Here is a 72,089-nt window from a genome sequence, read left to right on the forward strand (position 1 = left end):
AAACTTTCTTCTATCCCCGCGGCAACGCGCGGGGGGGGGGGGGGGGTACGCTAGTATATATATATATATATATATATATATATATATATATATATATATATATATATATATATATATATATATATATATATATATATATATATATATTATATATATATATATATATTTATATATATATATATATATATATAATATATATATATATATATATATATATATATATATATATTGTGGTGGCGTAGATGCAGGTGTAGGATAGACAGTGTACGTAATTACAAAATTGTTCTGCTTTATAGTAGAGCACTATAACATGTAAACGTAAAATTCTTTTTAAAAAAAACCAGCAGTTTATTACCTTTTTTTTTTTTTAGCTTAAGATGAAGATTTGGTTTATTAAAATAAATGCAGACAAAGAAATTGAGAAAGCAAAAGTAGAGGCAGACAAAGCTATTCAAATAGAAGTTGAGAAAGCAAAAGTAGAGGCTGACAAAGCTATTCAAATAGAAGTTAAGAAAGCAAAATTAGAGATGGAAAAAGAAAAGACAAAGTTAGAATTGGCTAGAATAGTGAAGGATAAAGAAGTTGAAATAAAACGTCTGGAAATCAGCGGTCAAAATACGCCAGCAGAGCAGCAAACTGTACCAATAACAACAAACCAGTCGAAAAGCATGTTGTATAGAATGCCGAAATTTGAGGACAATAAAGACGACATAGATGCCTTTATTCGACGGTTTGAAACAATAGCCAAATCAGAAAACAAAGATAATTTGATGAGCCAACATTTACTGACACTGGTAGGAGGTAGAGGACTCGACGCCTGCCACACTCTGACGGACGAGGAAATCAGAGACTACAAGACATTAAAGCAGACTTTACTAGAATTCTACCACCTGACAGAAGTAACGTACCGACAGAAGTTCCATAAACTCAAACCTAAGAAAGACGAAGATTTTAAAGTATTTAAAAATGACTTAAAACTGACGCTAGAAAAATGGATTGAGGTAGCATCGATAAATAAAACGTTTGAAGACTTATTTCAGTTCGTCCTAGTTGACAAAATATTGAATGCAGTGCACAGCGAGTTATACTCGTTCTTACAGGAAAGAAAACCCAGAGACATCAAGACTACCACAGAATTGACGCAGAAATTTATAGCGGCTCATCCGACAAATCCAATAAGCAAAGACTATGACGAGACGGAAATGACACAGGTATTCATGGCCCATACAGTCGACAGAAGCAGAGACTGACACCAGAGACAAGTACAGTATCAACCGATCAGACAACAGCAGACACAGCAAACCAGACGGAAGATGTTACAATTGGCCACTATCAGAGAGATTGCCGAAGACCCAGGCCGCAACGGTCAATTATGTGTGTTTTATCAGTGAAAAAAAAATTCATAGGGATCAAGCAATCAAAGCTTAATGAAGACAACGGATGTTTAAGAACTGTGACATTACTTGATTGTTGAAATGTATTACTATGTGAATTACTATATTATGAGTGTATTGATATAATATGTACTTTATTCATCGTTGTATGTTACACAGTTACTGATACAAGTTACTAACTATAGAAAAAAAGCTAATATAATTAGCTTTTTATTTGAAAGGGGGGAGGAATATGTGGTGGCGTAGATGCAGGTGTAGGATAGACAGTGTACGTGACGGAGACGATCGACGAAGCACGGGTTAGAATTAGATTGTAATTACGGGCGACATCATTGTGGGGGGTAGGTGTAGCAGACATGTATCTAGTTAGCCTGGGTGACCGTAATGGGGGTAGTTTATTAGCAGGGTCTGACATTTTAATCAGGTACTCCAGAACTATGGCGACATGCAAATTAGGTTGGACCGAATGGACAAGACAAAGAAGTGAGGACGATGAGGGTTAGGAGACAGTTGAATCTAGGCAGTCGGGGTTGAGACTTTGTAGTGAGAGGACGTATACAAGTGTAGAGTTAGGGAACAGTGTAGTGACAATAGTGTAGGAAACATTGAACAGTAGGTGTAGACAAGAAGTATATATTGTGTTAAGCCTATTATATTCAAGCATCGGATGTGTAATAATTAAATGTTGTGAATCAAACTGATCTTCGAGTTGTCTTAGTTAATGCACGGAATTGAGAGTATTCTCGTCCTCGTCACAGTATTAAATATATGTTCGTATGTAAGAAGGAAATTAATAGAATAAGAAGAAGAGAAGGCAATTCCCCCCCCCCCACACACACACATATATATATATATATATATATATATATATATATATATATATATATATATATATATATATATATATATATACAGAGCCGGCGTTAGGAATACGCGGGGCCTAGGGCCAACCTTCCGCGCGGGGCCTTTCCATTATATATATATATATATATATATATATATATATATATATATATATATATATATATATATATATATATATATATATATATATATGTATGTATAAAGGCCTATATAATGTGATCTACACATAATAACACAAATGTTTTGGAGTTAATAAGCTAATGTCAAACTTTCCACTATAATAACAGATTTTTATCTTACCCATGTATTAACCCAATGTTCGTAGTTTTTTTTTCTTTTGACAGTTATATAATTCATACCAAATCACTTAAGAAAATTTAATCACGTGCCGAATAATTAGGAAAATAAAGTTTACAATACAGCGAACTCGGCCTGATGTATCAAAACAGTATAGACTTCAAAATTTGTTTAGAATTCATACAATATTTTAAAACCAAAAACATTATTGTCTTAATTATTTAACGGGTGAACCCTTAAGGTGACACATCATAACAACAGTTTTAACTTTCTTCCAAAAAATAATAATAAATCACTGTTTAATGTCGCCTGATATAGATCCTAAGGCCCCCCCCCCCCTCGTCGCCCTCCTCCCACCCCTTTGCACGCAACTGAATGTTAATTTTGAGACAAGTAGGCCTACATATAGAGTTTCTTCCAGGCATCTCCCCCCCCCCCCCCCGCCCGAAAACGAAATGAAATTTATATAATTTATATAGAAAATATATACTTTTAACAGTGTCCGCCCTCCCCGAAGAAAATCTACCGCCCTCCCCCCCCCCCCCCGAAAATTTCAAGTTCCCCTCCCCCCCCCCGGAGAAAAAAAGTCTGGAAGAAACACTGTACATATACGACATTATACGACATCTACAACAAGAAAGTCAGGACTAGAGTTCATCAGGTCACTAACTGTCTACTACCAGAGGCGTATCGACCCTTCCCGGCGCCCGTGGACAAACTTTCGATTTGCACCTCCCCGCCCTCGAACTTTTCATTTGCACCCCCACCCCAAAAACTTTCAATTTGGCGCCCCCCCCCCCTAAGGTGGGCGCCCGGGGACATATGCCGCCCCGCCCCCCCCCCCCTCGCTACGCCTCTGTCTACTACAGACATCCCGTCTGCTCACTAAAAGGACGTCTTCATGGGTCCGCATACAATAGGGTATCTCTTTACGTCGTGGGCTAATTCTCGACCGCCATCTCCAGTCAGCTCAGGTCAAATGCTAGGCGACCGTACCCTACACAAAGGGGAGGTGTGACACTATTTTTGTATCGAATTACGGCCTGTCCCAGTTCAGGTGGGATTCACCAACATCAACCGTGGCCTCAGTTATAACAATCAACAACGTCGGCATTCGACCATTTAGTTTTTCCCAATTGAATTCAGCAACAATTTTTTTAAAGTTTACGAACTAATTCAGATAACAATGACATTGCTGAAGCGCGGGGCCCCTTCAAGCGCGGGGCCTATGGCGACCGCCCCGTTCGCCACCCCCTAACGCCGGCTCTGTATATATATATATATATATATATATATATATATGGTGCCCTGTCAAAACGGCCCGGGACAAATCGGCCCCGTTAATACGACCCCGTCAAATCGACTCCCGACAAACCGACCCCGTCGAAATAGCCCCGTCAAAAGGGCCCCGACTTATTGGCTCCCGTCAAATGGGCTCCCGTCATATTGACTTGCGACATATAGGCTCCCGACAAATGGGCTCCCGATATTTAGGCTCCCGACAAATGGACTCCCGACATATTAACCCCTGACAAATAGGCTCAGGACATATTGGCTCCCGACAAAGCGGCTCCCGACATATTGGCTCCCGACATAAGGGCTCAAGACAAATGGGCTCCCGGCAAATGGGCTCACGACATTTTGGCTACCGACAAATGGGCTCCCGACATATTGGCTCCCGGCAATTGGGCTCCCGACATATTGGCTTTTGACAAAATGACTCCCGACATATTGGCTCCAGAAAAATGAATGATATGACCACTATTGGCATAAAAGTAACCATTGTGTCCTACCTCCAATACCACCATAACCTCTTTTGCCCGAATGAAATTATTTTTTCATGAACCAACATTAATTCACAAACAAATCGAGCCCTTAACAGCTAAATTCCACCAATTCTAAAGTTTTGATAATGTTTAATTTACAACAGAAAAGATCTGTTGCTTAAAAGCGAGCACAGAAGTGTAAATGTATGATATACATGATGTTAACATGATAACAGCATTTTGTTTTGATAACCTACAAGCACAGTGGCGTAGCGAGGTTGGGTGCCACCCGGTGCGGCACTTAATGGTGTCACCCCCTCCCCAGAGGCGTTGCGACCCTTCCCGGGGACAAACTTTCAAGTTTTCGATTTGCACCCCCCCCCCCCAAACTTTCGATTTGCACCCCCACCCCCTCAACTTTTTCTCTATATATTTTGCTATTTTTTGCCTTGGTGTCACCCCCCTAAATGGTGTCAACCGGTGCGGTCCGCACCCCCCCCCCCTCGCTACGCCCCTGTACAAGCATATTGCAGTTAGGAAGGTACAGCGTGGACCCTTCTCCCCACACAATGAGTTGGAACAGCCTATAACCGACTCAATTATGGATGTCATAGATAGATGACCCTTAAATTAAAACATACTATATTTTATAATAGATAAACTAATATAAAAATAAGGCCTGCCGAACAAGAGATGCATACGTTGTATTACATAAGAGTGTTGGATAAGCTAACTCTAAAGAATATTGATGAAGGGGTCATAGTGACAGATGTCATATTCAACGAGACCGCTTTGCCGGGAGACCTAGTCTCTACAGAAACGGTATTGTCAGTGCAGTGGCGTAGCTAGGATTTTTGGGCCCCTATGCAAAAATTATCAGTGGGCCCCTTCGTCAGCCGTTAGGCCAGTGGCGTCGCTAGGTCGGGTCTCACCCGGTGCGGCACTTCGTATTGTCACCCCCTCCCAGGAAACAAAGTATATATATATATATATATATATATATATATATATATATATATATATATATATATATATATATATATGTGTGTGTGTGTGTGTGTCGGCCTACATAGGCCTAAAATTTATATATATGCCACATACTGGTACACGTACGTGTTTAAGCTTTAATCACTGCTGACTTAATAGTAACGATGTTTATATACAGTCTGTTTCAGTGGCGTGCAGGGGGGGGCGGACGGGGCCCAGGCCCCGGGCATCCACCACTGAGGGGCATCCAGCGGAGGTAAAAAAAAATAATTTTAATTAACTAATTAAGTTTGTTTTTTTTTTTTTTTTTTTTTTTTTTTTTTTGTAATTTAAAAACTGTTGTGATATGTCGTGTCATGGTGTCATCGTAACTTTCCATATGTTTTGCGATCTCACTCAAAAAAATTGTAACACTCAATCGTCTGTCAGCCGTTTTAACATTACACTGTCCGTATGGCAAAACTTATATAGAAACAGCGGGCATCAGTGAAGGGTAGTCCTACGGAAGTCAATGATATTCCATTAATAAATGTGTGTCATATTTATTTAGTATAGTGTAGGGGCATCGTTTAGAGTACTTGTGACCAAGTTATTCCCATGCACTGTATTAGGGCATCTTTAAAGTAATATGCGCGTATTCGTTATACTCATTTTCAAGGACATCCGTCGAGTAATTAAATCATATTTATTTTTATACAATATAGGGGCATCTTTAAAATAATTATTCGTATATTCATTATAATATATTTTATGAGCATTTACTAATATGCCCACTTCACTTTATAATACATTTTAAAGGCATCCATACAGTAAGTATGCCCATCTTCATTTTATATATTGTAGGGGCATCTTGAAAGTAATTAAGCTTATATTCATGTATTACACTCGAAGGACATGCAACAGTAATTACACCAATCATCGTTGTTAACATTGGGGGCATCTCTAAAGCTATTTTTTAATGTACTTCTTCATTATTATCCATTTTAAGGGCATCCAAAGGGTAATTATGCCCATATTATTATTATAAATTTTTGGGGCATCTTTGGTGAAATATATGGCCATTTGCAGTGTAATAACTTTTTTTTTCTTAAATTGTATGGGCAGCATTCAGTGGCGTAGCTAGGATTTTCGGTCCCCTATGCAAAAATTAACAATGTTAATGTTAGTCGCCCGTCCTCCCCCACACTGAATGCCACTGCCTGTACACTAAGAAAGGACTTGGGGCCTTTTTTAAATTAAATTATTTCTACAGTAGAAAAAAAACTTGATTTCATTAATTTTTTAAAAATTATTTATATAAAATAAATATCAAAATTCCAATGTAAAAGTTTTAACTTTTTAAAAGAAGGAAAATGGCCCCTATTTGCCTTGGGCCCCTATGCCTTGCTTACTCTAGCTTTACGGTAGCTAAGCCACTGGCAGCCATTAGTATATATTTTTTTTCATGCATTATATAAGCATACTTAATAATAAGAATGCCCATATAATGTTTTTGATACACTGTAGCGACAATCTTAAGAATACGAATCAACATATTGTTTTCGATACATTGTAATGATATCATTCAGAATAATTGCGCCCATATTGATTTTTACAAATAGGAGGAGCATGCTTTAAGTAGTGTTAAAGTTAAAGTTTTTAACTCTGAGTAGAGCTTTCTTTAAAGTAATTGGGAGCACATGCAGAGCCAGTTTTATTTCAGTTAATAGTAGAGCTATCTATAGAGTTACTGAGCCCATAATGATGTAATGAAATGTGGGGAGGGGGTGTGGGTTTTTAAGCCATGGAAGTCGTTAATGGATTATCCCCCACCTGAACTAGACAGGCGTACTTGGGTGTTAAATTTGTGAAAACGCGTCCAAGCCTAGGGAGGGTCTGACATAGCATAGTGGATTTTTAAACACAGTCCGATGTAGAAATGTTTTTTTAAGCTGGCAGCTTTAGGGGTCATCCATTTATGACGTCCACACGGGGGGGGGGGGGGGGGGGGGGGTTCCGAAAAAAATTGACTTTTGTGGACGCGTGTGGACAGGGGGAGGGAGGGTTGGCCCAATGTGGACGTCCACACATTAAATCTAACATTATTTTTGGTAGTGTGAAAGAAATTTTTTTTCTTGCGAAGCTAAAGTTCAACTATCCTATCTCTCTGGCCCTTTAACCACCCAGCTTGGGTCTATGCCCTGGCTTAACCTGGAATACAATAAGATATCCAATTACAAGTTTCCCACATTTGCATCCCAGGTCAAATACCAGGCGACCACTTCTCTAGGTAGGCGGGGTCATCCCAGTTCGGTTGTGAGACGGGAGAGGGGTGGAGGGGGGGGGGGGGGGGGTTAGCACGCTGTCCCTTTTCAGGTGTGGGACACGAAGGACAATAAAACACATTTGTACCAGTATTTGTAATACTATATACACTCAGAGTATATACACATTAATATCCCATTAATAAAGGCGTATCTGACGCCCTAATTGCAGACACAGACAGCGTTTTTGTCCCTGCGGTCCCGGGTGGTAATACAATACCGGATGAGACTCTTTTGTAGTGCATCACAGCCCCCCCCCTCCCCACCAAGACCCGTCCCGCAATTGTCTCCCCCCCCCCCCTTCTCCCAAGTTCCAACCATTCATTCCATTTGGATTTAGCTGGCTGTAGTCAACGTTTTCATCTCAATTAAGATAAGTACATTTTTTAAATAAATTATATATATATATATATATATATATATATATATATATATATATATATATGTTAGGGGGGTTTAAACCGAAGAGGTGATCTTATTCACTCATCCGTGCACCTTTGCGTGGTGACAAAGGGGTCTAATAGACCTGAGCAAAACTAATTAAAATCTATACAACACCAATATTAAACTAAAAATAAAACATAGTAAACACACATAATATGAATTTATTTATCTTTGTTTGACGTCACAAAGGTTTATATGTTAAAAGCAAAGACACAATACAAATAAGACCTGGCCAGTCTTTCATATTCAAGAAAACATCACTTGAATTTCTAATACTAGTCAAAAAGACAAAAATAATCAAACTTACATTTCAATGCAGAATTATTCACCGTAGTTACTGACATTAATTCATAGAAAACACATATATAAGTGTGGATAGCAAACCTACATTTACACAACTCAGAATTTATACATATGAATGTCCTTTCCTCTAGTCCTAACTTAACTACTTGCACTGCTTATGTAATCTCAGAATCACACTTGTCAAAGTTATTCTTCCTAGTCCTAATTTCACTTGTACTGCTATGTAATCTCAAAATCAAAAACGTAAATGTCATCGTCTCTAGTTCTAACTTTACTACTTGCACTGTTATGTAATCCCAGGATCACACGGGTAAATGTTATCATCGCTAATTCTGATTTCACTAATCAAACACGGTTAAGTCCATCTATGAATACTCATCAGTACTCACAACAATCTAGCTTGACACTCAAGCTGCAGGAAGATTTCCAGCCACTGGAATAAAACATTTGGCCACTGGTACAAACATAGGGCCACAAAGATAATGGCCACTGGACGAAGAACATATCTACACGGCAGGAAGATTTCCAGCCACTTGAATAAAACATTTGGCCACTAGTACAAACATCGGGCCACAAAGATAATGGCCACTGGAACGACATCGGGCCACAAAGATAATGGCCACTGGACGAAGAACATATCTACACGGCAAGAAGATTTCCAGCCACTGGTACAACATCAGCCACATGTATAAACATATGTCACATATATAAATATCTGGAACGAAGCACATATGTACAGCAACAAAACATCGGCTGGGACAATAAGCCAGCCTTAGTGGCCAGCCATAAGGCTGCCACCATCCGAGGCCTAGACCATGGTGTCTAGCCTATGTGTCTGTCAGAGAAAGAGAGACCTCAACATAGTCGCCCTTCCTCATATATAGGTTAGTCTTGCCCCCCTTATCATCTCCCTAGAGCTATAGAACCCGAGTTGGGCTCCGTCCCATCTCTCGACGTTCGAGATAACACCGGTCACTATGCACCCATGCGTTGAACACCCGATAACTGACCGCTATATATCTTCACGTTGTCTCAGGGCTAACGATCGTGTCATACACCGCTCGAGCTAACGCACGACCACGCGGTACTCCCGCCGCGTTTCACACCTGACAACTGACCACAACAGAGATCATGAGTAATGATTCTACCGGGACGTCCAGCGGCATGTCCGAACTCAACTTTAGACATAAATCACCGCGGGTGTCTTCCCATCATTACGTGTCACTCATGCACCTGCATAGAGCTCGCAGCCATTAACGACCAGAGTGAGCCAATAACATTTAATTAAATTTTAGATTTCCCCTGGCCTGTTCATCCCCAATATCTTAGATTAACCCCTTGGGTTTCTGTAACTAGTCATAGTCACCTAAACCCCTTTAATAAGCACCCAAGTTACCATTTTACTTAAAAATAAACAATATAATACCAGCTAACATGCTTACTTAAGAATCAACAATTTGGTACCAGCCAACATGCTTCCCCCGCAAAAATGATTGCGTCCCCGCAATCAACTTAACAATGGCAACTAATTGGGATAAACATTCTACTTTACTGTTCACCTACTGACACAACACACACCTCTAGTTTACAGTAAAGGCCACTGAAGGCAAAAACATCAATGAGCATACTGAAATGTCTCAAAAATGAACATCTACTGAAACCAGGTATAAACACGTACTTATCTTTAAAGGGTAGTTAACCAAAATGGACAAATCACGCCTTTCGACTACAAATAAATGGCCATCATTAAAGATAAATACTAGTCAGTCCCCGTAATTTTATACCACAAGGCCTGATAATGTACGTCCAGTACCAATATCAGCCAAGTCTTCCCAGTCATAAAATTACGTAACAGCATGTTTCATCCACAATATTTACTATTCAACGAATACCATAGTTGCCAGTAATACGTTCAACACCATTAAAACTTACAAAGGTTGCATGTCAACTGGCTACCCAAATTCTTATAAAAAATGTTCTAAAAATAATTCCGTCAGTGCTAATAAAATGTGTTACATTAGCACAATGTGTTCATCAGGAACACACAAAAATTCATAAAGTAAATTAAACGTATACTACACGTTCCAAAAGTTAACACTGCAAATAAAAAAGGCAATAATATAAAAAATTATGCTGAGGTAAACCAACACATACTCAACATATTTAAAAACCAATTTAAAAAAATCTAAATTTAGTTTGCTCAAGCACGGACCCCACTCGTGCTACCAAATGTTAGGGGGGTTTAAACCGAAGAGGTGATCTTATTCACTCATCCGTGCACCTTTGCGTGGTGACAAAGGGGTCTAATAGACCTGAGCAAAACTAATTAAAATCTATACAACACCAATATTAAACTAAAAATAAAACATAGTAAACACACATAATATGAATTTATTTATCTTTGTTTGACGTCACAAAGGTTTATATGTTAAAAGCAAAGACACAATACAAATAAGACCTGGCCAGTCTTTCATATTCAAGAAAACATCACTTGAATTTCTAATACTAGTCAAAAAGACAAAAATAATCAAACTTACATTTCAATGCAGAATTATTCACCGTAGTTACTGACATTAATTCATAGAAAACACATATATAAGTGTGGATAGCAAACCTACATTTACACAACTCAGAATTTATACATATGAATGTCCTTTCCTCTAGTCCTAACTTAACTACTTGCACTGCTTATGTAATCTCAGAATCACACTTGTCAAAGTTATTCTTCCTAGTCCTAATTTCACTTGTACTGCTATGTAATCTCAAAATCAAAAACGTAAATGTCATCGTCTCTAGTTCTAACTTTACTACTTGCACTGTTATGTAATCCCAGGATCACACGGGTAAATGTTATCATCGCTAATTCTGATTTCACTAATCAAACACGGTTAAGTCCATCTATGAATACTCATCAGTACTCACAACAATCTAGCTTGACACTCAAGCTGCAGGAAGATTTCCAGCCACTGGAATAAAACATTTGGCCACTGGTACAAACATAGGGCCACAAAGATAATGGCCACTGGACGAAGAACATATCTACACGGCAGGAAGATTTCCAGCCACTTGAATAAAACATTTGGCCACTAGTACAAACATCGGGCCACAAAGATAATGGCCACTGGAACGACATCGGGCCACAAAGATAATGGCCACTGGACGAAGAACATATCTACACGGCAAGAAGATTTCCAGCCACTGGTACAACATCAGCCACATGTATAAACATATGTCACATATATAAATATCTGGAACGAAGCACATATGTACAGCAACAAAACATCGGCTGGGACAATAAGCCAGCCTTAGTGGCCAGCCATAAGGCTGCCACCATCCGAGGCCTAGACCATGGTGTCTAGCCTATGTGTCTGTCAGAGAAAGAGAGACCTCAACATAGTCGCCCTTCCTCATATATAGGTTAGTCTTGCCCCCCTTATCATCTCCCTAGAGCTATAGAACCCGAGTTGGGCTCCGTCCCATCTCTCGACGTTCGAGATAACACCGGTCACTATGCACCCATGCGTTGAACACCCGATAACTGACCGCTATATATCTTCACGTTGTCTCAGGGCTAACGATCGTGTCATACACCGCTCGAGCTAACGCACGACCACGCGGTACTCCCGCCGCGTTTCACACCTGACAACTGACCACAACAGAGATCATGAGTAATGATTCTACCGGGACGTCCAGCGGCATGTCCGAACTCAACTTTAGACATAAATCACCGCGGGTGTCTTCCCATCATTACGTGTCACTCATGCACCTGCATAGAGCTCGCAGCCATTAACGACCAGAGTGAGCCAATAACATTTAATTAAATTTTAGATTTCCCCTGGCCTGTTCATCCCCAATATCTTAGATTAACCCCTTGGGTTTCTGTAACTAGTCATAGTCACCTAAACCCCTTTAATAAGCACCCAAGTTACCATTTTACTTAAAAATAAACAATATAATACCAGCTAACATGCTTACTTAAGAATCAACAATTTGGTACCAGCCAACATATATATATATATATATATATATATATATATATATATATATATATATAATTATAAGTATTTATGGGGGCATCTTCCGCTTGATTTTGCCCCGGGCATCTACATAGGTCTGCACGCCACTGGTCTGTTTATAATACAGTTGGATGTAGCATTGTTTTCTTTATAGTTTACGTTTACGTCGTGTTGTCACACCCCCCCACCCCCCCCCCCCTCTTGATATAATTTTCGATTTGTACTTAGAAGACTATTTAACTTTAACTAATGGATCTGGAAAATGGCATTTCATTCTATAAATTTTACAATTTTTTGCCTTTGGTGTCACCCCCCCCCCCCTAAATGGTGTCACCCGTTGCGGTCCGCGCACCCCGCCTCGCCTTCGCTACGCCTCTGCGTTAGGCTACAGAGGAGTTAAACGAAGAGATCAACTTCTACTTACGATGGATATTTTTTAATATATAAATATTCTGAAGGCAACATTTTGTATTTTATATGTCCTGATTTTGTATTTATACTTTATTATTATGCTTGCCTACTACTGCTAAAAAGTTTATTTATAGGCTGATTCTCTCAATGTCTTGCACGACAAAGTGATATAGCCTGTAGTGTTATTATAACGATTGGGCTCTGTTTGACCCACAAACACTGAATCCCACTGCCGAAACGGTGGGGGGGGGGGGGGGGGGGGGGCTTTTTGGAACTTTTAACCTTTTTCTTTTGTAAAATTATTTATATGTAACAAACATTAAAATTCCATTGTAAAAGTTTTAATTTTTTATGAGGGAAAAGGGCCCCTATGTGCCTTGGGCCCCCATGCCATGCTTACGCTAGCTTTACGGTAGCTACACCACTGTGTCAGTGGTCCTTTTGTCTGGAGCCAAATTGACAGGAGCCTTTTTGTCGGGAGCCAAAATGACGCTAGCCTATTTGTCGGGAGTCGTAATGACGGGGGCCGTTTTGTGGAGAAACTAAATGGCGGGAGCCTATTTGTCGGGAGTCGTAATGACGGGGGCCGTTTTGTGGAAATAACTAAATGACGGGAGACTATATATCGGGAGCCAAAATGACGGGAGCCTATTTGTCAGGAGCCTTATTGACTGGAGCCCTTTTGTCGGGAGCCTATATAACGGGAGCCTATTTGTCGGTAGCCTAAATGACGGGAGCCTATTTGTCGGGAGCCTATATGACGGGGTCCATATGTCGCTGGCCCTTTTGACGGGGCCGATTTGACGGGGTCGTTTTGACGGGGTCGTTTTGTCGGGGTCGTTTTGACGGGGCCGTTTCGTCATTGGCCGAATTGACGCCGCACGATATATATATATATATATATATATATATATATATATATATATATATATATATATATATATATATATATATATATATATATATATATATATATATATATATATATATATATATATATATATATATATATATAAACGGGTAGGTAGGTGGTTGGGTGGGTGTGTAGGTATGTAGATAGTTAGGTGCATCATGATGAAATAATATTAAATACATAAAATGATTATGATGTGTGTTTTATCATGATATTTGGTGCGAATGAACGTTGGTGCGAGAGATATAGCGAATGCTTGTTTGATGACGCGGAAGAAAGAGATTGTAGTTTTGCTGTAGGAACGGGTTGTTATAGTATGCAGGCTTGGGAGTTCGGACTAGGGAGATGGTAAAAGATACTCCGTGTAATGCCAATATCATGGATAGTTTTATGTTTATTTGTACGAGAATAGTAGTTGAATAAATAGTGAACAAGAAAATAATTGGCGTAGTGTCAAGCGATTATCGCCTGTATCGTGGTGTATCGTGGTAATATGAATGCACATGGTAGTGGTATTCTTTAAACCAGGGGTTCCCAACCTTTTTTTTTATACTCTAGAGTACATTCTAAAATATCGGTAGGGTGGCGGGCACCACCTATTTTAAATCGACAAACTCCTTCCATAACTTGTCATTTTCCCCATGATTTATTTTCTTATTTTCTTATAGTCATAATGTATTAACAAATAATGAACAAAAATGTTTCAAAATAATAAAATTATTTGGCATTTTTTTTTCAAATTGCATACACGCAGAGAAATGTATTTACAAAACGTGAATAGTACAGTCTGGCGCACCGCTAGACAAGTTGGGACAAGTATCGAACATATTTAATAAACCAAGGCAGTAAAAAAAAAATGTAAAAAGTAACAAATGAATAAAAATAAATCATATTTTAAAATAATGTCTATGAAAAAAATTCTGTCTCTGTCGAATAGTGAGAGGCGGGCACATACGAATTGTTCAGCGGGCGCCATGGCGCCCGCGGGCATAGGGTTGGGAACCCCTGCTATAAACGGTAGTAGATCGCGTCAGGTCAAACACGACTCTCTCACAGCAGCCCTAACAATCACATATAAAGTGTCGTATAGTCCATAAAGAGATCTTTGTGCTAAAATTTCTCTTTGCGCATTTTTCGGTGTGCACACTTTTCTATGTGTGCTTTTTTTCTGTTTGCGTTTTTTTTTTTTGCGCTTGTTTCCGTTGCACATTTTTCCGTTGCGCTTTTTTCTGTGTGCCGTTTTTTTGTGTGTGCGCTTTTTTCCGTTTGCGCTTTTTTCTGTTTGCACTTTTTTCTGTTTGCTCTTTTTTTCTGTTTGCGCTTTCTTCTGTTTGCGCTTTTTTCTGTGTGCGGTTTTTTCTGATTGCGCTTTTTTCTGTTTGCGCTTTTTTCCGTTGCGATTTTTTTGCGTTTTTTTCCGTTGCGCTTTTTTCTGTTGCGCTTTTTTTCTGGGAACCCAAAAATTAATATTTAGTGTTTTAAAACAATTTTCATTTTGCATACTTAGAATAATATTTTTCAATATGAACATTACATAAAATTTAAACAAAAAATTTATCAACGTTTATAAATTTTTTAATTGTGTCTGAAAAGTATTTGCATTTAGTCGTTTAGCACTCATTACGTCCCTTGATTAGGAAAACACAGTTACTTCCCTTTTAAAAAACCAAAATCGGGGAGAAAAGAATTTACTTTTTATTACTTTGTTTTGGTGTTGGGAAAAAAAATAATTACATAATTAGCGGGGATTGACTAAGTGCAATGTTGTTGGTATTTTTAATACTGCCTTTTATTTATTCCATACACTGAACGTACTGGTGAAGTAACAACAGACATCTTTATTCGCAGTTTATTATTTTTGTCTTTTTTTTGCGCATTCATTTTGTCTGTCCTTTTTTGCGCACGAAGGGAAATCGTTTTTGTCGGTCGCACCAGAAAGCTCTTTTCGGATTGTGCTGTGTTCGTGTTGTGGTTGTGTTTGTATTGTGTTGTGTATGTGTTGTGTTGTGGTTGGGTTTGGATTTGGTTTGTTTACGTTTGCTTTTTCGTTTGTTTTTTCTTTGTGTTTGTATTGGTGTTTGCGGTTGTGGTTGGGTTTGTTGTTTTTGTTTTCGTTTGTATTTGTAATTGTGTTTGCGTTATGTTTGCGTTTTTTTTTTTTTTTTTTTTTTTTTGTTGGTTGTGGTTAGGGTGGGCAATGCCGGGTATATGATGATTACTAAACACACAGATGGTCTTTAACATAAAGGTTCTTCACAGAGGCCAGAGCAGGGCCTGGCCGGGACGGCTAGTATCTTATATTAAGATACAGAGTTTCATTGTTAGTCGATGGCACCCACGAGTTTCTATTGTCACCAGCCACGAATACTTTACACACACACACACACGCACGCGCGCGCGCGCACACACACACACATATTTGTGAACGTTTTGACAACCCCCCATGAGACGATCCTGGCTACGCCACTGAAGGGAGGAGGGGGGGAGGGGGGACCCTACCAGAAGTGATGCATGAAAGAAACGCTGCACACAAACCACCTTTAAGATTAGAAAAATGAATTAGACGGTAATGTCAGTGTTTTTATTATAAAGTATCGATGACGACATTACTATTGTGTATTTTCGGTATTGGCTTTTTAATTCAATGTTTATTCGAGAATCAATGACGTCATATTATTGTGTGTACTTTCCCGGCTTTTGACTATTTCCTACTATATGTTCCATGTGACGTCACGTTTCGTTTTTCCTATAACTGTGCATGTTTTAACTTTGCTTGTGTTTTCTCTATTGTAAAAGCGTTACAGACAGCGAAAGCATTCCCAAGAGACAGACAGCGAAACTATTATTATAGACAAGATAAATGGCCCATTAAGGAAGGATATAACGGGTGCTAGGTTGATAGCGTCGTCTCTTTTCCCTAAACCAAAACCGAAATCACCACCTTAACTTCAAATTGATCCAGAAACAAAAATGACGAATAAAACGGATTTTTATCCAGAATCGGCATTTTAATCGAATTTAAGCTTGATCTTCACGTAGTTACTGCACATTGATACTAAATATAGTCGTTGCCATACCCCTAAACCTTGCACCTAAGCTCAAACATGACAAAAGTCGCATTTAGAGTTTCTTTCAGGCGACTCCACGTGGGGGTGAGGGGGGGGGAAGGCTCTGCCTGAATAACGTCTACCGTCCCATTCAACGAAATAGAATTTATATAGAAAATATTCTTTTAGTGTCTGAGTCCTCCCCAGAAAATTTACCCCCCCCCCCCCCTCCGATATGTAGGCTACTCGTCTGTTGCAATGTTTAATTTTTCCCGAGACATGTGAATGTATGTACACTTGTATAGTATACATATTGCAAGTGTAAAAGGCGGTTTTATATTAAAATTAAAAAGTTATTTGCGGCGAATATTTTTCTAGACGTATAGTATAGAGTCCTTGCAAACACGTGACCTAAATCACGTGATACCTACGCCCGCCGCCACAGTGGTGTACATCAGACGTAAACACAATCAGCTGTTCATCAGCGCTGGACGTGTTCACCAGCGCTGGACGTGTTCACCGTATGTAAAGAATCGCGCCCGCGGAAAAGGAAAAATATGTTAAAAAACTTGAACTCTTAGGAATTGAAGATCCTTATACAGTTATTGACAGTTTCGTGGATAATATAAATATGCGGCCGAAATTTCTAAATAAAAATACTGTTAGTAATACCGTTTGCGTTTAGAGTTTAAGTAGACGAAGCAGATCAAATGATGTAATATATTATAGGTTATCTACTGTAGCAAACGTGAGACCACTTAACTCCTACAAAACCCACACTACAACGGCTAATATAATCCATGGGTAATAACCAATCTGGGTAGCATGTTATACAATTTAAGACCCTTATAATCCAGCAGGGAAGTAATCAGACACATTAATACTGACGTTCAACCCTCATGATGGCTGCCCCCACCTGTATCTAGCCCACAATAAAACCAAAGAGGAGTCTGCCCTGCCCTCCCCTGAAAATGTCTCACCTCCGTGATACCCAGCCCCACAGAGATAGTATTTCTTATATAATTTTGACCCTCGGGGCCCAGCAGGGAGAACAAAGGAGAAAGTCCCACTGCTCTCCCCTCAACATTTCTCACCTCGATGTCATGTTATGTCATATATAGCACACATGGCTTATCAGGGGAAAGCATTAAGAATCTTAACTCTGGACAGCTACACACTAGTATACTAGCTACACACTAGGTGCCTACTGTAAACTACTAGACTGTAGGCCCTATGTAGACCTGCAATTGTATCAATTGTAGACTGGGTCCATTGTTATTATTCTAAACCATCTCACTTATAATGTTTCTAGCTTGATTTGTTTCTTTTATAAACAGTGGATTTAAAAAAATTAGCCTAATCATTAACCAAATAATAATAATGTGGTTATTTGTTGTTGGCTGGTATGATCTAGATTGTACTACTAGGCTACAAAAACTTAGTAGACCAATTACTAGATATGAATTTGAATTTAATTAAACTCAGTCCAGTATCAGATACATATTGCTGTAAAAAGACAACAAAGTAGGTAGGCCTTAGTAATTTATTAAAGCCTAACTACAATAATATCAACTACATGCTTGTATAAAGTTTTTACAATTTAATTTAAGTAGCAGATTCTAGATCTAAGTCTAGTCATACAATCTATTTCAATTTCAGAAAATTTCGTTTGCTAAAAAAATAATTAGATAATAGAGCGAGATTTTAGATCTTAGAGACAATTAAATGCTTTATTAGGCCTATTATGACTACTTTTGATTTATTATGGGTGTATTTTGAATCGAATGTAGATCTAAAGTAATTAAATTTAAGTAAAGAAGTAGATGCTAGATTCTATGTCTATGTCTACCCAGCGGAGCCAGGTATTAGGCCTACTATTAGATCTTATTATTCTTATTATTACTTTTGACTTTGTCTTTTACTATTAGTATTTGTGAAGGTCGAGCATATTTGTTTTATTAATAGTTATCTTTTATAATTAAAATGAAGTTTATTATTTTACTGTCCTTACCTGAAACAAAGTATCGAGAACTGCATTTGATCAGATTCGTCTACTTTAACTCTAAACGCAAACAGTATTACTAACAGTATTTTTATTTAGAAATTTTGTCCACATATTTATATTATCTACGAAACTGTCAATAACAGTATAAGGATCTTCAATTCCTACAAGTTTTTAAACGTATTTTTCCTTTTCCGCGAGTGCGGTTCTTTACATACAGTGAACGCGTTCAGCGCTGGTGAACACGTCCAGCGCTGGCGAACAGCTGATTGTGTTTACGTCTGGTGTACACCACTGTGGCGGCGGGCGTAGGTATCACGAACGGACGTGACGTCATATGAAAGGACTCTATACACGCCGTAGGCCCTAAGTGTAAATGCAGTAAATGGGGTGTAATTTTTTTTTTACTCAGCGAGCGAAAACAAAACTTGGCCCAGTATACAAAAAGGTGTGTGGTTTTATTTCAAGTTACATTTAGAATTTACGTACATATACCCATAACTTGTATTTATGGTTCTCAAATAAGTAGGTCAAGTATAGTATACATGTTTTGAATGTAAACGGCTAAACGCAGTAAGGTAATGGACTTTGTCCTTTGAACTTTGCATACAAGAAAGTTAAACGACTGCTGCTTACCAAAAATACAGAGATCTAGCAAGACTAGTCAAGAATCAAGGTCTAAGTTGACTAAGATCAATCAAGCTTGAGAAATTATTTACTAAACCTTTCAGGCCTAACTTAACAGTATAATATACAGTATAGAGTAAGTTGAAGTGAAGTAAGAATAATTAGAATTAAATATTAATAAATAGGGCCTAAGCATATAGGATAGTATATATATTCTACTATACGAGCCGACCCTCGGTGTATCATACGCCGCTATTTAGTTGTTGTTTTTTCTACTTTTCAGTAATTCATAATTTGTGAATTCGACAGTACCAATGCTGCCACTGAAAATATTTGCTTTAAAACACTACCCCCCCTCCCCCCGCGTGAAAATAGCCTCCTCTTAGTTACCTCCTCTAAGTTTAAATTCGTTTCAAACTAAATTATCTGCCCCTAATAGCCGTCACCAAACCCAGCTCTATGATTGTATTATGTAAACATTTAACGTGAACACAGCTCACCAGACAATGTGAGGGGTGGGCGGGGGGGGGGGGGGGTAGTGATAGATAGAGAGGATGAGAGGGGATTGTAAGGCGGGCTTGCAGCTTGTTTTCTAACGGCTCCCAGAAGAGAATTATATATATAGATAGTATAGTATATAGTATATAGATCTAGTATATATATATACATAATTTAATATATATAAGTTGGCTATTTAGCCTATTAGTTATAGTATTAGTATACTAAAAAATACTTATATTTTATATTACTATATAGATCTACTTTCTAGATCTAGTAGTTATAGCCATTATAGTATGATAAATTATAAAATTATGATTATAGTGCCCTGCCTAATAGTAATTAATATAATTATTCTAGATTCTGGATCTAACTAAATCTAGATCTAGTAACTTACTAAGTTGTAAGTACCTAACTATTACTAGATCTAACAAAGGCTACTACTCGACTACTACTACTACTAGCCCTATGATGGGCCTATAAGTACTAGACTAAGCATCTGGAATTTAGATCTACTGACTTAACACTTAACCAGATGATTGAAGATGCCAAATTACCAATGTCCGAAAATGGACTCTTCCAAAAAATAGGTGTGTTAGGAGGTTGTTAGTAGTATTGTAATCTAGACTAGTTTTATGGTTAGAAATTACTAGGGTTAGGCGTATGATAGGAGCTTATGACAGTGCAAATAAGGAGGAAGTGGGCTGGGTGTGACACACACTGCTAAATTCTCACTCTAATGTGACTTGCCAGGCATTGGAGTGGGACCCCCAGGGAAAGATGAAGAGATTTTTAATCCATTTTTAATTACTTAAACTTTTTATAATAGAATAGAATCTCGTAAAAAAAAAAAGAATTGCACACTAAGAGAACGCCAAATAAAATGTGTATAATAGTATGGAATATTATTAGTACTTTATAAATTCACATGCGTTTTTTTTTGAGAAATCGGAAATAGCGTAAATTACTACTTCCGGTCAACGGAAGTTACTAAAAATCTGATAGAAGGCAGAGAATTAGATCTTTTTACTTATATGTGAAATTTCATTTATGTATCTGAAATAGTACTCAAATTATAGGCTTTTGAAAAATTGAAAGTAGAAAAAGTTCCACTTCCGTTTATCAGAATTCGCTGAAAAGTTGATATGGATCTACAAATTTGATATAATACTTATATATGAAATTTCACCAACCTAGCTGTAATGGTACTCAAGTTATCGTGTTTACCAACACACACACACACACAGACATACGAACAAGATTGCAAAAATATGTTTTTCCAAAAATCTCGATTATTTTTTTTTGCACGATTACAATACTTTCTCTATACTTGTATACGAGAAAGTAAAAAAGTGATTTATTATTAAAATTTATTATAAAAATTAAGATTGTAGAAGAAAAAGAAGGGTAGGCCTACATTCATAAAACTAAATGCTTCTCCAGTTACTATGTATCGTAAAGTGAGAGCAAGGTAAGGAAATGGTTCCTATGGGGTTTGGGGAAGGGATAATTCTGCAGTGGGATGGGGCAGTAGGGGATATAGCAGGTGGGTAATGTATGACCCTAGCCATCATACAAAACAATATTTCAAGCTCATTTGCTGACACTCTTAATAATATTTTTAAAATATTGCATGTTCTCTTCCTTTAAAATAATAAAGTTTTTTTCACTTTGATTACTCTGTCTTTTAATTATTTAGATAGGCTTATATAGCAGATCCTTCTGGTCAAAGGTCATTTTTATTGTTAAAAATGTTCCATCACATGTTCTGTAAGTGTGAATGCTAAAGTGTACATGTTCTATGTTCCAGATAAAAATAACTTTAGCTTGCTTTGAGTTCTAGATGTATATAGTAAGTGTAAATGAAGAGTTAAAATAGTAAAATGACATAGGGCAAAAATACTCATGTTTTTAGTTAATCTGTGAAAATATTTACAATTTAATCAATACTAAATTATAATGGCTGAATTTTTCTCTCAATAATTGGAAAACTGTCTGTCCAAACACGATTTGAGCCTCTATAACTGCTTTTTATGAGTAGCTTCTATTGTTCTTTTGTGTTTTTTAGAATATTAAATAAATGTTCAGCAAATATTAAAACAAATTCCTCTTTTCTTTTAAGATAGAATGTCAAGATTTTATCAGGCTTATAAAATTAGTAAGTTGCAGTATCATGCTTTCAAAAAGTAAGTATGTATTATAGATATATACTTTGAAATATTTAGGAGCATTTAAAACTTATTAGGACATTATGGGTTAGTTTTAACATTTTAACCCTAAGCCTCATGCCAGAGCCGGCGTTAGGGGTACGCGGGGTCTAGGGCCAACCATCCGCGCGGGGCCTTAGATTTTTCCATTGGTGTCTAAAACATGTACAGTGAGAGGCGTTTTTTTTCTTCTCAACGCGAATTAATATTTATAACGATATATATGGTATTTTTAAGCTGCTTATCAATGTCGTATGTTAGTTTTAACATAAAGACACCGATTAAAAAATAATTTGTTTACTTAGAAGTGCTTTTGAAACGTTGCTTGTTTCTGTTAAAGCTTTTTGTTTGAAAAATAAAAAAAATAAAACAGATATAAGTTCAAGATACGCTTTAAAGAGATGATGAACGTCAGCTTCAAACTTGATTTTTTACATTAATTTTTATTTATGAAAATCTTACCAGTACGTTCACAAATGAAGATCTACTTTTCTTGCCTTTCTTGAGGAAAATTCCTTGATTATATAATCATTGTCCAAAATTGGAAGCAATGTTTTTTTCCATTGACAGACTCGACAGGCCACAGAGCCTGTCTTGGGACATTGTTGATACATGTTCCCAATTACCCGGATCATATATATCTTTTACGATCATTGGGAATGAATTATTTTTGTCAGAATCATTTTCAGAATGGCCGCATAATTTGTCCCTATTATCAAAGTTAGTGTAGTTTGCAGCTGACAATAAATAACTCGAGGATTCATTATTACCGTCATCACCACAAATGGTAGTACTCTCATTGTAGTCCTTTTTGTTACGTTCTACATTTGCTACGTTGGAATCCACAACCAAATCAAAATATTTAACGACTTTCTTTGGATAGTGTATGTACTTGTCCAACGCACCTGCTTGTGTTTTATCAAATTCTTCTCTTAAATTGCATTTCCTCGCTTTTGATGCACCTGATTTATACTTTTGAAATCAATCTCTGTCTCTTGTAGACATGGTGTCGAGCAAAAATGGTGAAATCATTTTGAAGCAACTCTAAGGCGGTCCACAGTGGCGGATGATAGTATCAATATTTTCTCAATTTATCGAGTGTTAACAGTGGCGTGCAGAGTGTGTGGATGCCGGGGAAAATAGAAAAACATTGATAGATTTCGGACCAAGCTCGAATCGTGAAAAAACACTGTTTACGGCTATAGATATCCAATTGAAATGACTCTCAAATGTAATCACGAATGCTCAGTAGGGTGGAACACTAACTGTACATTTAAATCTATGGGATGCCAAACCCTAAGAAAAAAAATCTCCCAGTTCGAGTACTACGTTACTGGATCTCTGACCGCAGCCATTCAGGAGAAGGTGCATGTTTATAGAGCGTCCACGGTTAAGACCACGTTCTCACAAGAGAAGGTTCGTGTCTATAATTAGAAAGTGAACCATATGACAACCAGCTTCACCTTATTTATGAGTTTCGCGACGGCATGCTCAGACTTCCGGTAATTTAGACGTTTGAGAAATCAGGAGAACTTTACCATAAAACGATCTCGGTCAGATGTATCAAACGGTATAGACATTATAATTTGTTTCGTATCCCTACACTATTTTAAAACAAAAATCACTATGGTCTTACCTAATATACTGGATATCTCTACAATTAATTAAAATAAACATGTGCTTAATCACTCAACGAATACCGTTAAAGTTTACCAAAATGAATATGGACATAATTACTGTATAAAAGCCCTTCAAAAATATATAATAAATTAAATACAAGTATAATGTATTTAAAGATGACCTGACAATATGTAAAATTAATATGAACATAATTACTGTATGGATGCCTTTCAAATGTATCATGGTGAATAAGCATAATTACATAAAAGATGTACCTACAGTGTATAAATTATGATTTTAGGGATAAATACTCTGGATACCTGGTGCATGTCCCCATCCACTACCCCCCCCTCCTCTGCAAGCCATCATCAGGTCAATGACTGTTTACTACAGGCACCCCCGCCTGATCACTAAAAAAAACGTCTTCATTGGTCCGAATACAATAGGGTATCGTATTACGTGTTTTCCTGATTTCACCTCCCTTGTCAGGTCTGGGGCTAATTCGCAACCACCATCACAAGTCACCTCAGATCAAAAGCGAGTCGACACTAAGCGGGGTGTGACACTAATGTCTTCGTATCGAGTTCATGTAAGGGATAACTCACTAACATCAGCAGCGGCCTCACTGAAAACAATCAACAATTTCTGCCTTTTTTTTTTCAAATTCAAGTCAGCATAGATTATTTAAGTTTACAAACTAATTCAGACAATAATGGCAGTGCTGAAGCGCGCGGCCCCTTCAAGCGTGGGGCCTGGTGCGACCGCCTTGTTTGCCACACCCTAACGCCAGCCCTGCCTCATGCTATTCCAACTATAACTGTAGTCCTAACATTGTGATTTGATTTTTGGGGTATAGCTGCTAAGTATTTTTTAAAAGGTTATCTTATAATAAGATTTTTTTCTGGTAGTAATCAATGATCACATAAGTTTTTATAATCAGTTTTATAGAGGTCAACTTGTCACCCGTCATTACTTTACTAAAAAGGAGCTTACAGTAGCTTAAGGTTATATGTGTAGCAAAAAAATCACCAAAATAGCAAAACATTCAAAATGGTGTTTTTTTTTCCAGATTTCCATGACTGCTAAATTGTTCTTAAACCCTTTTGCCGTTTAACACTTACTTTCACTGCCATGTATCAAACATGGTAAAAGTATTTTAAAGGCTTCAGATCTTAAATTGTAAAAAATATAAAAAAACTCCACATATCCCCTTAATATGCTACTTAGTCATACACTGAATTTCTGAAATAGAAATTATAATCACATTTCTTTCTTAATTTGGGAAATAGATTGGATCTAATCATAATAACTCAGAAACATACTGCTGATAAATACTTCTTAAGTATTGTAAAATATTTTCATACATAGACTTCAGGGAGCTTTTTTTTCAACTCATTTGCGTTTCATGGCTGCAACAGCTACCTCATCTGTTAAAGTAAGTTTATTTTTTTAAGAGTTGGGTCTGAATTCAGTATTTGTTTAAATAGATGTGGGAGATACCTATGTGGACATTGGAGTATAATACTTTAAAGTTTTTTTTTTAAACTTAACAATTTGGCAATAGATTCCTGAAAGTTGATTTCTATAATGTAGACATCAAGTGTCTTATTTTACACTTTTCACTTATCAGTAGAGTTCACCATTTCATTGACCTCCACATACAAAGGGATAGGATTGCTTGTTACAGGCACAGCAGCCTTTACACTCCATTAGGTACCCATCAGAGCTGGGTGGACTAAGAGATGTCCTTCAAATTCATGTCCATGATCTAAACTTGAGACTTTTTGGTTAGCAATCATTTGCTCTGCCATCCAAAAATGCTGTCTCACAGAACTACATTAAGACAATAAGGAAAATCCAGGTGTAAATGAGAATGAAACAAAAGTTTATGCTAAACAGTTACAAAAATACAACGGTTTTTACACTACATTAATTGAAATGGTTTGGAAACACTCTTAAGAAAAGCACAAAAGTACTATATTAAAAACCATGATTAAAGTGCAAAGCATAAATATTTTCCGATACATTTCAATGTAATTAAAAATGTATATAATCCCTGTTCTATTTTTCAAAATATTATTCAAATGATAGGAAGAATATTCTTTATTTGTTAAACTTTTAGTATTCTCTTTACATGCTTTTTTTTAGCAATAGTTGTTTTTGCATTTTTTTTACTTAGAATTCCCAAGAATCCAAATCTTTTGGACTTAATTTATTTAGAGGCCAGTTTTCAGCAGAACAAGTCTTTCCTTTCCCAGAAGGTTTGTTATATTAAAATGCTTTGGGTATTTCACTCCTTGTGTTATATAAAAGGTTTGTGTGATCACTGCTACCATGACCCATGTGTCATTGTTTAAATGGAGTTATTTATTTAAGACGTCAACAGAATGAGAGGGAGAGTCTGAAAAAGCCAATGTTTCTGAATGTGTGTGGGCTGGTGTTGTGAACACATGGACATGCTTTTACAAGTGACCCATTGCGTGCAACATATAAGAAGAACAACCACAAACAGGTTACAGAACACAAGAATAAATAAAACAAAAGCTTGTTTAACACTAAAAAGAGTTAATCCTATCTACACAATCACATGCTATTCTAATTATTAACACAAACTAGTACACAAAACTACAATACAGTGGCTATATAGAAGTAGACAGAACTAACCTACACTAACCTGGTAGAAGTACTGGACTGAACTATGCGATTAGACATGTTCTCACACACCTCATAATTATATACACGTACAAACCAGAATATGACTGATACAACTCACTGTATAAGGATTGAGCAGGGACAAACAACATTCACCCCCATTTATCCTCTTTTTACATGTTCACTACAGCATTGGGGAGAGTGGGGGGGGGGGGGGTTCTCATGATTGTATCTTCATAGTTGTCTATCATATTGCCTTGAAATTTTAGCTACTCTGCACAGTCAAGGTATGCAAAAAAGGCTTTTTTTAATTTATATGCTGTTACTCTTCTTTCAGAACAAATTGTTTTAATGAAATGTAGAATTCCATAATGTATTGAACACAATTTTATTCTTTAGTTTTAACTGCTGAACAAAAGCAAACTCTGCAGGAGCTGGTTGATCCTTGTGCAAGATTTTTTGAGGTCTGTATTTTAAATTATAAAGTACCTTCTAAATGTCTTAAATACTGAACACCATGTAATTCTAGCAGATAGTAACCAGTATAGACACGCAACTAAAAAAGCCAGGCCCCTTCCTAAAAATAACTGTTGAAAGTTTGATAATGAACTTGTGAATGCTTTAATGTCATTGTTATATAAAAAAAGATCGCTGCAGAGATTTAAAATTTATTTACTTAACACATAGCATTATTAAATATTATTGCACTGCATTTTTTCTTTTGCTAAATGGTGAATTAGATTGCAGTTTATTTATAGGCTTTACAGCAATCATTACAAGGAATGACTCTTTTTGAAAAGAATAAAGTTTAGAAATGTTGTCAAAAATTATCCAAGTCTAATGATTGGGTATCAATTGTGTCTTAGCCAATAAGTAGGCCATTTTTTAAATTTTAAAATTATGCCTACTTACCCATACAAAACTTTTATCATAGCAATTTTTATAATGACTAAGAAGGTTTAAAACAAAAAGTTATGCAAAATAATGTTTTAGTAATATTTTATTTTATTTTGGGTTTTTTAAGGCAGTAGACCTACCAATTATTACCAACTCTTCTGGAAATCCAAATTACTCGACTTAATTGTCTATACACATAAAAAGTTCTTCCATCTAGGAGCACAATGATGCAATGAAAAATGAAGCATTAGAAAAAGTTGAAGATTCCACAATGCAAGGTCTGAGAGAAATGGGTGCTTTTGGTCTGCAAGTGCCCACAGAATTAGGTATAAAAAAAGATAATGTTAACAGAGACAAATGTCTAATGTTTCTTGTTCCTATTATTCAACTGCATGTTTGTCATTGTTTAAAATGTAATTATTTCATTTATACAGGAGGACTCGGATTAACAAACACGCAGTATGCAAGACTTGTTGAAGTTGTTGGTGCCCATGATCTTGGTGTTGGAATCACTTTAGGAGCACATCAGTCTATTGGGTTCAAAGGAATTTTGCTCTTTGGCAGCCAAATACAGAAAGAAAAATATCTACCAGATTTAGCTTCAGGAAATAAAATTGCAGCATTTTGTTTAACAGAATCAACCAGTGGTTCTGATGCTAGTGTGAGGATCAAATTTTCTTTTTAAATTGGAATATGAAAGTACATGAAGAGTATTTTTGTTCTTTTAGGTTAGCCTGTTGCCCCTTCTGGGGACATAGGCTGCTGACAAGAGCTTTCCAGACCTCTTTTCTGGGCTAGTCTCTTCAACTGTCCCCAGGTGTATCCAATCTTCTTGGTGTCTTCTTCCAGGTCATGTCTCCAGGTCTTTCTTGGTCTGCCTCTTTTCCCTTTGCCCTGTGGAATCCAGGTGAGGGCTTATCTTGTTATGCTGGATACAGTCTTCTTGTGTGACCAATCCATTTTCATTTTCTCAGGAGGATCTCTTTTCAGCTGGCAGTTGATTTGTGCATTGCCATAGTACCTCATTTCTGGCCAGTGTATTTGAAGGATCTTGATTACGCTAGCTTTAACTTTAAGGTAGCTACACCACTAGCACAGTGGGTGTCACCATTTTTCTGGTGTCAAACAGTAGAGAGTACAATGGAACAGCAGATCAAACCTGGGGGGGGGGGGGGGGGGGGGGGGGGGGAAGAGAGACTGAGAAAGCTGACAGTAGGAGGATTTTTCTTACATTTCTACATGCTTAAGAACATTAAAGGAAACAATAAACAGTGGGTTTGGTGGGCTATGTATGTAGAAATATTTATGTATGTAAAAGTAATACAAAAACAATAAAGATATTGCACTACAGCTAGAGTAGCTATGATTCACTGTTTATAAAACAAAGTTTAATTTAAAATTCTTAAAAATCACTCAATAGTTTAGAAAAGGTTTATAGCAGAGTGTGGAAGATTTATACAAGCTCTAGCATGTAACAATAAATACAAGTTAAAAACACTATGGAAATCAAGTAATCGGTTTTGACCTAGAGTTGATGGGTTTTTATAGATGACTATAGAGTAATCTATTATACAAAAATCTATACAGTAATCTATTTATACAAAAATGAAAGTATGTCTGTGTGTTTGTCTTTTATGCATTATTACTTCTTTCATCAGATTGCTATTAAACTTTAAGAAGTTGATGAGAATACTCCTGGGAAGGTTTCTGGGAAAAAGCAAGTGCTGTGATCCTCCAGGGTGCGATCTAGGTGCTCAGTGTTCCCCGGCAATTATTTTGGCACCTAAGATGTGTTGATTGGGTGTTTTATATAAGGGGTCAGGAGTACCACTTGATTCAACTGTCAAACTGCTCAGGGTGCATACATTGGCAGTTGGGTGACCCGGAGCACCAGTGCTCCTATGTGAGCATTATGGTGCCAATGTTCATTTTAAAGAATGCCATGCACTAGGGGCAAGGTGGGCTACTACTAATTGTTGACTAAATAGAATTAGGCACGTCTGCCGGTGGTCAAATGACCCTGTGTGCCTCTGCTCCTCCTGGAGTACCATGATGCCTAAATTTGTTTCAAAGAGTGCCATAAACTAGGGACACGATAGGTGACTACATACAATGACTAAACTGAACCAGGGGATGCACCCAGCACCCTTGCAGTACTGTAACTAGTGGTTCCTGAGTGCTCATGGCAACACCGCTGACACCTGGGTGGTAGCATTTGACGTTGTGTCATCCTTTAAGCACGCAGGGGACGCTATTTGATGTATAAATAAATAATTTTACCTAAACTGAAATAATATATGGCCTTTTGCAGTTAACTATGTGTACTGATAGGTGTAATCTTATTGACGACACCAAAAATGTAAGGGTGAGTGGTAAGCGGTCGGTCGTATACCAATAGAGAGCAAACTGCTGCGATAGAGAGAGATGGTTTTTATTCTCTCAAATCCGAGCTTCCTTGTTGGTACAAGGTTTACCAGACCTGAGCAAACTAATTTCTTCACACATAAACATCATTATAAAACTAAAAAAAAAGCTTATTAACACACAGTTCAATACATTTATTTACATTCATTAGACTTTCCATTGGTATATAAATGTTCAATAACATTGAAACAATACATATAAGACATGGCCCTGCTTTTGTATCTAACGAAACATCACTGGAATAGTCAAACTTGCATCTCAATGCAAAAGTATGCACTTTGGCTAAAAAACGTAGATCTATATATATAAGTTTGAGTAGCAAACCTGCATATGGAAACTATTATTTACTTCTTATAGTTTTATCAATTTCTATTCCAGGCCTATACTAATTTGTTTTTTTAAAAACTTTCTAGTCTATTCGAACTAGAGCCGTGCCTACAGAGGATGGTAAACATTATGTTCTAAATGGAAGTAAAATATGGATAAGTAATGGTGGATTGGCTGATGTTTTCACTGTTTTTGCACAGGTAAGAATCAATATTTATAGATTTCTGTTTTATTATTTTACTTTTTAACTTTGAAACTAGGTTATAGTATTTCAGAAATAGCAATGTAGACATAAAAATTATTATTGCAATATCAACTGTAGACACAGTTGCACCATATAGTCCTAGAAAAGTCAGTTGTATCTCTTAACTTAGGATTTGAGAAGTGTTAATTCTATTATGAGAAACACAACAGTGCTAGTGTAAATTTTAAATCACTTTAGTGGTACACGATGTCAACCAGTACATAATTCAACCAGTCGAAGGGTGAGAGACATTTCCCTACCAGGAATAACTTAAGCCTTAATGTGTGCCTTTATTAAGGCTAATTTTAGCTTCATGTACTATTAACTTGAACAACACAACTAGGGAAGGTTTCATCTCATGTTCTTTCATTTAGGTCACTCTGGTCAGATCTAACGGCCCAACGTTATGTTTTCTTAAAATCACGAAAATTACCCTCTATTTTTCACATAAATTGCAATGAGTGTTGTAAAGCGAGTTTCTTGTACAGGGTCGATGCTGAACATGACGAACAATAGAGGACGACGATCCAATAGAGAACACATAACGACGATACGATATTCCATACTTTATTACATCAATACACACAACTACATTGACGACAGACGGAACGACAACTTCTAGACATCCTTACATGACGACGACAAGACGCAGACTGACTTCTAACTATCTTCCTAACAACCAAAACATTTTCTCTCACGTCACATTCTTATTTATTCACGCATTAATAATCTTTTATTAATGCCACTACACACATACTCTCAAACCATCCACAACTTTATTAACCCCGTTCAACCACACACATACTCTCAAACTCATTCCATACACTTAAGTCCATTCACAACGATGAGTAATAGAGAAATATCAGAGGGGGTCGCTCAGCTAATGTTTTTAAAAAAATATATAACTCATATAAGGAGAATTTCACTTGTGGTCAGTTTTTAGCCCTCGTCTTGTGAGTATAGGCTGATAGTTTTTTTATATGGCCAATTCATTTACCCAGGTCTATGGGGAAAAATGAGCTAGATGTTACAGATGAGAAGCGAAGTACCCTAAAATCTATTTGAAAATTACCCTCTGTTTTTCACATAAAATACAATGATTATATAGAGAAATATGACTGGTCAGGTTTGACAGCTTTACCGATTTTTCCCAGATACGACATGTTTTTTCTTGCATCTGTGGACGTTGATCATAAAATTTCAGGAAGGGGGGGTATTCTATCTATTTATCTATATATATATCTATCTATATATATATCTATATATATATATATCTATATATATATATATCTATATCTATCTATATATATATATTTATATATATATCTATATATATATATATATATCTATATCTATATCTATATATATATCTATATATATATATATATATATATATATATATATATCTATATCTATATATATATATATATATATATATATATATATATATATATATATATATATAATTACATATATATATATATCTATATATATATATAATTATATATATATATATATCTATATATATATATAATTATATATATATATATATCTATATATATATATAATTATATATATATCTATAATTATATATATATATATATCTATATATATATATAATTATATATATATCTTCTGGGAGACGGTAGAAAACAAGCTGTAAACGCGCTCCCTACCATCCCCACCCCTACATGGTCTTAGTGAGCTGTAGTTTACGCTATGTTTACCTTCGTGGAGTCGGGTTTAGTGACGGCTATTAGGGGCAGATAATTTAGTTTGAAACGATTTTAAACGTTGGGGGAGGGGGGGGGGAAGGAAGGGGGTTGGTTATGGTCCTTAACGAGCTACTTATAGTGTTTTAAAGAAATATTTTCAGTGTCAGCGTTGGCACTGTCGAATTCACAAATTATGAATTACTGAAAAGTAGAAAAAACAACTTAATAGCGTCATATGTTATGCGGTGGGCCAGCTCGTATTATATATTTATATATATATGTGTGTGTGTTTATGTGTATTGTTATTTTATTGCTGCGGGGTTAAAAAAAAGTCCCAGGATTGTCCTGGCAAATCATACCCTGCCGGGGCACGGTCAGATGCACCTAATTCAGATGAGTGAACATCTATAATATTAATCCATATTCTATCACAATCTTCAAACAAACGTATGCATTATAGATTTACCAGGATAGCCGGGCGCTTGCAAATGTGTGTGATTCAATTTAGTGAATGACTAAATGCCCCTTCTTATTCATAGTCTATCGTACTGTTTAAAACTAACATAGGTGCCATATCGCCCATGGGATAACCCAGGGCGCCTAATCGCACCCTGCCGGGGCACCGCCCGTGAGAAATTGAAATTTTTTTCCACAGAAACCTCCCCAGGAGTATTCTCAACAACTTCCCAAAGTTTCATGGCGATCAGAGCTTTTCAAAGGGTGGGCATAGTAGGATATCCATTTGTGTTATGTAGTGCAGCCAACAGACTGTTTCCATGATGGAAAATGGGTCATCTAGCAATACTAAAAACACAACATAAGTTTTCTATCCAATCTTCCCCTTCGTAATTTTGTATTATATTTTCGTAGACCAATATTATAAACAATAGTTAAAACCCCACTCACACCCCACAAACTATGATAAACACCTTAGGATGTTAGTTTAATTGCAGTCAGGGGCTGAATTATCATGAAGCCAGACCCTGCAATAAGTGTTGAGGAGGGGGCTTTATTTTCTAGTTCTGCTACATTGGTGCATTGAGAATAGAAAAGTTATAGAAGCATTCTAGTGTTACAAGATTTTTATTTAGCTAAGACATAAACCATTTGATATAGCAAAATTAACAAAAAATTTAAAAATTTAAAACCTCAAATACTATGTAGTTGGTAGATCTAGTGTAAACACTGTCATTCTCAAATAAACATGTAATAACAATGTAGTAACTTGATCATCTTCTTGTACTAATTTCCTTTAATGCACAAATAAAGATGTAAATAATTAACAACATATATAAACTAACATTTCAATGCACCCATTTGTCACCAATAGAGGCTTTGGGAATTCATGCTACAAAAAATAGTTTTGTTTTACATAATCAAAATCTGAGTACATTCAAAATTACGCCATTTAAGTGTTTATACCAGAAGTCAATATTTCATAAAACATCAATTTCTTTTTTACAAGCTTTTATTTAACTTGCTTCCTCTGTCTGTCAGTCTTTCTATCTGCCTTTCTATCTGTCTGTCATCATGGATCAAAACTCCCAAGCGCAATTTCTAGCACTTCAAACTTTAATAATTAATTAGTTTAAAAATTAGATATTCTTGCATTGTCACCAGAAACAAATGTATCTGGAAAGTTTGAACAAATTCAGTGGGACAAAATCAATTTACAAGGTTTGCCACATCTGACAAACTAACACAAAAAAACAGGAAATCGTGAACTAAATAAAATCTAAAAATTATTAACATAATGAAAAATATAATATTTATGCAACTCTAGACCACATAAAACATGGGTTCCCAACCTGGGGGTCGCGACCCCCCTGGGGGTCGCGAAGGTCTTTCTGGGGGGTCGCCAACTGGTATACTAGTAATTTGAAACAAAACATAAATATTTAAAATAATTTTTGAAATTCGGCTTCATTAACATCACTGGAAATGTAATAGAGACATGGAGAAGAAACAAAGCGCACTGTACAAAGTTGTTCTCAGTCACGAATCTATGAAATCTTCAAAACTAAAACGCCATTTGAGACAAGTCATTCGGAACACATAAAAAAAAATATATGTAGTTCTTTCGCCGGTAAGAAGCTAGATCTAGATCTAGTTGCAAACGCCAGAGACTTGATCGAACAGGAAGTTTTCACCAGCATTAGTGCAAGCATCAAATGAAGTCGCGATAGAAAATGCCAAGGAAAAAAAAATAGGAGAAAATCTCATCAAACGCTGCATGTACATAAATGTTAAATAACACATTTTTATCGAAATTAAGCTTTCACCATTGTTTGCTTTTTAAAAGTTGATAAATCAACAGACGTGAGTTCGTGTTCGCAGTTGCTGGTCTGTGTCTATATTCATGCGGATGATAGCAAAGAAGAGTTGCTCTTTTGTGAAGATAGCATGGAGAAAATAAATATCCTTTTTTGAAACTGGATGATTAAAATGGGTTAGAACGGCTGTGGGGGTTTGTACGGATGGTGCGCCATCTATTTTTAACTCAAAATCGGACTTTCAGAAAACAGAAAAGATGTAGCTCCCTAACCACTGCCCTAACCAATCGACATCAAGAGTCCATTGCTAGTATAAGTCGTAAATTATATAAAATCTGGAGCCTTCAAAGAACTGAGCAAAAACATTAATATAGATCACGAGGTTCTGCTCTTCTACACTACAGTACGCTGGCTGTCAAACGAAATGTTATAAATTGTGTTTTTGAATTGAAATCTGAAATCAAATAGTTCTTGGAAGTGCAAAGGAAACAAGACTTTTTGGTATAATTAAAACGACATAGAGTGGTTGGAGTGAGTATCATACCTAGCAGATATGTTCGAACATCAAGATAAGCCCTGAAGCTTCAGTGAAAATGAACGAATATTATAACTTTTCATGATAATCTCGGGGCATTTTTATCAAAGCTGCAAAATCGGTAAAGAAAATAAATCTTGGAAATATTGTAAATTTAAGAAACTCTGCGGTGTGGTAGATGAATCTGATTGTGAGATAATTAAAATTTTGAAAGAAGCGATTTCTGGGCATCTTGAATCTCTTAAAAACGAACTGCATCGCTATTTCTCTGAGCTGAAAAAAGAAGAATCTGCATTTACGCATTACCCATTCTCTTCTTCCCTTGATGTTGCCAGCATTGCCGATAAATAACAAGATGAATTCTTTGATTTGCAGAATGATTCCGAGTAAGATGAAAAACTGCAGACACAATTTTGGTGTGGTATTCACCATTCATACCCAAACGTAAAATTGATTGACTTTTCGAGAATATATTTTCAACACTATTCTTCGATTAAAAACAAAATTAAGATAATTATAATGACATTGGTTGGCGTTAGCAAAATTTTTAAAAATTAAAAACTTAACCAAAAAGGTTTAGTGAATAGTATTCAATTTTACTCATGCTATTAAAATAGTTATCTAGAGTAGTTCATATTGAAAGTCTACTTGGAAATCTTATTTTAGTGCTTATTAATTTTATACTAATTTCGGCTTTTTAATTCTTTGGGGGTCGCGGGTCACTTACTTTTTATAAAAGGGGGTCGCCACTCGAAAAAGGTTGGGAACCACTGACATAAAACATTGGTATTTATGTCTTTTATGTTTTTAATATTTTTTGTATTGCAGTGTCCTGTTCAAGATTCAAAAACAGGAGAAACTAAAGACAAAGTTACAGCTTTCATAGTGGAAAGAGATTTTGGTGGAGTTACAAGGTATAGTTGCTAATAATGGTATATTTTCAAAAGTATCTGTTAATAAATTATGTAATTTAACAATACTTTGTGTAATGTGATATATCAAATACAGAAAATGGAGTAAACGTTTGAACTAATAATCCACAACCCAAGCACTAACATTGACTTTAGCCATTTTCAGTTGTTTAAAGTTTTTTGCAAGATACTGGATTGTCTTGCACATCATAAAATGTATTTTTAGATAATGTGATATTTTAATCCATTTTTTTTAATGCATTATTCAAGAATTTTGTATCAAACTAGCGTACCCGACCCCCGCGCGTTGCCACGGGGATAGAAGAAAGTTTGACGGAATGTATTAGAAGGATTTCACCAACGCGTTACCAATCATATGTTCTTACACGGGTGACCTTCTTTTCTAAAAATGAGTTATTTAAATGTTAACAATGCCTGTGCTTGGATCATAAATATCAGGACACGTTATTACCTACACTACCCCATGAAAACCTTGAGTGTACATTAATCACTCACCGAAATAATATGGTAGAACACACTTCGGTGACCGCCCATGTGTCAGAGACGTAGAGGCCCGCTCTCAGGGGGCCCCCTCCCCCAATTACACTACCCCTGGCTCCTTAAAATAGCATCCTGTTAACAATGATACAGATTGCGGCATTCACTAAAGTGACACAAATGAACAGGATTTGCTATTTAACACGTAAAAAAAATTATTTGACGCGTTTTAAACATCAGTGTGACTGATGCAATATGTTAGCTTTACTAATGGTCTATTCTTAGATGCTCGATCTCAATTTCTGTTTGGATTATCTAAAAGTGACGAAACTGTTTGGATTTTTTTACGGACGAAAAGAAACATCCCAGTTAATAATCTAACCTTGGTTAATTTTTCTGATTATTAAAATAAAACGTATTACATGACCCACAGCGGCCCATGTGAGCCTTTGGGGGCCGAAACAGACATTTTATTTGCAGCCTAATCGCACCCGCCAGAGGACACGCCTGATTCAATTTAGTAAGCGTTTGTAACGCCCCATCCTACCCATTGTCTATCACACTGTTTAGACCGAACGCATTCACCATATCGCTCACGGGAAAGACCAGGGCGCCAAATCGCATCCTGCCGGGGGGGGCGCCCATGCAAAATTAAATCCACCGTCCCCACCACCCACCCGCCCCTATTCCCCCCTCCCACCCCAGAAATCTTCTCGGGAGTATTCATCAACTCACTAAAGTTTTATGGCCCCGGGATAAATTGCATCAAACTGCAATCGTCTTTTTTTTTTTTTATATACTGTATTTTGAGAAAAATCCCACCATTCCGTGGCGCCGCCCTTGCGAATTTTAAAAATGATTTTTTTACAGAACCCTTCCCTGGTGTATTCTAATCAAGTCCCTAAAGTTTGATGGCTATCGGATGAACGTTGTGAGACTGCAATCGACTTTTATTTTTATATACAATATATATAGAGAAAACAAATTGCGCCCTGCCAGGGCGCCAACCCTGCAAATTTGAAAATGTTTTTAGCGCAGAAACCTCCCCAGGAATATTCTCAAGATCCTCCCAAAGTTTCATGGCGATCGTGTGAAAGGTGTCACTGCAATTCACTTTTATTATTTTTATATACTGTATATAGAGAAAAAACACACACTCACAGGGCGCCGACCTTGCGAAATTAAAAATGATTTTTTTTTTTTACAAAACCCTTTCCCAGAGTGTCCCAATCAACTCCCCCAAAGTCTCATGGCTGTCGGATAACGGTGTCAAACCAAAATCGACTTTTATTTTTATATACCATATATAGAGAAAAATCGCACCCCCCTGTGGCGCCACCCTTGCGAAATTAAAAATGATTTTTTACTGAACCCTTCCCTAGAGTTTTAGGATGAACTTCCCAAAGTTTAATGTCTATCAGATGAACGGTGTCACTGCAATTCACTTTTATTATTTTTATATACCATATATAGAGGAAAATCGCGGTAACACGCAGGGATAGAAGAAAGTCTGACGAAATATATGAGGAGGGTTTCATCAATGATTTGCCAGTCCTATGTTCTTAGAATCGTGACCTTATTTTCTAAAACTAAGTTATTTAAATGTTAACATGCCTGAGCTTGGATCATAATTATTGGGACACGAGTTTACCTACACTACCTCATGAAAACCTTGAGTGTACATTAATCACTTAGCAAATTAATGAGGTACAACACATTTCGGTGACCACCCATGTGTCAAGGACGTAGACGGGCGCTCTGGCTACTTAAAACTAACATGGGCGCCATCATGCTCATAGAGTAACCTAGAGTGCCTAATAGCATCCCAGTTAATAATCTAACCTTGGTTAATTTTTCTGATTATTAAAATAAAACTTATTATTGGGCCCTCAGCGGACCAAATTAGCCTTTGAAGGCAGAAACTAAATTTTTTGTTCACAGCCAAATCGCACCCTACCAGGGCGCCTGCGGACATCCCTGATTTAATTTAGTGAGCGACTGTAACAGCCCATCGTATCCATTGTCTATCACACTGTTTAGACCCAACGTAGTCGCCGTAGCGCTCACTGGAAAGAACAAGGTGCCAAATCACATCCTGCCGAGGACTGCCTATGCGAAATTAAATCCCCCCCCCCCAGAAACCTCCTCGGGAGTATTGATCAACTCCCTAAAGTTTTATAGCACTCAGATAAATGGTGTCGAACCGTATCCAACTTTAATTTTTTTTTATATATATCCTATTTAGAGAAGAATCGCATCCTCCCGGGATGGAGCTGTTGCAAAATTAAAAATTATTTTTTGCATAAACATCTCCTATGGTGTTTTAATTAACTCCCCAAAGTTTGATAGTGATCAGATGTACGGTGTGAAACCGCAATCGACTTTTATTTTTATATACCTTATATAGAAAAATCGCATCCTCCTGGGGTGACACCCTTGCGAAATTAAAAAATATGTATTTACAGAAACGTCACCTGGGGTGTTCTAATCAACTCTCCAAAGTTTCATGGCAATCGAATGAACGGTGTCAAACCGCAATCGACTTTTATTTTTATATATACTTATATTTAGATAAATCCCACCCTCCCGTGGCGCCGCCCTTGCAAAATTAAAAGATTTTTTTGAAGAACCCTTCCCTGCAGTGATTAAGTCAACTCCCCAAAGTTTCATTGCGATCGGATGAATGGTATCAAACCGTAATCGACTTTTTTTTAATATACTGCCGTTGCAAAATTTAAAAAAGAATTATTTTTTTAGAAACCTCATCTGGAGAGTTCTAATGAACTCCCAAAAGATTGATGCCGATCGGATGAACGGTGTGAAACCGCAATCTGCCCATTTTTAAAAAAATACTATATAAAGAGAGAAAACAAATCGCGCTCTACCAGGGCGCCACCCCTGTGAATTCAAAATTTTTTGTGTGCATAGAAACCTCACCAGGAGTATTTTCAACAACTTCTTAAAGTTTCATGGCGATGGGATGATAGGTGTAGTAATGCATAAAAGATACACACACACACACACAGACATACATTGCTTTATATATATATAGACTAGGCATACTGCCTACCTTTGCTTACATTTTTAAAAAAACATTTGCCTAAAATTGTACCCTTTATTAATATAATGTGTAATAATTAAACAAATACAAAAGTTAGCACTATTGCTAATTCAATACCAACATTTTATACATAAAATTAAAATGTTAGTAGATTGCCTTCTTTTTCCCTTGTCTGATTTAATGTCAGTGTGATAGCTTAGTCTAAAGAGAGAGGTGGGGGGAGTGGTGGGAGGTTTAGTGCAAAGCCTGCTTGTAGAATTTTTTCATTTTAAATCAGGGATCCAAGTCTGTAAGACATACCTGAACTCACCCACCCAATGGGTGCATAAATCCAAGGTGACATGTCATAGAACTTAAACTATACTTCATCTACCCTATGGACAGTTTTTAATTTAATATCTCATCTAACAGAGTAAAACCAATTAAGTAAATAAAAATTTAGGCATAACCTATAAAAAATGTATTAAATTTTTTGTTACATACTTAAGAGTTGCACATATGTTAAAGCATGTTGATTTTAATTAATACTATAGTTTTAGTTTTAAATTATTTTTAAAATAAAATGCATCAGATATGTAATTACATCATCAGTTTGCATTGCCTGCTTGCTCTCTTTAGTATTACATTCTTCATCATTGACTGGTGACAATTGACACAGATATAAAATAGTAATGCAGTAGGCCTATTTTTTTTCAGACATATACTTTCATTCACTAAGAATGGTTTATTTATACTTATTACAGTTACTGAGGTCCATGGAAAAATTAGCTAAATGTATGGAGCCTTTAGTACTCTAAAGATAGTTTTGAAAATGTGCCTCATTTTTCATCAAATTTACAATGTTTAAATAAAAAATTCGGATTGGTCAGTTTTAATGGTCTTCCAAAGTTTTCCTCAAAGACAATACAGTGTTTTTTCCTGACCCTTGCGTGTTGTTCCACATTCTCCAGAATTATCAGGGAGCTTTGAAATGGGAATTTTTTAATTCAGTTTATTCAAAGTATAGAGAAAGTCTTGCCTCAATTACCGAGGTGCATGCATGTAAGAAGCCAGATGTACAGAGGGTAAAAACCATAAAATCTTTTTGAAAATGACCCTCTGTATTTCACATGAATTACAAATATTAAATAGGGAAGTACAACTGATCAGCTTTGACCCCTTTATTGATTTTTCAAAGATACGCCATGTTTCTTTTGTTTGACCCCTGGGGGTCGATGTGCAACCTCAGGAATTAACAAACGGTTTCTATGTGTGAAGTATTTTTTATAGCTCATATAAGGCGCTGTACAGTCGAGGTCAGTTTTAATCCCTCTTTAAATGCCGATCGGCATTTAACTCTGTATTCTATTCGCCCAAGGCAAGAGCCTGCCAAATTTAAGCACCTGCTGCGCCAAGTGTCCTGACCGGCATCTATTTGGTATAAATTTAAAGGAATATATCCTTTACCCACATGCTTTTATCATTTGTTTTTGTGTGTTGTCAAAGAACTAAGGGAATTGATATTTTAAATTCCTGACACTTTTATATATCCCTTTAAATAGGTAAACTTGTCAATATTTTTTAATTTACACTCCTATTTGAAAACTGTTTAAAGAAACTTTTACTTTTATTCAAAAGTTTTTTCCCCTAGTTTTGTTTGTGTACCCAAAGAACGTGGGAAATTAAAACTTTAAATTTCTGCCGTAGTAACGCCTCTTTAATAGTTAAAATTTAGTTGACTTTTCTGAGGATCTGGTATTTTTGTGGTGACTTCGGCACCAGAGATATCTCCTTAACAAATAGCAAGTGTATGTTGCATCTACAAGCTGTCTGTCTAGTTCAAGCACTTTGAAAAATTTATGGTTATATTAGGCCATGGTCAGTCTAGGTCAGTTTTTGGTCACTTTAGACTTGATTATTGAGATTGCTATGTTTTTCTGTAAGGTTGAGGTTGAATATTGCTTTTTGGTAAGAATCATATTTTGTGAAATTTTTGCACTAAAACATAATTTAATTGATTTGAGGAACAGTGTGACAGACACCCCCCACTTTACTTTTGTAGTTAAAAAAATCCTTGCAATGACAACTACATTTTAAAAATTGCATTATTTTTAGATTATTTTATTTTAATTTTCAGCGGACCACCGGAGAAAAAAATGGGTATAAAGGCTTCCAATACAGCAGAGCTTTATTTTGAGGATGTTAAAATTCCCTCTGAAAATGTCCTTGGTGGTAAGTATTTTTTCTGTAGGCTTTAATCTCTTTTTAACTTTAAAGTGTATAAACTGCATTGATTGCACTTTTGGTAATTCACATAATTTCAAGAATTGTTGTTGTAACCTATATATGAATAAACATCTGATTGAGTTTGCTTGACTCTATATTTCAACATATTTCTGTGAGGCATAGAGATTACCTTGTGAATATATAATTCATAAGTTGAAATATGTTACAAAGTATTTATTTATATTTTGTTTTATACTGCTATTTTTACCTAAAATGTTTTTTTCAAAACATTCAAAATGAGAGTTTATTTTGAATTTTCATCATGAATTATTGGAAGTAAGTGTACAGTTTTAAAAATATCTATTATATTAAAAAAAGATAACTGTGGGTTTCGGTGGACATCTATAAATGTTGTCACCTTTGTTTGATGATTTTTATTTTTCCCCTCCCCACTGTCACACATCATCACAAAAAGCCAGACCCCACAATTGAAAAGACGTCGCACCTCAGCACACATGTTTTTGTCTTTTTAAAAGCACCGATTTTGGCTGAGCATGGGTCTGACCATACTATCCTATAAATTCTGAAGTCACAGAAACAGGTGAACTCTACTTCACCTGCCCCATGTCCAGTGAAGTCCGAAAAGCAACATTCACATCTAATAAGTCACACCTCAGATTACATTTCTTGTCTTTTCAAAACATAGATTTCTTTTTATATTTTCTTAGCAAATGAATAAAATTATTAAAGTATAATGTCAAACTAATAATAATGAATTAGAACCAATCTTTTGGGTTGTGATTTTCCACTGTGCATTTATTATATGGGGAAAAAAATGTAATACTGACATGATTTGTTTCTAACCAATATCACCTATAGGGTCACTATTGTACTGTCAACACGGCAGGCTATTTATATACCACTGAGTGAAAAATATTTCCTATTATTTTGTAGACTCTCCAAGACCACTCTTTCCTTTAAGCAAAATTACGCTGAATATTATTTTAAATCGTAGATTATGGATGATATAACATAAATATCTAATTTTTGCTCTAATCAAAAAGACAATTATTCATTTCAATTTAATTTAAAAACTAAGAATCCTAATATATAAAAGCCCATGTGCGCAATCTCTCTCTCTCTCTCTCTCTCTCTCTCTCTCTTTCTCTTTCTCTTTCTCTCTTTCTCTTTCTCTTTCTCTCTCTCTTTCTCTCTCTCTCTCTCTCACTCTCTCTCTCTCTCTCTCTCTCTCTCTCTCTCTCTCTCTCTTTCTCTCTCTCTCTGTCCGCAAAATATTTTTGCAGGATATCACATCAGAATCTTCAGCGATATATTATATGGAGAACTTGATACAGACTTTTGTAAAAAATAATATGGTAGATGTTTTAAGTGTATTAACAAAATTTTATTTAAAAAAATAAAAAATAAATAAAGGCATATTCAAATGTAGAAAAACAATTTTAATTATTCAACCGGAAAAGTGTTTATAGTTATGACAAGAACGCGATTTTCCATGGCGTCAGTAATGTTTACCCTAAGGAAAGTAGACTAAACTAATGACGTCATCTTCCGATTTTAGAATATAAAGAAAGGAACTATTTCATTCAACTTTGATTTAGATCTACGTACGCTATGAAATCTAGATCTATACAGTACAATTTTTTCTTGGCCTAAACTTATAAAGTTTACTTTATCTATTTAGTCTAGATCTAGATCTAGAGATTCTAGATCTAGACTAGATCTAGATTATGATCTACGCAAAAACTAGACATAGACGCTAAGATCTAGATTTAGACTCTATCTACTCTAGAATCTATTCCAATAATTAATTTCTATATTAAACTATTCAGACCTTAATTATTTTATAGAAATATTTGTTTGTTTAGCTATGGAATTGGCTAATTTGGGATACAATTTTTGAAAGACTAGGCCTATGCACATGAGTTAAGTTTATTAACTACGTCTTTTATTCTTCATCAATTAGAACATGTCTAAATAGCTGAGATGATAGTGTCCTTGATACCATGCAGGCGGTACGGGTTCGATACACAATAACTCTAATTGATTTTTCTTTTTTCAATTTTTTTTTTTATATGCGAATCTTCCGATTTTAGAATATAAAGAAAGGAACTATTTCATTCAAATTTGATCTATAGATCTACTTATCAAGACATACGCTATGAAATATATACAATTTTATCAGTCAAACTAATACAAATTACTTTTAAAAAATAACAAAATGACCATTGAATAGCCAGGTTTTTAATAGCCACGGTATATCTTATTTAAATGTACCAACTGAGGAACAGAACAAAAGTAAACACAACACAAACGAACGCAAAAAAAAAAACACAAACGAAAAAACAAACACAACACTCATAACACAAACACCATTTAAATGCAATCATAAAGGCATATTGCTCACAGTCTAGCCCGTAGCGCCAAATTGAGCCCTTTCCGAGCGCCGGCGGACGCGTCTGACACAGTGAATGACTATAAAACAGAGGCGTAGCGACCCTTTCCTGCGCCCAGGAACAAAATTTCGATTTGACCCTCCCTCAAACTTACGACCTGCACCCCCTCCCCTCAAAATTTCAATTTCCACCCCACCCCACTAAACTTTCGATTTGCTTGTACACCCCTTCAAACTTTCGATTTGCACCCCCCCCCCCTGCACTAAAACTTTCGATTATCAATCCATGCTAATTATAATTTTCTAACAATAATTTCCTCTTCCACATCCGCACAATTTGCATTCACATTTTGCCAATTATATTATTGCAACACTAATTCCGTAGATTTGCATTCGCCTTTTTTTTATTAGCGTGAGTTTAATTTATTTTTAAATTACCTTCCTTGTCAGAATTAGAAAAAAGAGTTAAATTAATTTGATTTTTCTACCCTACTGTTATTATGTTATTAAAATGTATCCACTTTTTCTGGGAATTATACGAAAATGATATTTGACATTAATCTTTTTAATATGTTTTAGCAGTGTGCTTGTATTTAATATTTTCTTGACATTATGCGAAAGAGTAAAAACAGTGGCATTTATAAAATAACCTTATGTCGTTATATAAACAAACCCTACTCTATTACTTATGGTAAGCCGCTGCAATGCACTGAAAAGCTCTGCATGGTGCGATGTTTACTTTAATGGTTCCTAAAGCTATAGTGATGATGGAAGGACTGACACAGCCCCTATTATATATATATTATATATATATATATATACATATATATATATAACATAAGGCTGCTGGTTGTGTGTCATTCCGACATGGCTATGAAATCTAAAAACTTAAAAGTAAACAATATATGCCTTGCATTGCTTGCATTTCATTGTCTTATCACAATTAAAAGAATAATAGGATCTATTTATATAACACCTAAAAAAATGTTTGATAGTTGGCAAAGTTTTTGTTCTTTTGCATACATTGAAAAAAGAACATGAAAAAAATATTAAATACAAGCACATTGCTAAAACATGTTAAAATCAATGTCGAATAATATTTTGACTTAGATTTCTAGAAAAAAAAATTGATACATTTTAATAACAGTAGAGTAAGTAAAACTAATTACTTAAAATTTGTTAATGTTCATGTGAGGTGATTCAATTTAAAAAAAAATTCAACTTAGCTAAATATTACTATTAAAGTCTATATTTGTTATGATATACAGGATGGTTGAATTAGATTTAAGTGTATGAATAAAATTAAAGAACTTATTTGTTTGCTGCAGGGGATATATTTTTTTCTCCCTGGCAGCAGAAAACACGTTTGTCTGCAGTTTACATTGCACCACTGGGAAGGAGAGAAGGGAAATCTGGGCGGACATCTGTTGATACGATATTATATTTACCTGTGAGATTGTCAGATTATACATAAGAGAGGGTTATGATCAATTTAACAGAGTTACGGTTTTGGTTGCTTATACCACAGCCATTTGGATTATATAGTGATTTAAGAGGCTTTGTGTATGAAGATATTGCTTTTGATGAAGTGGTTAAAGTAAATCTAAATGGAGCATGTTGGTGTGGGGTTTTGTCTACTCTGTGCGTGAGCTGAATGTGTGTTTTGGGTTGGGGGTAATAAGAAGTGGTGTAAGATGAATGATTGTGTGTGGATTTTGGGGTAAGTGGATGCTGTGTTGCTTGCGGATTGTGGTATTAGGTGGTGTGGCTAGGAGAATGAAGTGTGGTGGTTCGTGGTTTGAGTTAGGTGTGGATTTTCTTCGGATTGGTGTCAGTGAGGTTGATGTTATGGTAGTCGGTTTTATCTAATGTTATGAACTCCCATTAATTTCTGTCTCTCTTAGACGGCTAATTTTGCATGTTGGAAAATTCAGTCACTGTTATTCTTTTGCATGTGTTGTGTGATGGAGTGAATGGTGTTTGTGGTGTGTAGAAAGTGATGTGTATGTGTGAGACCAAGGATCACATGAATTTCAGATTGAGGCAGTTATCAGCAGAATGTTTGTTTCTGTAAGGTTATGTTTTTACAAGTATTATTTTTTTTTTACAACATTTACCTCATTATTAATTTCTTTTTGTGCAATTAAAATCTAGTAGTTATGATAAAGCTTATCCAGTGGAGTGTCTTTTGGTGTGGATCGGTGTAGGGGCGGGATATAAGGTGTGATATTGGGGTTGGGGTGTGTGGTATGGTTTGGTATGGTGTGTAATTTGTGGTTAAAAAAACACATCTTAGTTTGCGAGGGATGAGCAGATTTTAGTAACTTTCTTAGGGGATGATCTGGTCTAGATATGAGTTCACCACCCAACCAAACTCTTCTCCCCATATTAAATCCAGGTGATGCAATGCATATGAAAAGAAATAACTAAACCCAAAATCCTGGTGGAAGCTGTGTCATGGATGTGAGAAAAAGCTCACTTCTTTATCCAATATTTGAGGTTTAATATGACGTGCAGACTTCAGTGCCGGGGCAATTTTCTCTCTTACTTATAGACTGTCTGTATTCATCTTTTTATTCATTATTTATCATCCTTTTGAGTTTTGTACACCCAGTAATAACTACCTCTTTACCTCTTTTTAACCTTTCCTCTTCACAAATCTGTAAAAAAAAAACTAGATCATAATAAAACTCAATAAAAACCTTCCAATTAAACATTATATGGAGTAAAAACTAATTTAAAAAAATTTATTTAAGGTATTGGTGGAGGATTTAAAGTGGCTATGAATATTTTAAATAATGGACGGTTTGGCATGGCAGCAGCACTGTCTGGCACTATGAGGTTTTGCATTAAAAAAGCTGTAAGTAAAAAAAAGCTTTAACTTGAAATGTAAAATTGAAGATATCTTTTTTTTAAAATAATTTTAAAGCAAATCTACAATTAAAGCATTTAGTTAAAATTGTCTTGTTTTAGGTTGACCATGCTGCAAGTAGAAGCCAGTTTGGTAGGAAAATAGAATCGTATGGTGCTATCCAAGAGAAAATATCAAGAATGACTACTATGCAATATGTCGCAGAGGTAGATAAAAATGTATCTATAACAGGGGTCAGCAACCTGCGGCTCGCAAGTTCATGCACAATTATTGATAATTACATTATTTCATTTTCAAAACTCATAAAAAATATTAAACTGTAAAGAAAAACAACTTTAAACAGGATTAAAACACTCAACAGAGAACAGTGAGAATAGGTGCCGTAGAAAGTATACAGACAGCTGACAGCCGCTTTGGCACCAGTGCCAGCCCCGTGGCAAAAACTCCATGTTTGCCACTGCCAAAGGGCCAACTTTTTCGAATATCTTTAAATGGGGAATGTTATTTTATTCAGAATGCATTCTTCTACCTGTCAGTGACGAAGTATTTTAGTTATTGGTTTCCTACGGTTGAGCCAGGTACTGGACTGTGAGGTGCAAGTGGGGTCGAAGATAAGCCGTGTGAGAACTGAAGGACAGAAGCGACAGATACACAGTAATCAAACCGATACTCAAGCCAAGTAGTCGGAGTTTGTTGAGGCCTGCCTGGCTATGGGAGACACCTGAGCCAGTGATGTCCGTAAAGGAAGAAAAAAGTTATTGGCTTCTAAAGTGGATTGAGATTGTTGTATAGTCATATTATTTGTTTACTAATTTTATCATAGCAGAGTTAGCTAAAACACTTTTTTGTGCGAAACATTTCTATTTTATATGAATCAATATTAGTTCATATTTAACGCTATTTATTTCAAATAAAAAATTAAATTTATTTACGCAATCCTTATCAAATAACAAAATATTTTAAAAAAATAATATTACTGGCTCTTTAAAAACTGGGAAATTTTGTAAATTGTAACTTTTGGCTCGTCTGCCTCAAAAGGTTGCCGACCCCTGATCTATAATATAAGCAGCCGGTCATTCTTTCCGTCAGTCAGTCATGGCTGTTGATTCTAGAACCATAAAAATAAACATCAACACATGCCATGCATTTTTCTTGCATCACATTGTCTTAAGTATATGTGTAAGGTTTATTGATATATCGACTTAAATTTTTTTTATAGTTACCACAGTTTCACACTTTCACATTACGTGAAGAAAATTTTAAGTACACACACTTTGCTAAAACACATTAAACGGATCAATGTCAAATAATATTATCGCTTAGAAAAAATGGAAACTATTTAACAACAGAAGGGTAAAAAAAAGTAATTACTTAAAATGTTTAATAATTATATCAGGGGAGGTAATTTTTAAAAATGCAAATAACGCTAATAAAAAAAATGTGAATGCAAATTCTGTGTACGTCCAAGAGGGCATTATTGTTGGAATAGTATAATTAGCATGGATTGGAAAAGTGTCATATGGTAGATACAACACTAATATTTTAAATACTGCCTTTTATTTATTTTATACGCTGAATGTACTGTTTACTAATTATTATTTTTAATCAATACCAGTTTAAAAGCCGCTCCTAAATGTCCTGTATGTATCATTCTATCTTTCGGTTTGCGGACAAGCTGGAGTTTTAATAGTCGTTGACTAAATTGAACAGGTGCGGCCACTGGCGCCCCAGCAGGGTTCGATTTTGCGCAATGGGCTATCCTGTGTGTGCTATGGGTTAGGGTTGGGATTAGTCCCGGGCTAGACTGTGAGCAATATGCTATTATGTTTGCACTTAAGTTTGTGTTTATGCAATGCATTGTTTTTTGTGTTTAGGTTTGTGATTGTGTTTAAGTGTTGCGCTTGTGTGAGCGTTTGTGATTGATTTTTAATTGTGTTTGTTTGCATTGTGTTTGTGTTTTCTGTTTAGTTTGTGTTTGTATTTTTGTTTGTGTTTTTTTGTGTTTGCATTATGTTTGCTGTTGTGTTTATGTTTTGTTTGTGTTTGCATTGTGTTTGTGTTTTTGTGTGTGTTTTGTTCTGTTCCATAGTTGGTGTATTAAAAAAGATTCCCTGTGGTTTTTTTTGTAAAAAAAATAGGTGATCGTACTCAGTGATGGATTGCCTAACTTTTAACTACCAGTTAGCGTTTTATATTTTAATTCTTATTGCCCGCTTTTAAAATAAAAATTCAATTTTTAACAAATAAATAATATAATAAATTAATAAGAAACTTTAAAATACAAGGAAACTAATAATTTTTCCCCACATTGAAAAAGGTGCCAGTACGGCTGGCTATTTCGTTTAAAGAAATCAGAACGCCTGAACGGATTGGGTTCATTTATACCACACTGTTGTATTCTACACTTGGAAGTGCTTGTGCACACTTTATGGCTAAATTCAATTAAATTTAAAATTGTTTTTCATTTTTCAAATATTTCCACCATTTATAGGTCTTTATAATTTAAGTATTTAGCACTTCGTTAGTTTCTTATTTTTAGACTTCTGTATTTTCCTATTTAGTATTTATTTAACATTCTGAAATAAAAACAGGTATGAAGATATAATAGAATAACATTAGATATTTTCATAATTTAAATTAATAGATATTATATCATTTACGCCATTTTAGTTCTTCTTAATTTAAGTTTTATATGGTGCGCTACATTGCAGGAGCAATTTACTCTCTTATTTATAGATTGTTTGTATTTATCATTTTAGTCTTTATTTATCATTCTGAATAATAAAAATTGCGTTGGGGATATAATTAAATTAAAATGCTGCTATAATTGTAAAACAAGTTTTACTTTTATTTTTTTATTTAAAAGCTCAATACAATTGCAATTTTTACTAATTATTTTTTAGCAGACTTTTTTCTTCGGGGGGGGGGGAGACTCTGGTAAAAGTATATATTTTCTACATAAATTTCCATTTAGTTCGAAACAAATGCCTTGGCTTAGCTCTAATGATTACCTCATTTAAGTGGATAAAAGTATAGGTGGTTGGGTATCGAATTGACACTGCTATTCACATTGCATGCTGAAGCTACATAAAATGATGGTCCTACATTTTATTTAGCTAATAATAATTTTAAAATATAAAATTCAGTTAGAAATTTATAAAGTTTTGTTTTATAAAATTTTGTTTTGAAAAAAATAAACAATTACATTTTTTAAAACTTTGGTAGAAATTTCATATAGACAAGTTGTTTCATTGCTCAGTTACAGGACAGTTGTTGCCTATTTAGTAGTAATTAGAAGTTTTCCATAAATGACACTGCGTTTTACTCCAGATATTTAACGATTAGGCCTTTGTTTATCAATTTAGTTGAAAAGTGTTGTTTAAAATTGTCATTTTTTTAAAGAATGGAATAACCATTTTCAGTCAATGGCATACATGATTTCTGCTAACATGGACCAAGGATCACATGAATTTCAGATTGAGGCAGCTATCAGCAAAATCTTTGCTTCTGTAAGGTTATGTTTTTACAAATATTTTTGTTTTTTACTAATTGTGAAACATTTACTTTATTATTAATTTCTTTTTGTGCAGTTAAAATCAAGTAATTATAAAGGTTGTTATACTTATTTTGTTTCTCTTATACCTCATGGTTTAGATTTAGATCTAGTTATTTCAATAATTAATGTTTTTCTGATCCATTTTTTAAAATTATAATATAGATTTATGATCTTGAAAGCTGGAGTTAAGTGTAATTTAAAGTAATGTTTTGAAACTACTAGGAAGCAGCTTGGTTTTGTGCAGATGAAGCTATTCAAGTTCTTGGAGGAATGGGTTACATGAAGGTAGTTATTGAAAAAAATTCAGATTTGTGATGTGTGTGTGGTGGGCCTGTAAATAAAATAGCAAATGTGTAACAACATGGTATATGACTGAAAAGTTCTTAATATCTCATAGTAACTGTCTTTGTTTAATAAGTAGCTTATTACCTGAATATAGATTACAATTGTAAATTGAACCAAAGATGAGTTAACTTCAATGAGATAACAAAAGACAATGTATTATCAAATTTCTAAAATCAGGATTGTGGCCTTGAAAAAGTCTTACGAGATTTGAGAATTTTTCGTATTTTTGAGGGTACAAATGACATTCTAAGATTGTTCATTTCACTCACAGGAATTCAGGTAATGATAATTTTCAATATAATTTATTTATAAATAATTAAATTTGAAAAAATTGATTAACTTTAGAAAATTGCTGTATAATAGTTGATTTAGTAGTTAGAAGTTTTTGCAGCAGTTTATATTTACCTGCTTACTTCAGTTAACAAATGTATCCTTGGAAAAATTTTGCACGAAAATAAAGAGAAAAGGAATTTTTTTTTAAACATCAAGGAATAATAAAAACTTAGATATTTAAAACTGATAATGTCTGCAAAATATAATGTACTAGCGAACCCGTCCCCGCGCGTTGCCGCAGGAATAGAAGGAAGTCAGAAAAAATATATAAGAAGGGTTTCGTCCATGCTTTACCAATCCTATATTCTTAGACGCGTGACCTTGTTTTCTAAAAGTGAGCTATTTAAATGTAAACAATGCCTGCCCTTGGACCATAAATATCCAGACACATGTTTAACTACACTACCGCATAAAAACCTTGAGTGCACATTAATCACTCACCGAAATAATATGGTAGAACACACTTCGGTGACCGCCCATGTGTCAGGGACGTAGAGGAGCGCTCACAGGAGCCCCCCCCCCCAAGATTACACTACCGCATAGGAGCAGCATACGGCCCCTGGCTCCTTAAAACTAACAGGCGCCATTGTGCTCATAGGATAACCCAGAGTGCCAATGATGCAGATTGCGGCATTCGCTAACCTGTTTTAAACATCAGTGTGACTGATGCAATATGTTAGCGTTACTAATGGTCTATTATTCGATGTTTGATCTTAATTTCTGATTGGATTGTATAAAAATAGATGCTTATTGCATCATTCGCAAAGTGACTAAACTATTTGGATTTTTTTTTTACGGACCAAAAAAGAAACATCCCAGTTAATAATCTTACCTTGGTTAATTTTTCTGATTATTAAAATAAAACGTATTACATTACACCTGATTCAATTTAGTGAGTGTTTGTAATGCCCCATCCTATGACACTCTCTTTCACACTCTTTAGACTGAATGTAGTGGCCATAGCGTTCGCGGGAAAGACCAGAGCGCCAAATCGCATCCTGCCGGGGGGGGGGGGGGGGGTCGCCCATGCAAAAGTCCCCCTTCCCACAACCACCCCAGAAACCTTGGGAGTATTCATGAACTCCCAAAAGTTTTATGACACCCGGATAAACTGCGTCGAACCGCAATCGTCTTTTATTTTTATATACCGTATATAGAGAGTAAACAAATCGCTGCAAATTAGAAAATGTTTTTTACGCAGAAACCTCCCCAGGACTATTCTCACCATCTTCCCGAAGTTTCATGGCGATCGTGTGAACAGTGTCACTGTAATTAACTTTTATTATTTTTATATACCGTACATAGAGTGTTATAATGAACTCCCCAAAGTTTCATGCCTATTGGATGAATGGTGTCAAACCTAAATGGACTTTATTTTTATATACTGTATATAGAGAAAAGTCTCACCATCCCGTGGTGCCGCCCTTGCGAAATTATAAATGATTTTTTTTTACAGAACCCTTCCCCAGAGTGTTCTAATGAACTCACCAAAGTTTGAAGGCGATCGGATGAATGGTGTCAAACCAAAATCAAGTTTTATTTTTATATACTGTATATAGTGAAAAATCGCACCCTCCCGTGGCGCCACCCTTGCAAAATTAAAAATGATTTTTTTACAGAACCCTTCCCCAGAGTGTTCTAATGAACTCACCAAAGTCTCATGGCTAACGGATGAACGGTGTCAAACGAAAATCGACTTTTATTTTTATATACCGTACACAGCGAAAAATCACATGCTCCCATGGCGCCGCCCTTGCGAAATTAAAAATGATTTTTTACAGAACCCTTCCCTGAATTGTTCTAATCAACTCCCCAAAATTTTATATCAATCGGATGAATAGTATGAAACTGCAATCGCGCCCGACCGGGGCGCCACCCCTGCAAAATCGAAAAAAAAAATTCCGCAGAAACCTCTCAACCGGTGATGTGATAAAAGGTGTGGTAATGCATAAAAGACACACAGACGCACACACACACAGTCAGACACACATACATTGCTTTTTATATATATAGATTTGTATCCCCTAGATGGTTCATTTATTTGAAATTATTCTGTATTGTAATTGTAACAGAAATCTAACACAAAATAAGAAGGTATTTTATCATATTGGATAAAGAACGGTTTAACCATGCTTTTTTTTTTTGGAAACATTTGTTGAGATCAAAAGAAACCAAGTTTAAAAACTGAATTGAGTAGATGTTTGAAAAAAAAGTTTCTAGAAGCAGATACAGTAAACCACTGGATTGACTGAATACAATGTGGACAAATAAATCAAATACTGAGCCACAAAAGATATAATCTTTATTTTTTAATCCTTTAATCTTGTATTCATTTTTTTCTTTTCAAAGTAATTTATCATCAATTTAACTGTTACATTTTTAAAAAGTTAAATGTGTAATTTTTTTTTAGTTTGCTGGTAGTCAACTTAAAGAGCTTCAAAAAGCTCTTTCGAACCCAGCTTCCAATTTAGGCCTTCTTGTTGAAGCTGGAGCCAAGAGAGCAAAAAGGTACTACTAATTCTTTGTTATTTATCAGAATTTTAATTCATAAATGAAGACCATAAGGGGAAAACTGCTGTTGTCCAGTACTGTTGTATGTTTTTAAAAAACCTCAACAATGCCTTATTTTGGTGGAAGGGCGGAACTACAGTGCCAAAATGCGGGGGGGGGGGGGGGGGTGATGGTGGTGGGCACAGCCGACCATAATCAAGTTTTTTATAGTTAAAAAAATAAATTTTTCTTGCATTTTCGACTTGATTGTTATTTTGTAAAAAGAATACTGTAGCTACTGTTGGATTAATTTTATTCTATAGACACCATCCTACAATCAAACACACGCTGTTGTCGGCAAAACGTTTTTGAAAATAAATCAAAAGTCCATCGCGCGAGAGACCGCTAGATATTAAGATGACCTTTGCTTCTTTATATAATTAGGGCCCACAATCCATTGTGATTTTATAATGTAAAATGTTCATTTGTTTTATTGTTAGAACTACTTTTCTGTACTTTTTCGGTTTTATGTACGTTTACTTCTTTTTATTTTACAAACAAATACGATAGTAAATGTGTATAATTTGAATTCTCTCCCTTGAGTGTTTCACAATAGGCTTTAGGAAAAGTAGTTAAGACTATCCCAACTCTGTACAATTTGGGAGGTTTTTGAGTACTCATAGACCTAACATTTGTTTAAAATGTGTAGTTTAGGTGCCTGAGATCCCCAGTGGCTAAGCACCAGAGGTCCGCTTATAGGTGTACTACTAAAATCATCAGTCTCGCTGCATTAGGGACCTTCGCCTGTGGTCGTGTCCTAAGAGCCCTGTGACGCCTCTGACACCAAGGCCATTGTCAAGGGGTGTTTCTTTCACCAGCGTAAACCGCTGCGTGTCTGCAGTAGTGTGTACAAACTAGTGCACCAACAACTAAGCCTTGATAGTTGTTTTGTAAAAAAAACCCAGATCTATTACTGCAATTGCACAACCTAGTGCACAACAAATCACTGCAAGCATAAAAATAACAATGTAAATCTAAATAATAATCAATTAAGATTTAATTTTTATGATCCTTACGGTATAAAAAAAAAAATCTGCTCATGATCTTCTAATTCAGTTTGCGGACTGGCTGGCCAAAGGCCGAAATCAAAAGCCATTTCAGACTTTGGCCAGTCCACCATGGCTAGTCCGCGGATTGGCTGGCAAAAGGCCAAAATGAAGTAAAGTTTCGGACTTTAGCAGATCAATGAGAGGCTATATTGGCCAATGCGTGCATTGGCTGGCCCAGATACCAAAAGGTCATAAAATTTGCATTACACCATTCTCTCAATCACACCTGTGATGGTTTGTCACTGACAATGCACCAGGAAGAAGTGGATTTAACAGGGTAGAAAGGAAAATGGCTCCACTAAGTGTTGGCTTACTCAACTAATTTTACCCAAAGAAAGACCAGTTAAAATTTTTTTAAAGATAATAAAGTTAGGTTACTTTGTGAAAGATGATGTCCATCATATAGGCTACCATATTAGATAACATATAGGATGGTATTCCCCTGTGATTGAAGTCTGCAAGGACTACCGACATTTACATAAAATAATTTTTAAATAATTTAATCCTTTCAGCTTAACATTGCCTCACTTTATACTTTGTTCTTACTGGTACAACATTCTAGTACTGCTTGTATAACTTTAACGCTGTGTCAACTAACAGCAGTTTAAGTATTGAAAAACAGAATTTAAAACAAAGGATAAGTTGTAAATTAAGGATTGGGGTGGAGTTTGATGTCTGTTTAAAGGTTCTGAAATAATTTTTTATGGCCAAATAAGAGGAATGTCATTTCTAGAAGTGTGCTCTTGATAAAAAAACACTTTGGTAAAGAGTTGTCACAGTTTTTAAAATTGAACAATAGAAAAAAGTATGTAGGCAAAGACATTACATCATTCAAAGTGTAAAAGGGTGAAAATAGTGAATATTTCTTTAATGGACAAGCTTTGTGCTATTGCATAAAATCTTTCTATCCTAAATCTAGAACAGTTTTTTTTTTAATTTGTTAAAATATAAGTCTTATAATATATGTGTATTTTTAGTATTGAAAGAAAACCTGTTACATTTTCTCACTTTTTAAAAATAAAAAGCTTTTACAGACTTCTACAGGCTTTTTATGTGAACTTGTATAAATTGTTGGAATAACAAATATTTTTAACTTCTAGCTTATAATTAATTGAAAAAAATATTTTTTTGGGGCAATATGTTGTTATCAATAGTCCATTTTTGCAATCAGCTTTTGGATAAACAGTGTCAGTCACCCTATAGTATAGGTGTAGAGGGGGTGGAAGCAGGCGTTGTAACTGAAATAGCAATATTAACAGAAAGTGATATTTCAACGCCAGGGGTAGACAAAGGTACATAAAATAGTCCAAGTAAAGACAAGCAATCAGAAACCAGATCCCGTTGGTTTCTGACTGCTTGTCTTTACTTGGACTATTTTATGTACCTTTGTCTACCCCTGGCGTTGAAATATCACTTTCTGTTAATATTGGTATGTCTGTAAAGTTAGATTCTTACATATTTAGATTGGTTGGAATAGCACCTGGAAATGTATCATTTAGCAAGTATGTTCATTCAGATTTAGCTCTTGCTGGTGAAAAGGTAAGAATTTTTAGTTTTTAATTTCTATATAATAATAAATTAACAACTACTACTTAAAACATTTTTTAGATTAATGTTACTTTTTATTAATCTAACATAACACTAAGCCTAGCTTTTGCCTTGGACTGACAATAGGTATACTCCCATATGTTTAAAAAAAATCATTATCATTTTAGGGAAATACTTTTAAGTAAATATCAAATTCATTTCAGACTGCAAAATCTATTAATGCTTTTGGAGAAACTGTGGAAGATTTGTTGATTCAGTACAACAAGAAAATTATTGGTACATTTCTGTAAATATATATTCTATTAACAAAGAAGTAGAGGGCTAAAATGAAATTGATTCTGCTAATACTGGGCCTTATTTGCTTATCATTTTTTTTCTCTAAATTTGTAATAGCTATCTTAACCTTATACTAAGAAAAACACAGCACTAATCTTTCAACATTGTAAACTAACACAAGGAACTGAGATTTCTGAGTTTAAATATATATTATTTTCTTCAGATGAACAATTCATTTTAAAAAGATTAGCAGATGCAGCAATAGACATTTATGGAATGGTTTCAGTTCTCTCCAGGGCAACGCGTAGCCTAAATAATAACTACATCTCTGCAAAACATGAAGCATTGATTTGTAGTGTTTGGTGTCATGAGGTAAATCACTTTAAAAATTCTCAGCATTTATCTTGAAACCTGCAATCTTTATTTTTTTGTTTCAAATCCTAATCTTTCTTCTCATTACTCTCTGTATAAGTAATATAACTGTTGAGTTTGCCCAAGAAAATTTCACTTTTATCTTAAAATTTTTGTGCTATTAATGACAATTTATTAACAGTGGATACATCTTAAAACTTCATTCTTGGACTATATACAGTATTTAAAAAAAATCTGTTCCTATTTGACACTGTTCATGCTATCACCATCAATCTTTGGGGAGTTGATGAGAATACACCAGGGGAAATGTCTGCCAAAAGAACTTTTTTTATTTCGCAAGGGCGATACCCTGGGAGAGTGTGATTTTTCTCTATAAACGGTATATAAAAAGTAAAAGTTGGATCCGGTTTAACACTATTTATTCAAATGCCATGAAAGAGCTTTGGGGAGTGATGAGAATACTCCTGAAAAGGTTTCTGCAAGAAAAAAATGTAAATTTCTTATTGGCTGTGCCCAGGAAGGTGCGATTTTAGTCAATAAACGGTTTGGCACCCAGAGTTCCAGAGCAACAGTCTTAGCACTTGGTATCAGTTACAGATGCAGCCGACTGCGCCCGGCAATTGCATAACCAAAAGCGCCTCAGGCTCCCCTGTGAGCACAATGGCCCATACGGTCGTTTCATATAGTTTTACAATTTTTAGCCCCTCAAACTTGACACTTTTTAGGGTGTTGAAAAAAGTTAAAAACCAAACTTTTAAAAGGTCATACAATTTTAAATACATGAGATTATGAACAAATTCAGTATCCACAATCTTAGAATCTTGACATTGCAACTTCTGAAAAAGAGACCTACCTGTAAGAAGGCAACCGCGCATCGCACTATAATATTTATATATACATACACATATATACATAATTTCTATCTACCAGGCTGCTGATCGTGTTAAAGTTAATCTTCATCAGACAACAGACACCACCTCTAAAAAGAATTTTGACAACTTAGCAATAATTTCTAAAGAGGTTGTAGGTGCCGGAGGACCTTTTCATAGGCATGCTTTAGGGTTTTGATTACGGCTATTTTATTTAAAACCATGTTTACTAAAATAAAATTCCAATTATATTGTATTTATTTTAATGTATCTATGTAATTCAATATACAGTGGTACCTCTAGATACAAATTTAATTCATTACATAATGTTGCTCGTATGTCAATGTTTGTATCTTAAAGTTAAAGCAATTTTTTTAAATGAGTTTAAATGCCATAAATCCATTTCAGCTCACTAATGCCACGCCAGATGTTTTTGCTAAGTATTTTAATAACAAAAATGTTTTTATAAATAACAAATGGTGTGTAAAAGTAAAAGCATAATAGAGGTGAATGTAAAGAAATGAACTGGTTTTATAAACTAAAGTGTATATTCTTTGGAAATCAGCCGATTTGAGCTGATTGGTCTGGCAGAGGTTAAGGTGGGGGAGATCGGTGGAGAAGTTTTAGTTACAGTCTTAAAGGTACACTTTATCCCTAAACTTAATGGAACTTAACTAAAATCCATTAAACAAAGTTGAACTTAAATGCTGCTTGATAATTTATTCTTGCTTTTGCTTAGTTTTCGTGATTTCTTTTTATTTCCCATTTTCACCTTGCTTTACTCACTTTCACTTCAGTGTCACTTAAGATTTTAAACTTCATTATTGTTCAAGATGACTTAAACAATTATAAACTACAATTATTTACCTTTAATGTGATACCAATTTTATTTATCAAATGTAATCGGTAGCCTAGAAAAGGATTTGTGAAAAAACGTGCAGAATAAATGGCTACGATGATATCAGGGGCGGAACTACAGTGCCGCCAGGGCCACGCCATTTATAGTTTAAAAACATATTTTCTTGCATTTTTTACTTGACGGTAAAAGCTTTTGTAAATAACAAACAGATCTACTACAGTAGTGATGACATACAGTAGTCAACATATGCCTGAGTTGTAGTGTGAAAGAAGGCAAACGTTCAAAACACTTTCATGACTTATTTCCCTTTTTACTTTCTCGTATATACGTAGTATAGAGAAAGTATTGTAATCGTGCAAAAAAAAAAATCGAGATTTTTACAAATCTCGACGTTTTACACCTCACTGATACGGAAAAACATAATTTTGCAATCTTGTCCGTATGTCTGTGTGTGTCTGTCCGTGTGTGTGTGTCTGTGTGTAAACACGATAACTTGAGTACCGTTACAGCTAGGTTGATGAAATTTCATATATAAGTATTTAATCAAAATCGTAGATCCGTATCAACTTTTGAGCGATTTCCGATAACCGGAAGTGGTACTTTTCCAACTTTGAATTTTTCAAAAGCCTATAACTTGAGTACTATTTCAGATAGATAAATGAAATTTCATACGTAAGTAAAAGATCTAATTCTCTACCTTCTATTAAATTTTGAGTCATTTCCGTTGACTGGAAGTAGTACTTTACGCTACTTCCGATTTCTCAAAAAACTAATGTAAATTTTAAAAGTAATAATAATATTGCGCACTATTATGCGCTTTTTTATTTCGCGTTCACTTGGTGTGCAATTAATTTGTCTACGAGATTTTATTCTATTTTTAAAACTTTAAGTATTTAAAATGGATTAAAAATCATGTCTATAGCCCGAGTTCCCATCCCCTGTTATTTTATATAAGAATATTCGAGAAAGTTTAGGGGAGATCACTCCCGGTTTATTTAAATAGTCAAATAGGAGTGCTCATAAGCTCCTTTTAATATATTTGTACTAATCAAATTAAAAAGCAATTACTTCTCTTTATTATATTTTTTTTTAAATTGACATAGCATAAAACCGAAATAGGTAATCCCTTAGTTTAGCGTCGGAAATTATCGGGTAATGTTTGTTGAGTTTCGGTAAATAGAGTTACGGTAAACTATCGTTTATTTGACCATTGAAATATGATAAATAATTAGATTCTAGATCTAGCTAGATATCTAGCTGCTAGGCCAAGTAAAAAAAATCTAGATTACGAAAATAGTAAAAATGATTACAAAATGTAAAATGATTACAAAAATAAATCTATCCAAATTTAAACATTCTGTATAAAAATAAAAGATGACGCCAAATAAAGTATGGTTCACAGTACTCCCGGTGAATTCCGGAAGTGTGTGACAGACTTTGGCATTGTTTTACTGTTTTTTACTGCTATACGATTCCGGAATAATAACCGACGCTAAACTAAGGGATTACCCCGAAATATATTTAAAACAAATAATTCAAATACAAAAAAACATAAAAATACACATAACACTAGAAACCATTACACATACGAAGCTTCAACGCTTTATATTCTTTTGACCTGCAAATAATTGAGGGTAAGAAGTATTACAATAAGCATATTGAATAAGCAAGTTCTAAATGTAAAAAAAAAAAAAATTCAAAACAGACTAATGTACTCACACACATGACATGTTGTAATTTATTTAAATTGAAAGAAAAAAAACATTTTTTTTTTTCAAAATCCGATCACGCCAGAAATGACTATCCAATGTTTGTATTCTGTGTTTGTGTGTGTGTATATATATATATATATATATATATATATATATATATATATATATATATATATATATATATGTATATATATATATATATTCAAATACACGGCGAGCAATATGGGCGGGCTTAATTAGCTGTTGTCTCGATTATGTTATTTATTATATTTATAATTTTTTATAGGTTTTGTTTTTACCCTGCATGATTTTTAAACATTAAAATTAATGACATTAGTTTAGTAGAAAACAATTTATAATGTCCTATAGTTTAGAATATATTTTCAGTATGTTTAGAACAATATTAAACAAAGAAATTGATGTTTTGCTTACTTTAATTATGTTCTGCTCGATATCCTCAACGATTAGACCAAAAACAAGGTAATTAAAAAGTCTAGTGACAACTTTAGCGCAATTTTCTTATGTTATCTAAAAATAGCTCTGTCGTAGTGTAAATCAAGAGCAGGGTTAGTAAAACCATTGGTTAAAATACATGTTTTATTTACAATAGAGTTACATGACTAAAAACCATTGCGCGCCTAGCTACTGAACGTGATGGCGCAGCTATTGAACGTGATGACGCGTGTGGTGTGGTTGGATTAAAATGCCTACTAATTCGGTCCAAATTTTTATTAATTCAAAAAAAATTTTGTGACCGAAAGAAAGGATATTTTTGAAAACTTTCTTCGGCAATATTGTTCTAAATTATGGCAGGAATCGATTGGTACATGTTTCAAGTCGCTAAGTGGTCTGGTTGCCGAGATATGGGCCAAAAACTGCATTTTTTCGAGGTTTTTTTGGCTTTTCCGGGAAATCCATGAAAGAAACCCGGAATTTTTGGCCTATGTTCATCCTCGTAACTTGCTTAACATAATTGCTTTTGGAACTAGTCCTCGATATTGCTTCGTTGAGGAGGAGATACGACTTAAAGCTGCGGACACACATCCATTCATTCATACATTCATACATCCAGAAATGACGGGTTAATAAACGCAATTCTCCAGAATGGAAATTGCGCTAAAAAATGTACAAATGGCAAGTTTACATTGATCACTAATCTTCCATTGTTAAAACTGGTGAACGGAAAAATGTCACAGGAAAAAATAAACCGGGAGTGATCTCCCCTAAACTTTCTCGAATATTTTTATATAAAATAACAGGGGATGGGAACTCGGGCTATAGACATGATTTTTAATCCATTTTAATTAAATACTTAAAGTTTTAAAAATAGAATAAAATCTCGTAGACAAAAGAATTGCACACCAAGTGAACGCTAAATAAAAAAGTTCATAATAGTGCGCAATATTATTAGTACTTTAAAAATTTACATTAGTTTTTTGAGAAATCGGAAGTAGCGTAAATTACTACTTCCATTCAACGGAAATGACTCAAAATTTAACAGAAGGTAGAGAATTAGATCTTTTACTTACATGTGAAATTTCGTTTATCTATCTGAAATAGTACTCAAGTTATAGGCTTTTGAAAATTTCAAAGTAGGAAAAGTACCACTTCCGGTTATCGGAAATCGCTCAAAAGTTGATACGGATCTACGATTTTGATAAAATACTTGTATATGAAATTTCATCAACCTAACTGTAACGGTACTCAAGTTATCGTGTTTACAGACAGACAGACATACGGACAAGATTGCAAAATTATGTTTTTCCGTATCAGTGAGATGTAAAACGTCGAGATTTGTAAAAATCTAGATTTTTTTTTTTTTTTTTTGCACGATTACAATACTTTCTCTATACTTCGTATATACGAGAAAGTAAAAAACAGAAAAAAAGTCAGTTTTTGCTAGGAAAAAAGTCACAAAGGAAAAATTATATCGGAAAAAAGTCACAGAAATAAAGTCACAAAAATCTTTTAAGAAATTTTTTATTTTATTGTTGTGTATTGTTAAATTTTGAGTTTTTATTTATGTGGGTGGTATTTTTTTTTGTAGCATATTTGCAAACTTTAAAGCTTTGTGGTTTAAAACAATATTACATAATACTATAAGATAATTTATACAGCAACCTCAAATGTTACGTATTTAGCTAAATACGCTGTAGTAAAAAAATAATTATTAAAGACATTTAGGCACATCATTGTGTTTTGCATTTGTTTTTTGCCGCATGCCATTCCTTGATGGGCTTTTCCTTTGTCTGCCTGATCCGTCCATATTGTGTGTTGTCGACCTTTTGCGTCAATGACAGTCTCTGTACCGTGTCGGTCTTCTGTTTTGATCCTATGCTTTGTTATGTAGTGTGCATGAAAATGTGGTCAGAAAAGGTGGTTAAACTATTGTTGCGATGAGTTAACGTAAAGCAAGTCAGATTATTTAAGTTTTATGACATCTCACGCTAATTTAAAGTTAGTGTGTATAAAACCCCATGAAAACCAAGAAGGTTAGAACGTTCTATCAAAATTTATTAAACATTACATATGGGCCTGCTGTAACGGAATTAAAACCTACGTACTTCATACAAAATATTTTTTAATAAATAATATGCAACCTACACACATTACATTCATCAATTGTAAGTTGATTTGCACTTTCTGAATATTTAATACATAAAAGTATTAACAAATTTCATACAAATATATATTTGTGACTTTTTTCCTGTGACTTCTTTTCCTGTGACTTTTTTCTGTTTTTTGTTTTCCTATGACTTTTTTCCTACAATCGTTAAAACTAGACCCGTGTCGTTAAATAATTTGCAGAATTAACGATTTTAAGTATATATTTCTGAAATGACCATAAAACATTGTTTAAAAAAACCGAATCACGGTATTGTCGTTTTCAGCAGCCATCTTTACTGTGATGACAGTATAAAAAAGTAGGTCAAGTAACAGGCTACTTTCACTTGCTTCCCATTGAAACAAAACAATATATATATATATATATATATATATATATATATATATATATATATATATATATATATATATATATATATTTATACATACATATATATATATATATATATGTATACAAAATGTATATATGTATGTATACATGTATATATGTATATGTATGTATATATGTATATGTATGTTTATTTGTAAATGTATGTATATTTGTAAATGTATGTATATATATGTATATATATATATGTATATATATATATATATATATATATATATGTATATATGTATATATATATGTATGTATATATATATATATATATATATATATATATATATATATATATATATATATATATATATATATTGTAACGTTTTTACTGCTCTCAAAATATGCTGTTCTATTGTATAATTCTTGCTTCTATCAAATGTAACGTTCTTCTTCTCTTTTATTTCTCACTCTCAGTCACAGTCACAGACGATCAGGAATGAAGAATAAGCCGTCTACTGCAAATCTTTATTTGACTATCTTTCTTGAGCGGGAATTGTCTGTGTAGCGCGCATCTAACAAGACTATAGCGCCAATACGTGTGCTGCGTAAATTACTGGCTAGGACCGTCGTTTCTCCATCCCCTCTAAGGCTAACCCATCGGCTTATATACGCCACTCGCCAGCGTCTCGGATGACACCTTGCTCTTGGCACGAATTCTAACGCTTACATGTGAAAATTTCCCCCGCTTTTGTGCTAACCGACCCCAAATAACCCTATATAAAAACTTAACGCGATCTCCTAAAATTCTAATAAGCTTATCCTGTGAAACCACAGACAATTCCCTTTACATTGATACAAATTACAATTAACATCAATAATTTGTTCTTAACAATAATGCTTCAAACATGCAAATATTGTAAAAATATCATCAAATACACCTAATGAAAGTAGATTTCCATAATATCGGCTTGCTCCTAACTAACACTAAGATATTCTAATTAAAGATCAAGCTTGGCCTAATAGTTCATCCAATTTTCATGCTATAATAACAACTATTTATTAAGATATGAATTTTTCTTCTTGCCCTGCTAAGCACAATTGACTGATTCTAACAAATTCACAACAATATATATATATATATATATATATATATATATATATATATATATATATATATATATATATATATATATATATATATATATATATTGAGTCTGTTCTCTGTGTATGTGTTGAGTTCCAAAAATTTTGTTTGTCGCATATACTTTTACAGATAAAACCTTTCCAACATGGCACTTTTTAGGGTGTTTGGAAAAACGTTAAAAACCAATTTTTTAAAATGTCATAACTTTTTTACTACTTGAGATATAGAACCAAATTTAGTGCCCACTATCTTAGAATCATGAGTTCTTGACATAGCAACTGTCAAAAAAGCTCTGGGACCGTTTTAAAAATCAGTTTGACACACATACGTCTAACTTTATGGCTCGGAGCTAGGTTACTGACAGTGAAGAATGAAATGAGAGCATGGGGGTCATCCATAAATGACGTCACGCTTTTTTTGACGATTTTTACCCCCCCCCCTCCCCTCCGTCACACGTCGTCACAAAAAGTCAGATCCCCCCTAAAATGACGTCACACCTCAACCTACAACCCCCCTCAAAATTGCAGTTGAATTTTTTTTAAACATCGATATTTTTCCAAAATCTTGTCTAAACTATTACAATTTATTAAAACAGTTATCTAAAACGCGAAATAACGTCTAAAATTCGTTTTCTAACATTGCTTTTTTATAATGCAAAAATGTGACGTCGCAACATCTGAATCCCCCTCCCCCTCATCACACATCGTCACAAAATTACGGACCCCCCCCCCTCCCCCTGCGAGTGTGACGTCATTTATGGATGACCCCATGGAAAAAGTGGTGGTTAGCGAACAATATCAGAAAGACAGTAAATAACATCACTAAGCAGGGGCTGGGGTAAAGTCCACGGGGAAAGGAGACAAAAAATCCTGAAATAGAGATGGGGAGACTAGATTATTAGGGTAGACGAAGTGTTGCCTATGCTCCTTAGGAAACCGAAACGAATAAAAAGAAGAAATTAAAAAAAGTTTAGAGCAGTGGTTCTTAATGGTGACCAGAAAGAAGTACTCTTGTTCTTGTGTTAGAATGATGTCTTAATGTAGTCCACGTATTCTTCGTTTAAGTCGTCCTTTGTAATGCAATAAATAGTAAAATTAAATAATGTCATCTTGTCGAATCATTTGTATACCTTGATGTCGTCGTGCTTTGGGATGAACTACTGAATGGCTAGACAGAATATAATGGTAGTGTAGACCCTCTCACTTCATATATAAGAATGGGTAGGTGGGTAGATGTGTGGGTGGGTAGTAGGTGGGTAGATGTGTGGGTGGGTAGCAGAGGCGTATCCAGGTTTTCGGTGTAGGGGGAGCGGAAATAGCAAAAAAGGCGCCAAATTTGTAATATCTTCTATATAAGTATATATATATATATATATATATATATATATATATATATATATATATATATATATATATATATATATATATATATGTATATATATATATATGTATATATATATATATATATATATATATATATATATATATATTAGCTGTATGATATTTCTTCGATATGATGTAAAATAAATTTAAATTAGCACTCTGAAGAAATAAATAAAAGCAATGTAGGCCGATGAAACAAACAAAAAATGGTTTCATACTAAACAAATATATATATATATATATATATATATATATATATATATATATATATATATATATATATATATATATATATATATACGAGAAAAATGGCCCGTTGAGGAAGGATACACCGGGCGCTAGCTTGATAGTGCTGTCTCTTTTCTCTAAACTAAAACCAACCCACCCCCCCCCCACACACCACCCCCACCCCACCCCCACACACCACCCCCCACCCCCACCCCCCACCCCCCACACACACCACCCCCTCCACACACCGCCCCCCCACACACACCACCCCCCCCCCACCCCTCCACCCCCCCCCCCCCCCCCCAAAAAAAAAACATGCCTACCGTCCCATTCAACGAAATATAATTATATACTTTTTCCAGTGTCCGCCCCTTCCCCGAAAATTCTACCCCCGCCCCCGAAAATTTCAAGTACCCCCACCCCTCTCTGGGGAGGAAAAAGTCTAAACTAAAACCACCCCACCCCCCACACACACCACCCCCCCCCCCACCCCCCCCCCCCCCCAAAAAAAAACATGTCTACCGTCCCATTCAACGAAATATAATTATATACTTTTTCCAGTGTCCGCCCCCTCCCCGAGGGGGGGGGGGGCTCAGACGTTCTTACGCGGGGGGTGGGGCTTCGCCCCTACCCGAAGAATTGTATGCAAGAAACTCTTCACGCAAACCATTAAGATTAGACAACATTTCCTTTTTATTCAATGTTAACGCGAAAATCAATGACGTCATATAACTTTGAGCACTCTCTGGGTTTGAGATTATTTTCTACTCTGTGCGCTAAATGTGTCGACGTCATACTTCGTTTTTCGAAATACTATGCATGTTTTTATTTTCTTTGTGTTTTCTCTAGAGCGTTCTTGTCAGATAGATAGATAGACAGACAGCGAAACTATTAGTATTAATATATATATATATATATATATATATATATATATATATATATATATATAATCACACTAGAACCGAAAATAATAAACGGCATAATCTGTTTCGTAATCCTTGTAAAAAAATGCATAATAATTCCTGGGACATCTATTAAGACTAGCGAAAAGGGGAAATAATCAATATCTTAATATAAATATGTATATGTCTACATATTTTATTATAAATATCAAAACAAATCAATAACTACTTAAGAATCTAATAAAGTAGTTTAACACTATTCGTTTTTACAAAAATATTTTATCTACAATCAGAATTAAATATATTGTCATCATAAATGCTAAACTTTTACAGCATAATGAAAGTTTTTAAAATCAGAGTTGGTATAAAACCCAGCTTTTAAAAATAGCAGTAAAAGATTCGGAATATTAGCCTACATATAACTAAACTATCTGTCTTACATTTCAGATCATGCGCTTTTTAATTAGTTACTGACTTTTAGTGTTGTTTAAAGATAAGTTTTTGACATAATGAGAAGGTATGGGTTAGATCACTGTATTGCTCACACACCTTTTACTGGTAGTTGCAAGAACAATATTCACAGAGATTTACGTTTCAAATGTGCCGACCAAAGATAATTTTTTAACAAATATCAATGTTTAAAACTTTGAGTTTCAAAAGTTTCCAAAAAGGCGCCACTTTGCTAAAAATGGCCAGAGGGGGAGCGGCCGCTCCCCCTGCTCCCCCCCCCCCCTGCGTACGCTACTGGTGGGTAGTTAGGTAGGTGGTTGGGTGTTTGTGTAGATGTTATAGATTATGCACATTTCCATTTTGCTAGCTTAGTAACAGTGTTACAAAACTCGAAATTTCAAACTGGTTTGGCGTAAGGTTAGTTCATTGACCCTACATTACATAGTTAATCAGTTTAACAATGTAGATGCCATTGGAGTAGGTGTAAGGTGTAAGTCAAAGCCTGATGTTATTATAAAACTTCATCTCTCTTTGTTTCTTTATAAGAAGGTTATGGAAGGTTTTTTAAGGTTTTTTACTGACAGAGTTTCTTCCAGGCATCTCTTCGGGGTGGGGGGGGGGGGGCTTTGCCCCCCGAAAAAATTCTACCGCCCCTCACCCCCCCCCCCCCCCCCCCCGAACGAAATGAAATTTATATAATTTATATAGAAAATATATACTTTTAACAGTGTCCGCCCCCCCGAAAAAAGTCTACCGCCCCCCCCCCCCCGAAAATTTCAAGTGCCCCCCCCCCCCCCCCGGAGAAAAAAGTCTGGAAGAAACACTGTCTACTGAAATGTTAACCGGACGAATGCAAAATGATATAAACAATCATAGCTCTTCTGTTATATAGGCTACATGCAGTGTTTCTTCCAGACTTTTTTCTCCGGGGGGTGGGTCAACATTCATAAATTCCATTTTGTTCGGAGGGGGGGGGGGGGGTCAACATTCATAAATTCCATTTCGTTCGGAGGGGGGGGGGCAGTAAAAGAGATGCCTGGAAGAAACTCTGGCTACATGCTGCCCATTACTCTGTTCAGTGCATGTTTTGGTTGGGGTTAGGATTGTTACATATAAGTATTCGCATAGATTTAGTGTAGCGTCCCTTTTGTTTACATGTTTTTATTACCCTTCAAACAATAGTCTATTTTAGTTATATTGAGATTAAAGAATGTAAATAAATAGTACACACAATTCTGTAGAACGAGAAAAATGGCCCGTTGAGGAAGGGTACAACGGGCGCTAGGCTGATAGTGCTGTCTCTTTTCTCTAAACTAAAACCAACCCACCCCCCCCACACACCACCCCCCCCCACCCCCCCCCACCCCCACCCCCACCCCCACCCCCCACCACATACCACCCCCACCCCAACCCCTCACCCCCACACACCACACCCACCCCCCCCACCACACACCACCCCCACCCCTCACCCCCCACACACCACCCCCTCCACACACCGCCCCCCCCCCACCCCCCCCCAAAAAAAACATGTCTACCGTCCCATTCAACGAAATATAATTATATACTTTTTCCAGTGTCCGCCCCCTCCCAGAAAATTCTACCCCCGCCCCCCGAAAATTTCAAGTACCCCCACCCCTCTCCGGGGAGGAAAAAGTCTGAAAGAAACACTGAAACCAACCCACCCCCCCACACACCACCCCCCCCCCGCCCCCCCCCCACCCCCACCCCATTGCAAGAAAACCACTTTTTAGATTAGACACATTAATTAGGCGGTAATTTTATTATAGAGTATCGATGAGGAAATTTCTTTTGAGTTGGGGAGGGGTGGGGGGGGGCTCAGACGTTCTTACGCGGGGGGTGGGGCTTCGCCCCTACCCGAAGAATTGTATGCAAGAAACTCTTCACGCAAACCATTTAGATTAGACATTTCCTTTTTTTCAATGTTTACGCGAGAATCAATGACGTCATTACATTACTGTGTGCACTCTCTGGTTTGAGATTATGTTCTACTCTACGCTAAATGTGTCGACGTCATATTTCGTTTTTCGAATTACTGTGCATGTTTTTAAATTGCTTGTGTTTTCTCTAGAGCGTTCTTGTCAGACAGAGCGTTCTTGTCAGACAGAGCGTTCTTGTCAGACAGACAGCGAAACTATTATTCTTGTCAGACAGAGCGTTCTTGTCAGACAGAGCGTTCTTGTCAGACAGACAGCGAAACTATTATTATAGATAGGAACGATTGGGAGGAAGTGACATATAGCGCAGGAAATTTAGAGGTTAGGTAGGGTATAATAAATGGTGGGGTTAGGAAAGTTAGGGGGTCCATTCTCTAATACTAATAAGCAGTTTATGTTTCTTCCGTACTTTCGTGTTGGTTTATTGTCGACCCTGTCCTCACCTCGCATCACAACAGTTGGTTGACGCTTACCGTGTCATGTTAAAATAAATAGCATGTAATTGAGTTAGTTCGAAGTGAGTTTTCGTACAAGCCCAACGCACTAATTAAAGTTGTCGCAAAATGTAACATATCTCTAGATTCTATATGTAACATGTCAATGATGTCAATGAATTTTCATTTTAAAAAAAAGATGTCTAGTGCAGTTTACGAAACTAACGAACTTCGCCGATACTTTTTAGGTGGGTAAGTGGGTAGGTAGGTAGATGAGTAGGTGGGTAGGTAGGCAGGTAGGTAGGCAGGCAGGTAGGTAGGTAGGCAGGTAGGTAGGTAGGCAGGCAGGCAGGTAGGTAGGTAAGTAGGTAGGTTGGTAGGGGGGTAGGTAGGTAGTAGGTGCGTCATGATGTGAAATAATATTAAATACATAATTTTTATTTTGGTGGGAATGAATGTTGGTGCGAGAGATATGACGAATGCATGTTTGAGAGAGTGAAGTTTTGCCATAGGAACGGGTTGTTTTGGTATGCAAGCTAGGTAGTTCGGACTAGGGAGAATGTGATAGATACTTCGTGTAATGTCGATATCGAGGATAGTTTTATGTTTATTTATATGAGAATAGTAGTTGAATAATTATTGACCAAGGAAATAACAGCCATTGTGTAGTGGTATGCTTTAAATGGTAGTAGATCACGTGATCAAACACGACACTCTCACAGCAGCCCTAACAGTCAGGTATAAATGTGTCATCTAGTCCATGTAGGTCTTTGTGCTAAATTTCTCTTTTGCTCATTTTTCGTTGTTTTTTTCTGGTTGCGCATTTTTCTCTTTGCACTTTTTTCCGTTTGCGCTTTTTTTTCTGTGTTCGCTTTTTTCTTTTTGCGCTTTTTTCTGTGTGCGCATTTTGTTTTGCGTTTTTTTCCCGTTGCGCTTCTTTCTGGGAACCGTTCTTAATATGTGATCGATCGAACACAAGAGGTTCGGTAAGTCATTCTCAGGGCTTTGGCGGAGGTCATGGCGCACACCCGACTCATAGGATTCACATCAGATTTTGTCAATGTGGATGTTACAACTATTAAGAAGGGTTAGGTGAAAACGCAAATGAAACTGGTAGGATTTGGTACCTGCAAAAAGGTAAAAAAAAAAAAAAAAAAAAAAAAAAAAAAACACTGCTTTAGAGTGTAGTTTGTAAAAGGTGCGAGCTTATTTGGTCTATATTTGATCTTGTCTTTAGAAAAATTTCGATGATAGTGTATTACAGTTTTAAATTATCAGTTAGGCCTTAACTATATGAAAATTACAGTTATGAAACAAGCAATCAAAAAAAAAAAAAAAAAAAAAAAAAAAAGATCAATTCTGTACAATATACTAATTTTTTTTTAGCTCTTAAAATTTCGGAAAGAGTATCGTCTTCAACCCACCCACTTCGCCCGTATGCTATTTTACTGATCGGGTAGTGATTCAAGAATCCGTGATATTTATTTCTCATTATTACAGTGATCCAGGCAAGATGTAATGCAATCAAGTAAAAGTATCTGATCTTTGAAGTTGAAGTCAAGAGAATCGTAAGAATCTTACAAAGAACTAGTCGCGTCATTTCTTGAAAAAACTGGCTAGTGAAATTGTAGGGGAGGAGGGGGTGAAAAGTCACAAATTTCACTTTTGAGGATCTGGAGACATGAATTGTAAAACTTTAACAATGCCAATGCACCAGATACTAGTTCCACATTTCAGATAACTGTATGCAGAGCTGTTTGGAATAGCTGTTCACGGTATGCCCATGACAGACTTGTAAAATGGTGATTTAGAATTGCGACATTTTACCCCAGTGCGGGGTCAAAAAGTCAATGACATGCAGATGCAAAAACCCACATTGAATTATACAACTCAAAAACAAAAAATGCATTCATAGAAATAGGCTGCTTGCCAATAGAAAAGTTTAATGCAATAGGGATAGACTTGCTGAGTCCAAGAGGCTTCAGAGATTTTTGAAGGGGCTCTCCAACCCAGCACATCCATAAAATGCATATATATGTATGTAGATATATACATACACACACACACACACACATATATATATATATATATATATATATATATATATATATATATATATATATATATATAAAATACACACAAATATATACATACTAGGCATACTCCCTAGCTTTGCCTAGGTTTTAAAAAACTTTTGAGATTTGAATGATAATTAATTTGTGATTGGTTGTTATGTAGAGTTAAGTTTAAACAGTCTGAGAAATTTCATGTCAGAGAAACGTTAGGGGAATATTCGCAAAATTATTACTCGCAAGATGATTAGAATTGCAAAGGCTTCCTTAATAGTAGAACTCAAAAAGTCACATGCTTGGGATGAAAAAGTCACAAATTTTCAAATGATATATGGTTGAATCTATTTGATCCCAAAAAAAAACATTTTTTACTATTGAAAATA

At 35.4% G+C, this 72,089-nt stretch overlaps 1 protein-coding gene across 3 annotated transcripts; it reads left to right on the plus strand.

Moving 5' to 3' along the window:
• Nucleotides 1–19,322: 19,322 nt before the first annotated feature.
• Nucleotides 19,323–58,329, plus strand: LOC131958420 (very long-chain specific acyl-CoA dehydrogenase, mitochondrial). Of its 3 annotated transcripts, none has more exons than XM_059323442.1 (20): nucleotides 19,323–19,525; nucleotides 21,995–22,058; nucleotides 25,068–25,134; nucleotides 25,879–25,960; nucleotides 26,751–26,815; nucleotides 27,466–27,574; nucleotides 27,683–27,909; nucleotides 30,086–30,199; nucleotides 35,595–35,680; nucleotides 41,353–41,447; nucleotides 46,611–46,714; nucleotides 46,828–46,932; nucleotides 50,149–50,235; nucleotides 50,505–50,567; nucleotides 50,805–50,906; nucleotides 53,371–53,468; nucleotides 56,023–56,098; nucleotides 56,311–56,383; nucleotides 56,607–56,755; nucleotides 57,686–58,329. In XM_059323442.1, exons 2-20 carry the CDS (start codon nucleotides 22,000–22,002, stop codon nucleotides 57,821–57,823), a joined length of 1,899 nt encoding a protein of 632 aa, XP_059179425.1. In that variant the 5' UTR covers nucleotides 19,323–19,525; nucleotides 21,995–21,999; the 3' UTR covers nucleotides 57,824–58,329. The 3 variants fall into 3 exon arrangements, with proteins under 3 accessions (XP_059179425.1, XP_059179422.1, XP_059179423.1); XM_059323439.1 differs by having other exon boundaries at nucleotides 19,324–19,510; XM_059323440.1 differs by having other exon boundaries at nucleotides 19,324–19,510; nucleotides 21,999–22,058.
• Nucleotides 58,330–72,089: the final 13,760 nt, after the last annotated feature.

The sequence above is a fragment of the Physella acuta genome, unplaced genomic scaffold (genome assembly GCF_028476545.2).
Source record: "Physella acuta isolate Inbredline_101_S28 unplaced genomic scaffold, ASM2847654v3 ptg001327l, whole genome shotgun sequence".
In the NCBI taxonomy this organism is placed as follows: domain Eukaryota; kingdom Metazoa; phylum Mollusca; class Gastropoda; family Physidae; genus Physella; species Physella acuta.

What these genes read in the sequence shown, in the direction of transcription:
- LOC131958420 (XM_059323442.1), top strand. Translation starts at nt 22,000, where the DNA reads ATGTCAAGATTTTATCAGGCTTATAAAATTAGTAAGTTGCAGTATCAT. An exon ending in AGTCTTTCCTTTCCCAGAAG is followed by an intron (nt 25,961 to 26,750) that starts GTTTGTTATATT and finishes TTTATTCTTTAG; the next exon opens with TTTTAACTGCTGAACAAAAG. An exon ending in CTCTGAAAATGTCCTTGGTG is followed by an intron (nt 41,448 to 46,610) that starts GTAAGTATTTTT and finishes AATTTATTTAAG; the next exon opens with GTATTGGTGGAGGATTTAAA.